Consider the following 71,911-nt stretch of genomic DNA (forward strand, 5'->3'; position numbering starts at 1 on the left):
GGCCTCCCTATCCCTCACTGTCTCCTAGACAAGTTCATGTCCTTTGACTTGGTGATGCTATCCAATCATTTCATCCTTCATAAAGGTAATTAAGGTAAAATGAGGTCATCAGAGTGAGTCCTAATCCAACAGAACTAGTGCCCCTTATAAAAAAGTATATTGGGGGCTTCCTTGGTGGAGCAGTGGTAAAGAGTCCGCTTGTCTATGTGGGGGACATGGGTTTGATCCCTGGTCTGGGAAGATCCCACAAGCCTTGGAGCAACTGAGCCCATGGTCTGCAACAAGAGAAGCCAGCACAGTGAGAAGACTGTACCCCACAACCAGAGAGGAGCCCCCCTCAACACAGCTAGAGAAAACTCAGCACAGACAGAAATGAATCAATCAATACCATTTTTTTCAAAAAGGATTTCAGACAGAGAGACACGTGCACAGTGAGAAAGCCACATGAAGGATGAAGGAAGGAATCAAGGAAGAGATCTTGAAGCCAGTGGATGTCAAAGAGTGACCAGTGGGAGGCACAAGAGATTCTCTCTCGCGACTCTCAGAAGGCACTAACACTGATGACGCCTTGATTTCAGGCTTCCCGCCCCCCAGAATTATGAAAGAATGAATTTCTGTTATTTAAGGCATCCAGTTAGCGGTTCTTTGTTAAGGCAGCCCCAGAAAATGAATATGTGTCCACGTAGAATTCGGGAGCCCCCTTTATGTGACTCCCTCCGCACTGGCCACTAACCCCAGAAGTTCCGTTTGCTCCAGCAGCTCCAAACTCTGCTCCTGGCTTCTTCAGCTCAGCAGGACGCTTGGAGTCTTCCTGGTTCCCAATCCTTCGTGCTGCAGTCAGGACATTTGTCCCCAGGCGGTCGGCTCGTGAGGGCTGGGCTCGCTTTCGGTGTTCTCCGCCTCTGAGGAATTGCAGCTGTGCGCTGCCTATGGTCCAGTGCCTGAAAACACGTGTTATTTTGTCTAGGCTGTTTATGGTGAAAGGCAGCTCCAATATTTGTTACTGGCCAGAAGTGAAATTTCTGTTCTAAGTTCTTTGAATCTATTCATTTAATCTTCTCAACAACTCTGGGAGTAAGTTACTGTCCTCATGAGTTCTAGATTAAAAGAAAAAAAAAAAAAAAACAGAGGCACAAAGAAAAAAAGATTAAATAACTTGTCCAAGAGTATATCTTTTAAGTGGTGGAGCTAGATTCTGAATCTAGGCAGTTTAGCTGCCAAATCTATGCTCAGTTAGTGCACGTATTTTGAATAAGTGAGTAGATAGCTGTCTCTTTTACCTTTTATCCATTTGCCTTCTGTTCCACCTGTTTAGTAAAATTCCAACATTACATCAGCCCAGTATCTTCACTTTTCCTGGAACCAGACTTCTAAGAACACTGGGGAAAAAAAATACTTCTGGGAAGAATAAACTTTTATCGAGAATAAACTCGTATCCAGTTACCCAGGGCTTTGAAAATACCTAATAATTCTGTATGTCCCCAGTGTTTGCCCTCCATTTGCTGTTTATTCTCACCTCAAATTTCAAACATCTGTACCTCCGTACTTGTTAGTTTCAAGAAAAACACAATTTCCAGCCGTGAACTCAGTTTCTTACTCATTCCTGTCAATCTGACTTGTATTGGCACCCATTCTTGCCTTTTCTTCTACTGTCAAAATATTTAGTGTTTCTCTGCCTGTCTAAGGCTTATCCACTTTTAGCTGCTGCCCTACATCTTTCTTCCCCTTCACAGCCAAGCTCTGGAAGTGCTGTTTACACCCTCTGCTTCCATTTCTTCATCTTCCTTTCACCCAGCTCAGTCTGGTGGCTGTACTTATAACTTCATTCCTTTATTCATGTCAGCATTTATTTTTATCTGTTTCACCCTTTTGCTTTCTTTAAATGTGTTGAATCTTTTTCATTGATTGATTTGAATGCTTCATTCATGATTTGTCTTGTTTATTAATATGAATATTTAGGATCATGAACTTTCCCCTGTTTTATCTGTCTTACAGATACTTATCTGCAGAATTCCTTCCTAAACAGTTTTTTCTTCTATAGAGTTTAAAGGTTTTGTTTTGATTTTCTCATTGATCCAAAAGTGTTTATCAGATAATTTAAAATTTGTTTAATAATTTTATTTATTTGTTTTTGGCTGTGCTGGATCTTTGTGGCTGCGGGGGCTTTACTCTAATGGTGGAGAACTGGGGCCACTCTCTAGTTGCAGAGCACGGACTTCTCACTGTGGTGGCTTCTCTTACTGTGGACCACGGGCTCTAGGGAGCTTGGGGGCTCAGTAGTTGCAAACCCCCCCCCCCGCCCCCAGCCCTAGAGTGTGCAGGCTCGATAGCTGTGGCACATGAGCTTGGTTGCACCAGAGAATTATAAAATTTCCCCAAAGTAGAAATAATATAAAGTAATACACTCTGTTCAAAACACCATAACATAGATACCAATTATAAAACCAGAAAACAAGAGACTCTACCACACAGAAGGATCTACATTTTCTGGGGCTTCCCTGGAGGCTCAGTGGTAAAGACTCTGCCTGCCAATGTAGGGGGCACGGGAGGATGCTACATGCCTCAGAGTAAATAAGCCTGTGAGTCCCAGCTACTGAGCACACACAGATGTGATGGCTTCAGAGCCCAGAACATCCTGAGGAGCAGAAGAGTGATTTCCCTTGCTCCTGAGTGGGCAATGGAAATGAGAAAAAGAGAGAGAGATATACAGGCATGGAGGTTGGGAAAAGGTGTTGCAACCCTTGTTAATCAGTGAGCTGGGACCAGATTATGCAACAAGATTTCATTTGATGCCAACAGCATGGATGAAAAAAAGTGCCAGCTCCTGTGCCTTGCACCAAGTAAGTTCCCCACCCTCACCCCTGGCAAAGGAAGACTACATAATTGAGATAAAATGTCTACCATTTGCATGGGGCTTCGAGAAGAAATTTAGTTCAGTCATAGAACAATTTTGTACACTTGTCTTATAACATCTGTAGCTCCCGCTGAGATCTCTCTGTGAGCTCTAGAACTTTACCCAGGTTAGATTAGATTTTTCAGTTGCAAGTTGAGTGTGCTGAAAACAAAACCCATCTCCTCTCATCATCTTACCCTCCTCATTCCCCAACTAAAACCTATTCTTCTTGTCTTCCCTGTTTTACTAAATACTATCAACATTTATTCAGTTGTCTAGGACAGAAACCAGGATGTTGTGTTGGGGGGGAGTGTAGTTCAGAAAACACTAAAAATTAAAAGCTAACTAAGACATCTCATCCAGGGCTTCCTTAGTGGCTCAGAAGGTAAAGAATCTGCCTGCAACGCAGGAGACCTGGATTCGACTCCTGCGTTGGGAAGATCCCCTGGAGCAGGGCATGGCAACCCACCCCAGTATTCCTGCCTGGAGAATTCCCATGGACAGAGGAGCCTGGTGGGCTACAGCCCATGGGGTCACAAAGAGTCGGACATGCCTGAGCGACTAAGCACAAGACATCTCATCCTAGGATCACTCATCTATACTGTGGCTTTGCTGGAGATTGCATTTAAAAATTAGGCGTGCTTTTTAAACGGTTTGAAAAATCACTGTAGAAGGGGATGCAATAAAGGAGCAAAAGAGGCTAACACTTCCAAACAAGCCAAAGCCACTGAAAAGCCTGGGGGCTGGGGAAGGGAACCGAGCGGTGAATGGCCAAAGGGAGGCAGGTTCAGGAAACATCCTTTGTTGGCTGCTCTGGCCTTCATCCCAGTGTTTGTTCTGAGGGCTGGGGAGAGGACAAAGTCTGAGCCCCGCAAAGAAGGCCCCAGGGAATCAGTTTGCCTGCTGCTCCTTCCTGGACAAAACTCACTGCTCTCCATGGCTCTTCAGGAACGCAAGGAGCCTGATGTCTACCAGGAGAATTTTGAGCCCACATCCTACCTGGAGTATTACAGGATGAACCAGGATCCCATCGGTGATGAAGTCCTCCATTTCCTGCTAAAACACTACAACGCCACCTTTAAATCAGGTGCTGGTCTCCTTCAGCCCTCGGGGAGGTTTGTGGGAGGAAGGGTGGCCACGCAAATTTTAAATCAGATGCTGGTTTTCTTTCATTATAGGGCAGTCTTCGAGTGGGAGTGGGAAAGGATGGCCAGACCATTAATAGCAACTTGGGATCTTCAGAGGGTATGGCTCTGCCCTATAGGAAGATTTTATTTAAAAAAAAATTTTTTTTTCTTGCAGCATATGGGTTTCCTCTAACTGCAAGGAGCTGGGGCTACTCTTCATTGAGGTGCACAGGCTTCTCTCTGCGGTGGCTACTCTTGTTGCAGAGCATGGGGTCTGGGCATGTGGACTCAGCAGCTACAGTTCGAGGGTTTAGATGCCCCACGGCACGTGGAATATTCCCTGGTCATAGACTGAACCCGTGTCCCCTGCATTGGCAGGCGGATTACCAAAGAAGTTAGGAAGAGTTTAGATACACTTGCTGTATGGTACATGGTGGTATCCTCTCAAAGTTTCTGAGGTCAGATTTCCTCTTCCCATAAAGCCTGAGAGCTGTGGTCTTTGATCATCCTGAGTAGGCCTGTCTTCTCCCTATCCCTTGCAAGGGAAACCGGAAGGGCATCCGAAAGTGTAGGGAAGCTTTGCTTCTCGTTTGGGGTGGGCTTTGCCCTTCTGCCTGATCTCCACTGTGGCCCATGCAAACATCATGGGTGGTTGGCTCTCAGATTTGCACCTCCCTCCGACAGTGCCACCCCAGGGAAGTATAGTGCTAGGCTGGCTGGACCACTAAAATCAAATGCTGGGTATCTTTTCATCATTCATATGGGAAGAAAACATAACCCAGTAGCCAGAATTTCTCCAATTAAAATTTTCTGGCATCAAATTTTCTTAAGCCTTTGATGCCTACTTCGATTTATTTGCTACTGTACCCTACAGATATAACAACATACAGACAAACACGTGTAGTCGCAGATTAGCTGGCTCATCTCAGCAGTCAGTCAGGACCAGCTGGATTTCTGTCCTTTTGGCCTTGTTGTTTATCTTGGAAGCCCCCTGTGTGTGTGCTCAGTTGCTCAGTTGTGTCTGACTGTGTGACCCCATGGACTGTAGCCCACCAGGCTCCTCTGTCCATGGGATTCTCCAGGCAAGAATACTGGAGTGGGTTGCCATGCTCTTCTCCAGGGGATCTTTCGGACCCAGGGATCAAATCGACATCTCTCATGTCTATCTGTATTGGCAGGAGGGTTTTTTGTTTTTGTTTTTGTTTTTTTTACCATTACTGCCACCTGGGAAGCCCCTGGAAGCCCCTTGCCAAGGTCCAAACACTCTTGATATTTTGTGTCAACCAGTCTCTTGTGGATGGAGAGAAACAAAACAGGAAGGGGAGGCCAAGTATTCTTCACAGGCCCTGTTTCCTCCTTTTAGTCCCCAAACGGCCAAGCACATTTCTGGGATACAGTTGATACTCAATAAACGTTTGCTGGTTGATCTTTGGAACATTACATGTGGTCTCAGTGGGGCCATAGGGCACATCAACAAAGAGTGCTTGGGACAGGGAAACCAGTGTACTCAAGAATTGAATCAGATTTCTCCTTTGGACACTTTTAAAAAATTCAGTGAATTTCTTTATTTCATTGCTACGTGTGGGCTTTCTCTAGCTGCAGAGAGCAGGGGCTACTCTCTAATTGTCCTGTGTGGGCTTCTCTTGTTGTGGAGCGCAGGCTCTAGGGCACACAGGCTCAATGGCTGTGGCTTGAGGGCTTAGTTGCCCCATAATATGTAAAATCTTCCGGGATCAGGGATCAAACTGTGTCCCCTGCACTGGCAGATGGATTCTTAATGACTGGACCACCAGGGAAGTCCTGGACACTTTACAGTGGTAAATTGGTAGGTGACATGTCAACGCTGGTTCTTTACCACTCTACCCCTAAACAAGCTCCCTTGTTCCTAACACTCCCTTCCTGCAAAAACTCTCCATGCTCAGTGTGCTGGAGCTGTTAGTGCAGCAAGGTTCCCGGTCCTGGAGGTTACATGCCCTGTTGGTCAACTCCCTGTGCCGTCTCCCAGTGGAGCAAGAAGAGCAGAACCTTTTGGGAAGTGTGGGCCTTGGAGCCCTGCTGCTGCTGCTAAGTCGCTTCAGTCGTGTCCGACTCTGTGCGACCCCAGAGACGGCAGCCCATCAAGCTCCCCCGTCCCTGGGATTCTCCAGGCAAGGACACTGGAGTGGGTTGCCATTTCCTTATCCAATGCATGAAAGTGAAAAGTCAAAGTGAAGTCACTCAGTTGTGTCCGACTCTTAGCGACCCCATGGACTGCAGCCTACCAGGCTCCTCCGTCCATGGGATTTTCCAGGCAAGAGTACTGGAGTGGGGTGCCATTGCCTTCTCCCAGGTACTAATGATTCAGAAGAAATATTCCTAATCCAAAACAGGTGGGCTGGAAGGGAAACTCCTGATTGACATCGGCTCCGGGCCCACCATCTACCAGTTCCTCTCTGCCTGTGAGTCTTTCCAAGAGATCGTCGCCACCGACTACGCAGACAAGAACCTCCAGGAGCTGGAGAAGTGGCTGAAGAAGATGCCGGGGGCATTCGACTGGTCTCCAGCGGTGAAATACGTGTGTGAGCTTGAGGGGAACAGGTAAGCGGGCTGTTGCTTGTTTTCAGATCTGCATGATCTTCACTTAGCTCCTAATCAAGAGTTTTCCATGGAGTTTGTGTACAAATGGCAAGGCAGATGGAGACTAAGGAGGAAGGGAGTCAGTGGAACCCCAAGAAGAAAGGAGGAAGAGTGAGATATGGACCCTATAAAGACCAAAAGGGGCAATAGGAAGAGCCGGCTAGAGACAAACCTGGAGCCAGGAAGAAACATCACCGAGGTCCACAAGGAAGCCAAGGTCTGAGTCCAAGCAGGAGAACCCTCCTGGCTGCCTCCTTTCTGATTGGCTGGTGCCCTGTTGTTCCAGTTACAACCTCCAGGGAGCTCTAAACTTGTGGAATCTTTTTGTGGATCGCAGGAGATGAGGGTTAGAATTAAGACAATCTTCCATGGCAAGTGGAATAGAATTTACTTACCTTGTATATTTTCATTTAATTTCAAGGCAGCAGGAAGATCCACCATAACCCTTCCACTCCTCAAATATCACCCTCCCTAGTTAAGATGGTTGAAGTTTTGCATTAGTTTCTTATTCCTTTTGCTTAAAACTATGATTTCTTTCTTACTTTTTAAACATTGAGGTATAGTTAATTTACAGTGTTGTGTTAGTTTCAAGTATATAACTAAGGACTGAAGCTGAAGCTGAAACTCCAATATTTGGGCCACCCGATGCAAAGAGCTGACTCATTGGAAAAGACCCTGATGCTGAGAAAGATTGAGGGCAGAAGGAGAGGGGGCAACAGAGGATAGGATGATTGGATGGCATCACTAACTCAACAGACATGAGTTTGAGCAAACTCTGGGAGACAGTGAAAGACAGGGTGGCCTGGCATGCTGCAGTTCGTGAGGTCAGACAAAGAGTCAGACATGACTTAGTGACTGAACAAAACTATGATTCCATACACATATATGTATATATATATATTCTTTTCAGATTCTTTTCTATTATGGGTCATTTAGGTTATTAAAGAACCTGAGTATAGTTCCCTGCACTCTAAGTAGCTCTTTGTTGTTTACCTGTTTTATATACAGCAGAGGGTATATGTTAAGACTATGTGTTTTAAAAAATACAGAGCTGGAAAGAGCAGGCCTTTAAGTGCTAGTACTTACTTATACTGCAGAATGCATGTGGCCCACATCCTGAGAACAGGCATAGGTAAGAAGGGAATGTGTGAGTCGAGGAGGAGGTTGAATGGAGTGGCCAGGGGCCCCCCACAATGTCCCCCAAGCTCGCACTGTAGTCTTGCTCCTCTGAGTCCAGGCAGAGATTCTGTTTCTGGGGGCACTTGCCGGGTCATGTGAGATACGGGCTAGCAGAGAGAGAACAGGCTAACCACCAGGGGTGCAGGGCCGGAAGGGGGCCCCTGAGCCGTGACCCCAGGGTGGGCAGGTGCTGGGCTTCACTTTGTCCCCAGCTGGTCTCTCTATGGGACTCAGTTTTCTCATCTGTAGAACTGGCAGCCTGTGCTCTGGGAGCCCATACGCCAGGCAGAGGATGGCTGAGAGTGACGTGAGTGGTCCATGTGATGAGCGTGACCCAGCCGGCCTCTCTCTTTCTTCCCTCCCATCCAGAGACAAGTGGGCAGAGAAGGAGGAGCGCGTAAGGAGAGCCGTCACCCGGGTGCTCAAGTGTGACGTCCTGAAAGAACAGCCCCTGGAGCCCGCGGTCCTGCCCCCTGCCGACGGCCTCATCTCCTCCCTGTGTCTTGAGGCTGCCTGCCCCACCCCGCAGGCCTGCCGGGATGCCCTGCGCCACCTCAGGACCCTGCTCCGGCCCGGGGGCCATCTGGTGCTGAGCGGGAGCTTCGAGTCCACCTTCTTCATGGTGGGGGACAAGAGGTTCCCCACTCTGCCCCTGAATGAGAAATTCCTGCGGGAGGCCCTGCAGGAGGCCGGCTTCATCATTGAGAAGCTGGAGAAGGTCGCTCGGGCCGCTGAGACCCACTTGGATAATCGCGCTGACTACACAGGGCTGTTCTTCCTGGTGGCCCAGAGACGGGACTAGAGGCAGCGGCTTGGAGGAGCGGGTGGTCGGGGGGGCGGGCTTGGGACCATCCCTCTGCCACCTCGTTTGTGTTTCTCTCCATTTCGCCAGCTTCACTTCTAACACTTGCTGGCAAATGATCACCAGGTCAATCGGGATGCTTCTCCCAGAGATGTTTATAATGTATTCCACTAATGGCCCCGAGCTGGGAAAAAGAATTGGACCAGAGAAATAAAGCTACACCTCCTTCCTTCTGGGCTCCTTCAGGGTTGTGTGGAATGAAGTGGGAAGGACCCTTCCTGCTCTCTGATTTTAGGCAATTCAGACTGCACACCTTCTGAGCTCAGTCTCCACCTCCCTCCCCATGCCTGCTAATCCTGCAGCCCTGCCCCTTGAAATGGAAAGCACATGCATGGATTTTGATCCTTGGCTCTCTGATTCAACTTGCTCTTGTGACTTTAGGTGGGCACCTAATATCTCAGAACCTCAGTTTCCCCATCGCTGAAATGGAAATCATCACACCTCTCCCCAGGGTTTCTGTAACACCCAAAAGGTATAACATGAATACCCTTGGTAAATAACCATGTGAACAAGTGAAGTCGCTCAGTCGTGTCTGACTCTCTGTGACCCCACGGACTGTAGCCTACCAGGCTCCTCTGTCCATGGGATTTTCCAGGCAATGGTACTGGAGTGGATTGCCATTTCCTTCCCCAGGGGATCTTCCCGACCCAGGGATCAAACCCAGGTCTCCCGCATTGTAGACAGACGCTTTACCGTCTGAGCCACCAGGGAAGTCCAAGCTTGTGTGTTTTTTAAGCTTGGCTGACCTTGTAGAGACCTTGTCACAGGATGTGATAAGATGGCATAAGGAGTTCTGAAGAGAGCTAGAGAAGTTGTTTTCCTTCGCTGTCCAGTGAACCCCACCTAACCCCGTCTGGGGCAGGGATGGGACACAAGGGAAAGACTTTTTGAGGGAAGTAGGGAGCAAATCGATGAAAGGGTGACCAAGAGTAAGCCAAGTGAAGGAGTCGCGGTGAAGGGCAGGAACTTCTGGTACAGGTACTGAGACCCAGAGGGGAGACAACATACTGTGCTGGGTGAACTTCAAGAAAAACTGAAGACAGGAACTTCCCTGGTGGTCCACTGGCTAAGACTCTGCACTCCCAATGCAGAGGGTCCGGGTTCAATCCCTGGTTAGGGAACTAGATCCCACATGCTCCACCTGAAGATCCTGCACGTTGCAATGAAGATTGAAGATCCTACGTCCTGCAACTAAGACCTCGGGCAGCCTAATTAATTAATTAATTAAGAGAAGAAAAATTGAAGACACTGGGGTTCCAAGATTGAGGCTCTGTCCCTTGAGGGACTGCTAATACGTGTGGTATGGGAGAACAGGCCAGTGTTCAGAGTGGGAGGACGAGTGTCAAATCAGTGGCGATGGGTGGCATTGGAGGTGGACAAGCAAGCAATTTAGTCATTCAACAAATATTTGTCAAGGGCCTGCGTCCAGCTGGACACTGTAATGTCAGAACCTTTGCCTAGGGCTGGTCCTCACGCTAAACATGGTTGCAACCCTGAAGCCCTTGATCACATTCTACCCCATGTGTGTGTATCTGGGGTATATTTTTTGTGTATGTGGGCATGTGCACACGTGTGTGTGTGTGTGTGTGCATGTATGTGTTTGTGTGCTGATCATGGTAGTAGAGGTGGGTCACATCTATCCATGGAACCACAAGAGTGATCAGTGAGGTTGACTCCCAGAGGCTGGGTTTAGATCAAGACTATCTCCTAGAACTTGCCTGCAAGTCGACGGACCCAGAGGCAGAGTGCTAACACCCCATCCAGGGCGAGCTCCAAGTATCCACTGGGGTGTCTGGCCAGAAAGCTGAGCTGGGCTGGGAAAGCATTAGGCAAAGAGCAGATGGGTGGGCATATGGGGAGAGTGTCTGGGGTGGGTGTTCTTGGCAGGACTGAGATGCCCAGTCTCTGCCTCCCTGCATGAAGTGTGGGCATGTAGCTGGGCAATATTCTTCTGGGGCCCTGGTGTTAGTTAACACGAGCTTTCACATCAGGAGCTGTTGGCTTCCTGACACGAGCAGCAGGTTACCATATATGCTTCATGGGCTGCCTGTGAGTGGGCATGTGAGTGGGCGTGTGAGTGGCTTCATGACTTCCCTGGGGGCGCATATGGTGAAGAATCTGTCTGCAAAACAGGAGACCCAGTTCCATCCCTGGGTCAGGAAGATCCCCTGAAGAAGGGAATGGCATCCCGCTCCTGAATTCTTGCATGGAGAATTCCACGGACAGAGGATCCAGGTGGGCTATAGTCCGTGGGGTGGCTAAGAGTCAAACACGACTCAGTGACTAACGCTTTTTAATGTGTGTGAGACATGGCTAGTGACAGGGGAGGGTTTACAATTCGCTGAGACAGCAGGCTTCACACTTCTGCTAAGCACCCATTGAGCTGACACAGGGCCCTAGGACAAGGCAGAATTAACTGGGAAGAGGAATAGTGATGAGAAGCAGAGATGAAGGAAGGATCGGTTCCTGCTCTAGAACCAAGGAAGGTTTCAGGTGGAAGAGCAGCCAAGATGCATTATAAAGGAGGGAGATGGTTGGAAAGGCATTTCCCCTGGAGGAAACAATCCTGTTACAAAACCTGGCCTTGGGAAGATGCTGGGTGAATGATGTGATGTTTGTGCTGCCTGCAGGGTGGGCTCTCTATTGGAGAGCAGAGGGAGGCGAGGCCCGGAGGGCAGTTCCGGGCCTTGGGCTCTGCGAGTCTCTCCAGGGGTAATCAGAGTTCGTCAATAAATATTTATTTAGCATCTGCCATCTGCCAGGCACTGAGAGTGTGAGAACACATTTGATACAATTGTTGCCCTTGCCGGGCTCACAGACAGTTCTGATCCCATTACAGGAGGTGACAGCACACAGAAGGAAATGCCCAGTTTAGGGGAGACCAGGAAAGCATCACGAAGAGGTAATGTTTATTTTTAAAAAATATTTTTACGGTGGTCCAGTGACGAAGACTCTGTGCTCCCACCGCAGGAGGCTCAGGTTCGATCCCTGGTCAGGGAACTAGATCCCACATGCTGCAGCTAAGACCCAACACAGCCAAATAAATAAATAAATATATTTTAAAATGTATTGGAGTATAGTTGCTTTACAAGGTTGTGTTAGTTTCTGCTGCACGGCAAAGTGAGTCAGCTACACATATACAGGCGTGCATGCTAAGTTGCTTCAGATGTGTCCGACTCTTTGCGGCCCTATAGGCTGTAGCTTGCCAGGTTTCTCTGTCTGTGGGATTCTCCAGGCGAGAATACTGGAGTGGGTTGCCATTTCCTCTTCCAGGGGATCTTCCCAATCAAACCCGTGGTTCTTATATCTCCTGCAGTGGCAAGTGAGTTCTTTTCCACTAGCTCCACCTGGGAAGCCCAGGAAATGAACATGAAAGTGGAAGTCTCTCAGTCGTGTCTGACTCTTTGCAACCCCTTGGACTATATCCAGTCCATGGAATTCTCTAAGGCCAGAATTCTGGAGTGGGTAGCCTTTCCCTTCTCCAGGGGATCTTCCCAACTCAGGGATGGAACCCAGGTCTCCCGCATTGCAGGCAGATTCTTTACCAGCTGAGCCACAAGGGAAGCCCAAGAATTCTGGAGTGGGTAGCTATCCTTTCTCCAGGGGATCTTCCCTACCCAAGAATTGAACCGGGGTCTCCTGCATTGCAGGCAGATTCTTTACCAGCTGAGCCACCACGGAAGCCATACATTTACATATGGCCCCAGATTTTTGGATTTCCTTCCCATTTAGGTCGCCACAGAGCCCTGAGTAGGGTTCCCCGAGCTACACAGTAGGTTCTCATTAGTTATCTGTTTCACATATAGTATCAATAGTGTGTGTGTCAATCCCAGTTCCCAGTTCATCTCACCCTCCCCACCTTCCCCCTTGGTGTCCATGTTTGTCCCAAAGAGGCAATGTTTAAACTGAGCCTTGGACTAACCATAAATACCAGGTTGCCAGGCAGACAGTGAGGCGGAGCGGGGGTGGGCTGGGGTGTTGAAGGCATTTCGGGAGGAGGAGGCAGCTCGGCCCTGGTGGGAACCACGGGCGGACATCAGGCATCTCTGGGGAACCTTGATCAGGAAATGCATGCTGCGTGGCTGCTCCCTGCTGGGCCTGTTCTGTATCTAGGGATGCAGTGACTGAGTCCAACCAGGCCCTGCCCTCAGTCTCCTTGCCCTTGAGAGGGGTGGGGAAGTGAAAGTGAAGTCTCTCAGTCATGTCCAAGGCAAGAATACTGGAGTGGGTTGCCATTTCCTTCTCCAGGGGAGCTTTCCGACCCAGGGATCGAACCCGGGTCTCCCGCATTGTGGGCAGACGCTTTACTCTCTGAGCCACCAGGGTGGCAGGCAACAAAAGAGTGGGCCCAAACAACGGTGTGAGAAGCCCCAAGAAGGAAATAAACAGGGCGATGCTGTGGAGAGTGACTGGGGCAGAGGGTGTTCGGGAGGGCAGGGCAGGTGGTCCTGCTGAATGGGAGTCCCTGTGTGTCGGGGAGTGCCCTTGGGGAGAAGGAGGCAGGGGACCAGTCCTAGCCCAGCTTTGGAAGTTTCCCGTGTACTTCACTCTGTGGACACAAGGGGGCAGCCAAGACTTGAGCTTGGTAGGCAGCAGGGCCAGCAGTGGGGCTGGAGGACTCTTATTTCACTCTTGCTTGTCCACCGCCGGCTCATTCTCTGAGCCTGCTCTCCTGTCCAAACTGACTGCTGAATGGGGGGATCGGGAAGAGGAGGACACTCCCAAGACAGCACCCTGACTTTCACCACCTTCACTTAACCGTATATAATTATGACGGCCCTCCCCCTCCACCCCTACCCCACTGCCCCGCTTCACCGAGAGCGGAGGCTAAGGTCCAGGAGAGCTGATCAGATCTGCTGCGTCAGAGCCCGACGAGAGATGGCGCCTAAGTAGTCAGGATGACACACCAAGGGAGAGGAACCCCAGCTGGCCTGCGGAAGGGAATTCTTCTGGGGCATCTCTGCAGTAATGCAGACCTCCCCGAAGCCCACGAAACTGGGACAGGAGAGCCAGATTCAGTGGCCAGGACATAGTAAGCCCATGAGATCCATCCAACAGCTGTTACCACATGTGTTAGGTCTCGCTCTAGTGCTCGGAGTACAAAGGGGAATTGGACACAGAATTGGATTCAGATTCTTTCCAAAAGTTCATGATCGTGTAGGCAAATGGCCATCGTAACGTAGTGTGGTAAGTTCAGTGACCGTTGTGCAAGACTCAGAAGTGCATTCACCTGGACCTGGGAGTGGGATGGAGCCTTCCAGAGAAGGCTTCCTGGAAGTAAAGCCCAGGTGCAGGATAAGAAGGTTTAACCAAGCAAAGGTAGAGAGGGCTTTCCAGGCAAGGGAAAAGGGTGAGCAGGAGGCCGAAGTCGAAACAACATGGGAGGCCTCCCCGGTGGCTCGGCGGTAGAGTGTCGGTCTCCCAGTGCGGCAGACACGACACAGGATCCATCCCTGGTTCTGGGCCGAGCCACGTCTCAGAGCAACGAAGCCGTGAGCCACAACTATAGAGTCAGTGCCACAGCAAGAAAGTAGCCCCACTCGCTGCAACTAGAGAAAGCCCTCAGTCAGCAACAAAGACCCAGTGCAGACAAAAATAAATAAATAAATAAATAAAATGCTAAAGAAAAAAAGAAAGAAATGACATGGGAGCAAGGTTAAAAGAAGTTCTGGTGTGTCTGAGAACGTTCCAACCTCACACCCTTTAATGCTGCGACCATGTTAACAGGCTCAGGCTCCAGACCTGGCTCTTGCCTACCTCTCCCGCCAGTCGAAAAGGCTTCCTGAATGAACTCTTTTGTACATTTCCATAGGTGTTTTGGGGAACCGAGTTTTTCCAGGCCAGAGCCTACAGGATTAGGAAAAACTGGATGCTGGAAAGAGATGAGAAGGCTGGGAAATTAGCCTCTGGGTGAGCCTTTCCCTGGGGGACCTTCCATGTCCCTGTTCTTAATAGGTGATGCTCCTGCAAATTGGGGACTGAGGGGGAAACTGACAAAGAAAGTATTGACAGGGTGCTTTCAAGAGGAACCTGGGCTTCCCAAGGGGCTTGGTGGTAAAGATTCTGCTTGCCAGTGCAGGAGCCGCAGGTTTGATCCCTGGTCTGGGAAGATCCCACATGCCGCGGAGCAGCTAAGCTCACGCACCACAGCCACTGAGCCTGTGCTCTAGAGCTCGGGAGCTGCAACTTCTGAGCCCACGGGCTGAAACCACAGAAGCCCTCACACCCTGGAGCCCCTGCTTCCTGCAACAAGAGGAGCCACGCACACCCCACCCCCTGCTCCCTGCAACTGGAGAAAGACCTGCACAGCAATGAAGATCCGGTACACCCAAAACTAAACAACATTCTTCTAAAAGAGAGAGGAATCCAGGTACGGGCTAAATAAATAACAAACGCAAAAATGAAACCTGTAAGGCTAAAAACTGGTTAACTAGGTTATATAAAAATTAGATTCCTGAGTGGTGAAAGACCCCAATAGCCAAGGTGATCAGGCAGACAGATTGGAATATTTGCAATGGTAAAACCAACCAGAAACTGATACCTTCTAGAAGATACAGATGAACAAGAATGACAAGAAGAAATCCAAGGGGGAAAAGGACAGGGACGTGATGAGAGAATTTACAGATGAGGAAAGCCCCAGAGTAATAAACATCTTACGGCAGAGATTGTCTAATTCCTCACCAATTTCCATGTCTTCTCTTCTTTGGCACGCAGCGCATTGCATTTCCCAGGCCGTTTCCCGTGGCTGAGTTCTGGCCCGAGGAATGTGGCCGCATCTGTGCCTGGCACAGCACACCTTGTGTGCCATTCTCTGAGGGCTCTCTCTTCCGGTCCCTGTTGGCTGTATGAGGAGAATCCAGCAGAGGACCCTGAGGCCCTAGAAGATGACAGAGCTGCGCATAGAAGCCTGACCACCTGGAGTAGTACTCTGCCCCTGACCCTGGCTACGCTGCACTGTGACGTGAACAAAAAATAAGCATTTTTGTTAATAAACCATTTTTGTCAATGGTTTTGTTAAGCCATTGAGATCTGGGGTTTGTTATGTTGCCTAGCTTACTTACTCATAGTCATGTTTAGATGTACTCAAGCTCACCAGAGAAAGGCAAAAAATATATATATTTGCATATACCTCTTCACTCATTCTCACGAGACTGGCAAAAACTGGTACAGTAGATGAATCATTCCAAGAAGCGCGGTAGGGTTTGGAGGCATGCGTGTGAGTCTGGTAACTCAGCAAAAGCCACGCACTGCTGGTGGCGAGGTAGACTGGTGCAGCCTTGCTGAAGGCAACCTGGTGATTCTTAGAAATTAAACATGTGTTACCTTAGGACTCAGCATTTCTACTCCTGGGAATATACCCCGTGAAAGGCTCACACGGGTCCATAGAGAGACCTAGATATCTACAGAACTTTGTGCTGGGATTTAGCGGCGACTTGAGTGTCCATTACTGGGGGCGTAGATAACAAATGAGGGGAAGCAAGTCAGGAAGAGAGCTATGGTCAGAAGTAACGGGCCACATGTGCATGCAACAGTGAGAATGGGCCTTCAAAGCAGAGTGGAAATGGCGTAAATAAAAATATATGCGGAGACTTCCCCAGTGATCCAGTGGTTATGAATCCACCTTCCACACAGCGGACTCAGGTTTGATCCCTGGTTGAGGAACTAAGATTCCATATGCTGCCAGGCAACTAAGCCTGGGCCCTGCAGCTACTGGGCCCGAGAGCCGACACAGAAGATCCTGCAGGCCACGGTGAGGACCCTGTGGGATGAAGATCGCACGCTCCACAACAGACCTAACACAGCCATAAATCAGTATTTCAAAAACCCTGGATACAGTCCCTGGTGGCTCAGTGGTAAAGAACCCGCCTGCCAATGCTGGATACACGGGTTTGATCTCTGGGTTGGGAAGATCCCCTGGAGAAGGTCATGGCAACCCACTCCAGTATTCTTGCCCAGAGAATCCCGTGGACAGGAGCCTGGTGGGCTACAGTCCATGGGGTTGTGCAGAGCTGAACATAACTTAGAGACTAAACAACAACAATAATGGAGCAACAGTACATATTTTACAAAAATACACATAAAAAGTATATACTAAACACTTGGGAATAATTGGAAAACGGGAGGGAGAAAAGAAAATAGAATTGAATGGGTGAATTCACTTGCACCACACAGATTCTTCCTTTCAAAAGCTTTCTGACAAGAGATTGAAGACTGACAATCACAGCTTTTTTTCCCTGAGACTTGGCTTCCTTTACGGAGTCTGATTTTCATGAAGTCACTGTAGATTTCTTCAATTTTTCAAAAAAGCCTGCATTCAGCCTTTGCTGTGCTTTTCCCAATTTCCAAGCATTCTCTTTTAATCATCTGACCTCATGCATTTTCCAAAACTAAACAAAGAGAAACAGAATTACTAAATCCAATCATAGTCCAAAGAGCTTTTACTCAGAACATGAAATGATTTGTTTTTTTTACATATATAATAAGCAGAGGGAGAAAAGAATGAAATACATCTTGCTTGTATTTGTATAGCATTATTAGTGACAGGACGGGTATCCTAAATATACTGCAACATTACAGTAATTAGTAGGAAACAAGAAAAAAAAATCAGTGGAAAAGAGAAGATAGCTCTAGTTAGATCTTAGAAAGTATTATAAATTCTTCCCCGCCGGCTCAAAGGAAAAGAAACTGTCTGCAACACAGAAGATGTGGGTTCAATGCCTGGGTTGGGAAGATCCCCTGCAAGAGGGCATGACAACCCACTCCAGTATTCTTGCCCCGAGAATCCTATGGACAGAGGAGCCTGGCAGGCTTCAATCCATAGAGTCACAAAGAATTGGACATGGCTGAAGCGACTGAGTGTGCACACACGTAAGTATTGCAAGTAGGGACATACTCAAGGAGGAAAGGAAGCAAAGAAAAATAATCCAAAGAGCACAGAAGGCACTAAAGGTGTCAGCCTTTGCCAGGTGGGTGTTATGGGAGCAGCACGCTGATCTCTGGCCTCACTGCACTTTGATCAGCATGACCTCTGCTGGGTACACGCTGATCTCCATCCAGCTAGCAGGCCCCTCTGCCACAGCCAAGAAGCTCGGAATGCCCTGAAGGTGTTTGAGCTCCCCTGAAGTTCAAACACCTCGCGTCCTATGGGGTTGGGCAGGGGCTGGACAGCTTTTGGCTGGATGATGACATTGACTGAGGCTGAGGCTCAAGCACTTTGTGCTTTCCTGAGCAGCCCTCCCCCACCCCACCAATTTGTCTCCCCTCAGCCTTCTTCCTGTGGCCAAGGAGCTCACCACTCATGTCTTCCTCTCCTTCTTGTCTCTGACACCCTTCTAAAAACTTTCTGCAACCTGGGCAGTGGGTTCAGTGGCCAGGTTAAAGTGTGGAGATTCATGAGTATAGATAACCAGAAAGATAACTAGATAAGCAGAGCTTCTGGCTGAGCCAGTGTCAGTGTGGCTGTGGGTTTTCAACTCGAGGCTCTATGGGAGGACGCATTGTTAGAGGTACAGGGAACAAAAGGTAGCTCTCTGCACTCACACTGCCCTTCTCATGGTCTGAGGGGACAGCTGTCCTTTCTTCCCCACAGGTAGGCAGGGCTCTCAACCAAAGAGGCAAGCTGAGAGGTTGTGGACTTTAAGAAAAACCTCCCCACTCCCCTGCAATTAAGGCTCAGATTAATCATCCCTGGACTCACCATACACATTCATTAAACTCTCAAGCAGGCCTTGTGGGACAGCATCAAATCTGATGAGTTATCATTTTGCTTGTAATTTTGTTTATTTCTTGTTAATTACCAAGAACTTGAAAGGCTCCCAGATTGGTGGTTCCTCTGATTGGAGGAGTTGCTTCATTTGGCTCTGCTGGGACTCTGATCTGGGGGCTCACACCTGGCCTCAGGTTTGGTTTGAGCAAAGAATCCGGAAAGAGGCTCAGTAGACCCACTTCTCTGCCGTTATTAACGAGCCACCCCCACCCCAACAACCCCTGACACACACTGCTATAGCAGGCAGAGGCGATGGGAGCAGGCTCCTAATTGCTGCGGCATGCCTGGGCGACCATTGCTTTCTTGGATATCAGCAGAAGCCACGGAGAATAATAGCAGAGATCACTGCTGACTGGGATCCGATCATCTCTGGAGCATATCGGGCCACTGATCTAAAGTAAGCCTTGATGTCTGAAGCACAGAAGGACTTCTTCCAGAATTGGAAAGAGAAGCTTGGAAGGAAACTTGAATGGCAGCTTCTGTAACGTTCCCCGCCATCCTTGCCCTATTTTTGTTGAGATAGGGCTTTATCCTTTAGTTCCCTTGAGTGATTTAACCCCACTGGATAAAACTGTCGCTGAGGACCTACTTTACAGAGGAAACTGGGGAAGACCTCCATGATCAAGTACCCTGGGTCTCTCCATCTGTGCTTGTTTTAAAAGCGGCTCTGCATCTAGACGGGCAGGATTTTTTTTTTAATTGTGAGATACTGTATACGTAGAAAAGTGTTCACAAAACATTTACAAACAGTGTAAAGATTCATAGCAAATAAACACCATGGGATCACCCGTGAGTTAGGAAGTAGAAGACTGGAGAATCGTCCTTCGCCTCAGCATAGTCCCTTCCTTTCCCTCCAGAAGGAACCACTATGCTGAATTCTGAAGCAATCATTTCACTGTTTTTCATGCTTTTAGGCATCATTAAATGATATAGTTTACTCTAGCCTGTTTTAAACTTTGTATAAATCTGATAAAAACATCAGTCTTTTTTTATGACTTGCATCTTTCACTCTGTAGCATTTGAAGAACCATCATTGTTGATACCTGTAGCTGTAGCTATATATATTTTGTTGTTTAGTTGCTAAGTCCTGTCTGACTCTTTTGTGATCCCACAGACTGCAGCCTAGCAGGCTCCTCTGTCCATGGGATTTTCCAGGCAAGAATACTAGAGTGAGTTGCCATTTCCTTCTCCAGGGGATCTTCCCAACCCAGGGATCAAACCTGTGTCTCCCGCATTGGCAGGTGGATTCTTTACCACTGAGCCACCAGGGAAGCCCATGTATATTCTTTATATATAGTTTTTTTTTAATCCACCTGAGTTAATTTCTCTGTATTATATTGTCAAGTGAGGTTCTAATTCCATTTTCTCCCCTATGGATGCTCATTTATGTCAGCGTTATTGACTGAAAAGTCTGTCTTTTTGCTATTGACCTGGGATGTCACCTCTGGCATTCATCCAATATTCATAGGAGTGTAGGTCCTTTTGTGGGTCCTCTACTCTGTGTCATTGGTCTATTTGTCAATCCCACGCCGTCTTAATTACTACAGCTTTATAATAAGTATTACATCTGGTTGAGCAAGCCCTCCTACTTTATTCTTCTTCTTCAAGAGTAGCCACTCTTGGCCCTTGGCGCTGTCATATAAATTTTAGAGCTGGCTTGTCAAGTTCCAGCGAAAATCTATTGGGATCTTAATTGCGATTTTACCGAGTCTATAAATCAATTTGGAGAGAAATGACACCTTTACAATGTTGAGTCCTCCAATCCATGAACTGGTATATTTCTCCATTTATTTAGGTCTTCTTTTATGTCTCTCAATAAAATTTTATAATTTTCTCCATTAATATCTTGTACATGTTTTGTTGGATTTATTCCTCAGTACTTCACATTTTTTAATGCCATTGTGAATGAAGTCTGTTTTAAATTTCATTTTATAACTGCTGCTGGTTAGAAATTAATTTTTTTACATTGACTTGGTATCAAGAAACTTTGCTAAACTCTAATCCTAGTAATTTATTCAGATTATTTTTCACTTTCTATATATATCATCATCTGCTTATCTTATTTCTAATCCTTGTACACATTTTTCTTACCTACTGTGCTAAGATCCCCTAGTAGAATCTTGAATAAAATTGATAATTGTTAGCAATCTTGTCTCTGTTCTCAGGTCAAAGGGAAAGATTTTTAAATTGTCATGATTAAGTATGATGTTTGTTGAAGTTTTTGTAGATAATCCTTATCACATTAAGGAAGTTGCATTTTATTCCCAGTTTGCCAAGAGCTGTTTTCATTGTGAATGGATGTTGAATTTAAGCTTTTTTCCCTCGCTATTGACTGGATCAGAAGTTATATTTCCCTTTGATATGTAAATATACCTATCTACATAAATTTATTTTTTGAATGTTAAATTGACTTTGGGGGATAAGCCCACCTGGTTTACAGTATAACTCCTAAAAGAATGCGCGTTTCAGGCTTAGGTTTGAAACCTGGCTGTACCATTATCTGGAGTGACCCTGGCAAATTACTTTACTTGTCTCTGTCTCTTCATATGTGAAATGGGGATATAACTGTACCTGACTCACAGAACTATTGTAAAGTTTAGTAATATGTTCCAAATGCTTAAACCAGTGCCTGGAACATAGTATGCACCCTCTAAGTGTTTGTTGTTTGATTGGCCAGACAATAATTGTGTAGGATTATCGTACTTGTATTCATGAGTGATTTTTGCTTGTCATTTTCCTCGTAAATAACCTTGGTATTATGGTTTTGCTAAAGTTATCAAATTACTCGAGGAGTGTTTTGTTCTTTTTCTGTTCTCTGAGTTTGTGTGAGATTACAATGTTCCTTGAATATATGGTAGAACTCATTTGTGAAGCCATCTGCCCTGAAGGTCTTGTGTGGGAAAAAAATTTTAAGTTCACCGTTGGTTATAAGTCCGTTCAAGTTTTGTATGTGTTGTATACTTACTTAAGTGTATATTTACTTAGGCAAATATAGATTTTAAAATAAGGTTATTCATAATATCTAGTTATTATCTTTGAAAGGTATGTAGCATGTCATGACGTTCTCTTTTTCATTGCTTATCTATAACCACAAATGACATTATTTTTTTACATGTTTGTTAGAATTACCCACAAATTATCATTCTTCATTCTTTCTTGAATCTCAGACCTTCCCTCTGGGTTCACATTCCTTCTATCTGAAAGACATTATTTAGGATATCCATTTGACAGGAACTACTCGTGGCAAACTTCCTTTTTTGTCTGAAAATGTTTTTATTTTGTTTGAATTCCTGAAAGACTTTTTCTTGTTAAAGATTCTAACCTGACAGCGACTCTTTTCCGCCCCATCGACAATACCGTTCTCCTATCTTCAGCCTTCCTTTTGTGCCCTGCAATGTCAGTTCTCAGGGTGACTATCCCTCTTTGGAGATAATCTGCGGTTTTTCTCTGGATGTTTTCAGCATCTTCTCATAGTCTTTGGTATTTGGTGGTTTTAGCAATAAAATGTCTAGTGATAGGTGGCTTTTACATATCTTGCTTGGGAGTCACTGGACTTCTAAATATGGTTCTTCATAGAATCATTACATGGATTAAATGAGTTAATATTTGTAAAGTACATGGAACAGTAGCTGCACAATATAAGTATTTCATAAATATTACCTATTATTGCTTGCGTGTGTTGATATCTGTACCTGTTATTCATTGCTTCACAGCTCTAGCCCGCCCTTCTGCCTTATGTGATGTAAGAGCTGGATTCTACAAACATAATTGCCCTTTGCCATGTAAGAGGGGGTCAAGGGCCATTATGAGGAAGCAGCTTTTTATCTCTGTTGTTGTTGTTGTTCAGTTGCTCAGCTGTGTCTGGCTCTTTGTGACCTAATGGACAGTAGCCCACCAGGCTCCTCTGTCCTCCACTATCTCCCAGACTTTGCTCAAATTTATGTCCATTGCTCCCTAACCATCTCATTCTCTGCCACCCTCTTTTCCTTTTGCCTTCAGTCTGTACTCCTATGTGTGTGTTAGTTGCTCATCAAGCCTGACTCTTTGCAACTCCATAGACTGTAGCCCCCCAGGCTCCTCTGCTCATGGAATTCACCAGGCAAGAATACTGGAGTGGGTTGCCATTCCCTTCTCCAGGGGATCTTCCTGACCCAGGGATCGAACCCTGGGCTCCTGCACTGCAGGCAGATTCCTTACCATCTGAGCCACCAGGAACACCTATCTATAATGATATCTTATTCTGACTATCAATCTTGATGGCTTCTGAAAAGGGTGGGGGAAATGGATTATGAGGTGAAGAGAAAAGGAGTACGACCATATCAAGGCCACGTATAAGCACTTTTTTTAAAGTTCCCCGGTAAAATGATCCATCGGTGGGAATAGTGTGCATTTCCCAAGGTAAGGATTCCATGAAAGGGAAGCTATGATTCAAATTTCTCAATACCTTGAACAGAGAACATTGAATAGAACAGATACTATCAAAGTAAACCAAATATATCACCCCTATAATATGCCACTTTGGCATATTCATTATTGTGAATAAGAGGTTAAAGCATCTGCCTGCAATGTGGGAGACCCGGGTTCGATCCCTGGGTCGGGAAGATCCCCTGAAGAAGGAAATGGCAACCCACTCCAGTATTCTTGCCTGGAGAATCCCATGGACGGAGGAGCCTAATGGGCTACAGTCCACGGGGTCACAAAGAGTCGGACATGACTGAGTGACTTCACTTTCACTTTTCACTTTCAAGAAACAGCAGGTACAGGGATATTCTGACTCTTCTTTTTCTTCCTGAAAATAGGAGATAAAAATCTCATATGAAAGATGCCCTCCCTGTCCCAGGAGGAAAGAAGACATTCCAATCACTGGAGACAGGGAATTTGGGGCTGAGAAATTTGTACAAACAAACCTTGTTGAACCAATCCCAATCTTCCTAGTTACTTCTTTACCATTTAGTATCCTCGCCCCAAATCCCTTTGTTTTGACAATTCGTCACAATTTTATTATTTCTTCATCTAAAAAGTCTAAAAGCTTCCTCCTCTGGTCACATCTTCAGGACTTCCTTCTGTTGTGAAGACGCCCTTGTATACATTAAAAAAAAATAATTAAATGTATATATTTTTTCCTGTTAATCTGTCTTATGTCCATTTAATTCTTAGGTCCAGACAGAGACCCTAAGGGGATAGAGGAGAACTTTTTCTCTCCCTACTATGCCCATTTTACACACCAAAACTGAGGCATAAGAGTCTCAGAAGCTGGGCTTCCCTAATGGCTCAGTGGTAAAGAACTCGCCTGCCAGTGCAGAGGGCAGAGGTTCGACCCCTGATTCAGGAAAATCCCACATCCACAGATCAACTAAGCTCCTGCGCCACAACTACTGAGCCTGTGCTCTAGAGCCTGGGAGCTGCAGGAGCATGAGGCAAAGACCTCCCAGAGGAGAGCATGGCAACCCAGTCCAGCATTCTTGCCTGGAGAATCCCATGGACAGAGGAGCCTGGTGGGCTAACGTCCATAGCATCCCAAAGAGTCGGACATGACTGAAGTGACTTAGCACACACAGGAGTTTTACATTTTGTTCCCAATTAACCTTTTAGGTGTCATGCAGTCTCTAAAGTTCCACTGGGTTTAAGCTAGCCTTTTATTCCATTTACCAGGGATACTAAGTCTGAAATCAGATAGATATCAGATAGTACGGAAATCAGATAGCATGTGTATTCCAACTTTGTTCTTTTTCAAGGTTATTTTGGCAAATGTGGGATCTTAGTTCCTCAATCAGGGCTCAAACCCTCAACCACCTCATTGGAAGGTGGAGTCTTAACCACTGGACCACGAGGGACATCCTCACTTAGTGTTAATATTCTCCTCTCTTTTCAGCTTCTTAAAGTGGAAGCTTGGATCATTTAACTTCACTCTTCAACATTGTTTTAGCTTCATCCCATGATATTTGATATGTCATATTTTTATTATTCAATTTAGTGTATTTTATAATTTTCTTTGTGATTTCTTCTTTGACTATAAATTACTTGCAATTTTTGGGGGGTTAATTTCCAAGATTGTTGGGATTTTTCCTAGATTTTGTTATGACTTCTAATTAAATTTCATTGTAATCAGAGATTTATTTTGTGGCCCAGCATATGGTCTATTTGGTGAACATTCTATGTGCTTTCTACCTTGAACAGACTGCATATTGTCCAGTTGTTGGAGTAGTCTCCATGAGTGAGTGAGTGAGTGATGTCATTCAGTCGTGTCCGACTCTTTGCGACCCCATGGACTGTAGCCCACCAGGCTCCTCCCTCCATGGGATTCTCCAGGCAAGAGTACTGGAGTGGGTTGCCATTTTCCTTCTCCAGGGGATCTTCCCGACCCAGGGATCGAACTCGGGTCTCCAGCATTCCAGGCAGATGCTTTGACCTCATAGATGTTAATTCAATCATGTAGATCGATAAAACTGTTCAAACATTCTACGTGAGTTTTTGTTTACTTGTTCTATAATTACTGGGAGAGAGAGGTGTGAAAATCTCAAACTGTGATTGTGGATCCATCTCCTGCTCCTCATAGTTCTGTCAACATTTGCTTCATGCATTTTGATGCTTTGTTACTAGTGGCATACATTTTTAGGATTGTTATGTCTTTTTGATGAATTGGACCATTGTATCATTAAGAAATATCTCCCTTTACCTCCAGTAATACACTTTGTCTTGACGTCTACTTTGATATTAATATGGCCAGACCAGCCTTCTTATTCTTGAAGTTGGCATAAGGTGGTCCCCACTAATCCTCACTCCAAGTTACTCATGCTGTTGCTTATTTCTCTCTGTCTAGTCAAGGCTACGGTTTCTCCAGTGGTCATGTATGGATGTGAGAGTTGGACTGTGAAGAAGGCTGAGCGCCGAAGAATTGATGCTTTTGAACTGTGGTGTTGGAGAAGACTCCTGAGAGTCCCTTGGACTGCAAGGAGATCCAACCAGCCCATTCTGAAGGAGATCAGCCCTGGGATTTCTTTGGAAGGAATGATGCTGAAGCTGAAACTCCAGTACTTTGGCCACCTGATGCGAAGAGTTGACTCATTGGAAAAGACTCTGATGCTGGGAGGGATTGGGGGCAGGAGGAGAAGGGGACGACAGAGGATGAGATGGCTGGATGGCATCACTGACTTGATGGATGTGAGTCTGAGTGAACTCCAGGAGTTGGTGATGGACAGGGAGGCCTGGCGTGCTGCGATTCATGGGGTCACAAAGAGTCGGACACGACTGAGCGACTGAACTGAACTCCCCTTGAGTGTCCACTAGATTTAGTGACTGGAGTCTAATATAGTGCAGCAGAGTGATGGGACATCAGTTCTGAGATTAGTTTACAGACTATTGGACACTCTCTCTTATACTCACTCGCTTGTCCTGAGGAGTCAGCTTGGAACCAAATTGACCCCCAGGTGGGCCTTCAGATGAGAGTGGCCAGCACTGCAGTCTCGAGGGACTTTCCCCCAGAGACACTCAGCTAATCTGTACCCAGATATTTGACCTGTAGAAACTGTGAGATAAATGTTTCTCATTTTAGATGGCTAAATTTGGGGGTAAATTATTATGTAGCAATAGATAAATAATATACAAGATAAATCTTTTTCTACCCTTTTGTTTTCAACCTATGTTTTTATATTTAAAGTAACTTTTTTTTTTCAAATAGCATGTAATAGGTCTTGCTTTTCAATCCAACCTAACAATTTCTGCCTTTTAACCGAATTGTTTAGTCAGTTTACACTTAATGTAGTTACTGGTACTGTACAGTGGAGTCTAAATATACCATCTTGGTATATATTTTCTATTTGTGCCATCTGTTTGGTATTCATTTGTGCCTTTCTTTCTGCTTCTTGTTGGTGAATGGAATAATGTTTGTTTTTCCATCTAGTATTAAATACATATTTTCATAGTTCTTTTTTATCTCCTTCATGGACCTTCATCTCCTCTATTGACTTCTTTTGTGTGTGTGTTTTGTGTGTGTTTACACATGTGTGACTTTTCTAGAAATTATATATTTGTAATATCTTATGAACCATGTAAGATAATTACAACAGTTTAATTCCTTTAACCCACTCTCCTGCCCCTTATACAATTGTTGTTGTATGTTTATTCTATATATACTATAACACTATAACATATTGTTACTGGGGCTTCCCAGGTAGTGCAGCGGTAAAGATTCCACCTACCAATGCAAGAGACTTGGGTTCGATCCCTGGGTCAGGAAGATCCCTTGGAAAAGGAAATGGCAACCCACTCCAGTAATCTTGCCTGGAAAATTCCATGAACAGAGGAGCTTGGCGTGCTACAGTCCATGGAGTGGCAGAGAGTCGGATGTGACTGAGCATGCGTGCACGCACACATTTTGTTACTACTTTTGCTGTAAGAAATCAGCAGTGCTTTTGTTTGTTTTTATTGTTTTATTTTTAATTATGGTTAAAAAATACATATCATAAAATTTATCACCCTAACTTTTTAGGTGTACAGGTTAGTAGTTTTAAGTATATTCACATTAGTCAGCAGTAATTTCAACAACTATAAAGTCTCCTATGTTTATCCAGATCTGTCCTGTCTAGCATCCATTACTTATTTCTGAAGATCTAGGTTTCTATCTGCTATCATTTCCCTTCACCTGGAAAACGTCCTTTAGTATTTTTTATAGTGCATTTCTGTTGGAGATAAATTTGCTCAGCTTATCAACATCGGGTAAGAATAAGCAATTCTTTTCTTTCTCATATTATGAGGAATTTAATACTTTTTGACACCCTCAAGTGCTTCTGGCATCTTCCTGGTATTTATTGTTAAACTCTTGAGATTTCAAATCCAAATGTTGTCATTGAAAGTATTATTTTTATATGTTCTTTCAAGATCATATGCTCTCAGCTTGGAATCATATTCACAATTATGTGGATGTATTTTATGCTCATTATATATGATTTTTTTAGCTGTTGACTTTTAAAATTCTGTTTCATCTCTTAGTCAACTCTTTGGACCTTTTTCAAGAACAGAAAAGTGACATGTTTTCTTTTTTTTCATGTATATAACAGCTTTATTGAGACGTCCTGGAGAATCCCAGGATAGGGGAGCCTGGTGGGCTGCCGTCTATGGGGTCGCACAGAGTCGGACACGACTGAAGCAACTTAGCAGCAGCAGCAGCAGCATGTATATGTCACACAGGTCACTCATTTAAAAGTGTATAGTTTGGTGGGTTTTAGCATATTTAAAGAGCTGTGCAGCCATTACCACAATCTTAGAACATTTTCAACACCCCTGAAAGAAATCCTAAACCCCCTTCTCAACTCTAGACAATCCCTAATCTACTTTCTATCTCTTTGAATTTGCCTATTCTGGAAATGGAATCATTCACTATGTGGCCTTTTGTGTCTGGTTTCTTTCAATACTGTAGTATTTTCAAGGTTCACTGATTATTGTAGTAAAAAGTGATACATTTTCTAAGCCCAGGAATATCTGGAAGGTATTTTTGTTGTCCATACTCATGAGCAACATTGTAAAATTATTTAACAATACTTAAATATTGCTCCATGTTTTTCTCTTGGCATTAAATAAGAAATCAAGAGAAACTATTGTTGTATGCCATTTAAACCTGTAAACCCTTTTCTTAGAATTAAGTACAAAAACATTACTTATACTGGCTAGAGCCTTCAAACTAAAGTTATGTTCTTCAAAATAAAAGTAATTTCAAGCTTTTTAAATTGACACTGTGACTTCACAGACTGAAATGGACATTAACTAGAAGAAAACTGTAGCTATGAGGACTTAAACAATATTCAAAATTATTAAATAAATATGGAATTTCCCAGGACTTATAGAATTTCAGGGAAAGTTTATAAAAAAGTTTTTAGTCATTGTCAGACAGTGCACCTTTCCAAAGTCCAAATCATGTGTCAGGAAGGCTTTTAGAACTTTGTTCTCAATTTCCCTAGCTATCGCAAGCCTTTCCATCTTATTCAGAAATGAATCCTTAACTTCTAGCAGGCTACAAAAAGCATTACTTATCTCAAACCAGAATCATCAGCTTATAACAATTGCTCCTGGGACACTGTCCCTTCCCAATCACTCTGTTAGACTAAGGAACTGTATTTTTGGCAGTAAAATTCTGCATTCGCACCCTTATCCTTTTGCTAGATCCTAGACTTCAACCATTTTGAGAATGATAGTGATCCCATTCAACTTACGTCTTTCTTGCATCTCCAAGTCCCTCTATCAACCCACAGCCTATTTCCCCTGAGATTATTTCTCCTTTATCTGAAGCTGTTTCTTGTACTGACTGATGCTGAAGACAATTTGAGCTGTCTCCTGTTTCTCTGCCTTTACAGTGTGACTCAGACACTAAGATGCCACTCATTTTTACAATTATCCTTAAAGTTGTAAGACACTGGTATCAAATTCTTGCCTCACACTATTCATTTATCAAGTCAGAAAGTCAAATACTAACTACTCAAGCATGAACCAAGGAAAATGAGTTTTTACCTTAAGAAAACCTAGAAACAACTGTTAATTAACCTCTGGTTCCTGGAGCTTGGAACATATGGCTTTGTGGTCCCCAGACTAGCAGCTTTCATATTATTTGGGAACTTACTAGGAATGCAGATTCTCAGGTTTACCTACAGAATCAGAATGTGTATCTCAACAAGATATGCAGGGGGATTGAATGCATTTTACAGCTTGAGAAGCACCGATGTCCAGAACAGAACTTCTCAGCAGGTATGTCAGGACATGCTGGTAGGTGGGGATGATTTCCAAGTGTGCTCTGGAAACCAGCCCTCAGCCCTCCTCAGCCTTCGGGGCAGCCGGGAGCAGTCTGGAGGCTGGAGTCCCTGCTAGTTGCCTCCGCAGGGAGCAGCTCCTTCACTTACCTTCTTGTACCGGACAGGAGAAAGCTTGAGCAACTGTAGAGGCGGTGGTTCTCTGAAATAAATGCTCTCCATACAAAGAATTTCATATCTATTGAAAAAGATGTTTGTCTATTGCCCCAAATAGACACAGCTGTGCCAAATTTGTTCTGTGAACTAGTCAATAGCCTGTGTGTGTGTGTGTGAGTCACTCAGTTGTGGGAACTCTTTGCAACCCTATGGACTGTAGCCCACCAGCCTCCTCTGTCCATGGGGTTCTCCAGGCAAGAATACTGGAGTGGGTTGGAATTTCCTTCTCTAAGGGATCTTCCCAAACCCAGCGATCAAACCTGGGTCTCCCACATTGCAGGCAGATTCTTTACCATCTGAGCCATCAGGGAAACCCAAACTGCCTCTATCCCAAAGCATCTCTGTATTTTAATACCTCATAAAAGACTGACATTCTTCTCAAAATCAAGATCTTGATGGTGATGACAATTGTCTCAGGGATGTCTAGGACAAGCTTCTGCCTTTAAAAGTACATCTTTGTCTTGAATGAGGACTCTCACTGCATTCTCTCTTGGGGGAAATTAACAGGACATGTTGAAAAACCTTCAACTGGCCATTTCCTTTAAAGGTAAACTATTTCTACTCATGTATGTCAAAATATCTCAAACTCAGTGTGCCCGAATAGAGCTGTGATTGTCCCCAAATCTGTTTTATCTCTGGTATTAGCTCAATGAATGGCCCCATCATATAATTAATTGGAGAAGCCGGAAGCCTGGAGGCCAATCTTGTCCTTTTCCCCTCAGTCATGTTTCATGACCAGCACCGAGCTCTATCCACTTCACTGCCTGAGTTCCTTTCAGACCAGTACATTTTTTTCCCAATATTTTGCAAAACACAGGCTGTTTTCTTGGTCTGTGCTACCATCCTCGTCTTCCTAATTGACCTCCCACCTCTCCTTCTGTCCCAAATTGATTGCCTCAAAATGTAAATCTGATCACATCCCTCCCCTCCTTAGCATCCCTTAACATCTCCCCATGGCTTTTAGGATAAAAAGCAAAATTGTTCGCATGGTCCGTGAAGCCTTGTCTAGTCTGGCGCATGCCTTGTGATTCCCAGACGAGCAGCTCCCGTATCACCTGGGAGCTCACTGCCTGGCCTCCCTTTCTGCTCTCCTCTGCTTTGTCTGCTGAGGTTCAGCCGTACCTGGTGTTCTCATCTCTGTGTCTCCTCCCACCCCAGGGCCTTTACACCTGCTATTTCCTCACTGGAATATCCTCCTCCATCCCTACTCTCTTTTGCCCCTTTCCTTCCTATTTATTTATCCTCTGTTTCTCTGCTCACCTGACTCCTTCCGGGAAGAGCTCTCCCTGATGCTCCAGACAGACGAGTCAAGCTCCCAGCCTTCTTCTCTCACTGCCTTGTGTCCCCGCTCCCTAGCGCTTATCACAGACACCGTTTCAGTTTTGTGGACGATCATTGGATGACTTGTTCCTCCCAGACTATAATCTCCCCGAGGCAAGGATTTGTTTCTCATTCATTCCACCCTGGGTCCCCTCTGCCTAGAGCTCTTCCTGACACACCATAGAAGGTCAAAACATATTGATAAATGAAGTGACCGTGTGTATTTTGCTTTCTGGAGGCTTCCTCCTGCCGTGTCATGCAGCTATGGCCTGTACTGAAGGGTTCCCGGTGGTTAGTCCTTGCTCTTACAAGTCACACATTGACATCTAAGCTGATTTAGCTTTTTGTTTCCTTTATACGCCTTGATGACTTCCCCTTAGGGGGGGCCTGCTGGAATCTCTGGGGATGGGACTTGGAGAGGTAAATGGAATCGAAAACAGTTTGTCCAGGGCATTCTGATTCACCTCTTGCCTTGCAGAGTCGGGGCAGGAGGAACCTGCTCTAAATCTCAGGATAACTACCTGGGGTCTGGAAAGACATTCTTGCGAAGTGTTCTTCCCAGGAGTCCCCGATTTATCCTTTCCTCCCTGCTTCCTCCCCAATTCCTTCAGGCTTTTATAGGCAGCATACTTACAGAGGAAATTGGTGCTTTTTTTTTTCCTTTGCATATTGATGCCTTTGAAAGACTAGATCTTTAGAACTAGAGAAATGGTCACATGGCTGTTAGCTTTCTGTAGAACTGCCTCATGTTTTCCCGGTATATGTTTATTCCCCACCCCTTGAGCTAACTGTGAGGATGAGTGGTAATTGCCTGCGTCTTCAGGCGAGTCCGTTTAACTGCAGGTGGATCGCGGGCCCTGAGAAGCCCTGAGGTGTAATCTTTACGTGACTGCCTTGGCAACTGGGTTCAGCAGTGTTTGCAGTACATCCGAGGACAAGCAGGTATCCGTGACAGTGGGTGTTCCTAACAAATTTCCCTCTCAAATTGGCACCTTCTCTGTGAGCTTTCCAGACTTCACAGTGTGTCTCACAGTTTGGGAACAATTTCCATCATCATCTGACTGGCAAGTACTAGTTCTGTGGCAACTTGTGTTTTTAAAATAGCTTCATACACAACAGGGCCCAGAGGTCCAACCTGCCTCTGACGTAATCACTTAAATACAAATTACCAAGTCGTTTCTAATAGACAGCATCATCTTTAGACCCATTCAAAAGAACACTGCGTTGTCATTTCTTTTTGTATACACTTAAGTTATCCGTAGGTGCAGGTAGGTTATTTGAATTTTTTCTATTCTAGATTAATCTACCTCTTCAAAGCCATGTTTCACACAGACTTCCATACTTTTGGAATTTTTTTTTTTTTATTCTTAAAATGCTCTGTCAAATCATCCACATTTTACCAGGTGGGGTGGCAGCTTTGTAACTGGTTTCCTTGGTTTTAGAATGATAAACCTTCCTGGTTTTCCCAGGACTGAGACAGGTTCCCAGGACGTGGGATTTGCAGTTAAAAAAACAAACAAACAAAAAAAACCAGATAAGTTTAGACCAATTGGGGCAAATTGGTCATGCTACTATCATTTTGACCCATTGATAGACCCAGTCACAGGTGATGATCATTCCTTGTGTATCTCAGCTTGTTGGTTGGTAGGAATTCCCTGAAAGTAATATCTTGCTAAGCTTCTCTCTTTCTAAAAGTATTTATATATTTACTTATTTGGTTGTCCTGGGTCTTAGTGGTGGCATGTCGGATCTTTTGTTGTGGCTCATGAGCTCTTCCTCAAGGCTCATGGGTTTCTCTCTAGTTGAGGCACGTGGGCTCAGTAGTTACAGCACGTGGGCTTAGTTGCTCCATTCCATGTGGGATCTTAGTTCCCAGACCACGGGTCGAACCAGCATCCCTTGCATTGAAAGGCAGATTCTTAACCATTGGACAACCAGGAAAGCCCTCTCCACTCTCTCTTTTAATAGAACAGCTTTATTGAGGTAAAATTCACAGAAGATATAATTCACCTTTGCAAAGTGTGCAATTCAATAGTTCTTAGTATGTTTGCAGAACTGCATGATCCTCAGCAAAATTTTGGAACATTTCATAGCTCCCCAAAGAAACCCTATACACATCAGCAATCACTCCCTTTTTCCCCTAGTCCTCTCAGTGCCTAGCAAACCCTGGCCTGCTTTCAGTCTCTACAGATTCGCCTTTTCTAGATGTTTCATATAAAAAGAATCGTACAGCAGGTGGCCTTTTGTTTCTGACTTCGTCACTGAGCATTATGTTTTCAAAGCTCTTCCATGTTATAGTCTGTGTCAGTTGTTCATTCCTTTTTATTCCTGGATAATATTCCATCGTAAGTGTATATATATATATGGCTTCTCTGGTGGCGCTAGTGGTAAAGAATCCACCTACCAATGCAGGTGCGGTGGCTGTGGTGGTGCGCAGGTGCGGCCGAGAGGAGCTACCACATGTCTGAGGTCAGGGGTGGCAGCTGCACTTTGGTGGAACAGCCGTGAAGAGATACCCCACATCCGAGGTAAGAGACCCAAGTAAGACGGCAGGCACTGAGACAGGACATCAGATGGCAGACAGACGGAAACCACAGTCACAGACAACCAGCCAATCTAATCACATGGACCACAGCCTTGTCTAACTCAATGAAACTAAGCCATGCCGTGTGGGGCCAAGACAGACGGGTCATGGAGGAGAGTCTGACAGAATGCAGTCCACTGGAGAAGGGAATGGCAAACCACTTCAGTATTCTTGCCTTGAGAACCCCAGGAATAGTGAAAAGGCAAAAAGATAGGACATTGAAAGGTAAACTCCTCAGGTTAGTAGATGCCCAATATGCTACTGGAGATCAGTGGAGAAATAACTCCAGAAAGAATGAAGGGATAGAGCCAAGGCTAAAACAATACCCAGTTGTGGATGTGACTGGTGATAGAAGCAAGGTCCGATGCTGTAAAGAGCAATATTGCATAGGAACCTGGAATGTTAGGTCCATGAATCAAGGCAAATTGGAAGTGGTCAAACAAGAGATGCCAAGAGTGAACATTAACATTCTAGAAATCAGCTAACTAAGATGGACTGGAATGGGTGAATTTAACTCAGATGACCATTATATCTACTACTGTGGGCAGGAATCCCTTAGAAGAAATGGAGTAGCCATCATGGTCAACAAAAGTGTCCAAAATGCAGTACTTGGATACAATCTCAAAAACAACAGAATGATCTCTGTTCATTTCCAAGGCAAACCATTCAAAATCACAGTAATCCAAGTCTATGCCCTGACCAGTAAAGCTAAAGAAGCTGAAGTTGAACAGTTCTATGAAGACCTACAAGACCTTCTAGAACTAACACCCAAAAAAGATGTCCTTTTCATTTTAGGGGACTGGAATGCAAAAGTAGGAAGTCAAGAAACACCTGGAGTAATAGGCAAATTTGTCCTTGGAGTACAGAATGAAACAGGGCAAAGGCTAATAGAGTTCTGCCAAGAGAGCACACTGGTCATAGCAAACACCCTCTTCCAACAACACAAGAGAAGACTCTACACATGGACATCAGCAGATGGTCAACACCAAAATCAGATTGATTATATTCTTTGCATCCAAAGATGAAGAAGCTCAATACAATCAGCAAAAATAAGACCATGAGCTGACTGTGGCTCAGATCATGAACTCCTTATTGCCAAATTCAGACTGAAATTGAAGAAAGTGGAGAAAACCGCTAGAACATTCAGGTATGACCTAAATCAAATCCCTTATGACTATACAGTGGAAGTGAGAAACAGATTTAAGGGACTCAATCTGATAGACAGAGTGCCTGATGAACTATGGACAGAGGTTTGTGACATTGTAGAGTAGACAGGAATCAAGACCATCCCCAAGAAAAAGAAATGCAAAAAAGCAAAATGGCTGTCTGAGGAGGCCTTACAAATAGCTGTGAAAAGAAGAGGAGTGAAAATCAAAGGAGAAAAGGAAAGATATACCCATTTGAATGCAGAGTTCCAAAGAATAGCAAGGAGAGATAAGAAAGCCTTCCTCAGTGATCAAAGCAAAGAAATAGAGGAAAATAGTAGAATGGGAAAGACTAGAGATCTCTTCAAGAAAATTAGAGATCCCAAGAGAACATTTCATGCAAAGATGGGCTCAATAAAGGATAGAAATGGTATGGACCTAACAGAAGCAGAAGAAATTAAGAAGAGGTGGCAAGAATACACAGAACTGTACAAAAAAGATCTTCATGACCCAGATAACCACGATGGTGTGATCACTCACCTAGAGTCAGACATCCTGGAATGTGAAGTCAAGTGGGCCTTAGGAAGCATCACTATGAACAAAGCTATTGGAGGTGATGGCATTCCAGTTGAGCTATTTCAAATCCTGAAAGATGATGCTGTGAAAGTGCTGCACTCAATATGCCAGCAAATTTGGAAAACTCAGCAGTGGCCACAGGACTGGAAAAGGTCAGTTTTCACTCCAATCCCAAAGAAAGGCAATGCCAAAGAATGGTCAAACTACCGCACAATTGCACTCATCTCACATGCTAGTAAAGTAACGCTCAAAATTCTCCAAGCCAGGCTTCAGCAATATGTGAACTGTGAACTTCCCGATGTTCAAGCTGGTTTTAGAAAGGCAGAGGAACCAGAGATCAAATTACCAACATCCACTGGATCATCGAAAAAGCAAGAGAGTTACAGAAAAACATCTATTTCTGCTTTATTGACTACGCCAAAGCCTTTGACTGTGTGGATCACAATAAACTGTGGAAAATTCTGAAAGAGATGGGAATACCAGACCACCTCACCTGCCTCTTGAGAAACCTGTATGCAAATCAGGAAGCAACAGTTAGAACAGGACATGGAACAAAAGACTGGTTCCAAATAGGAAAAGGAGTACATCAAGGCTGTATATTGTCACTCTGCTTATTTAACTTATATGCAGAGGACATCATGAGAAATGCTGGGCTGGATGAAGCACAAGCTGGAATAAAGATTGCTGGGAGAAATATCAATAACCTCAGATATGCAGATGATACCACCCTTATGGCAGAAAGTGAAAAGGAACTAAAAAGTCTCTTGATGAAAGTGAAAGAGGAGAGTGAAAAAGTTGGCTTAAAGCTCAACATTCAGAAAACTAAGATCATGGCATCCGGTCGCATCATTTCATGGGAAACAGATGGAGAAACAGTGGAAACAGTGTCAGACTTTATTTTTGGGGGCTCCAAAATCACTGCAGATGGTGACTGCAGCCATGAAATTAAAAGACTCTTACTCCTTGGAAGGAAAGTTATGACCAACCTAGATAGCATATTCAAAAGCAGAGACGTTACTTTGCCAACTAAGGTCCGTCTAGTCAAGGCTATGGTTTTTCCAGTGGTCGTGTACGGATTTGAGAGTTGGACTCTAAAGAAAGCTGAGCGTCAAAGAATTGATGCTTTTGAACTGTGGTGTTGGAGAAGACTCTTGAGAGTTCCTTGGACTGCAAGGAGATCCAACCAGTCCATTCTAAAGGAGATCAGTCCTGGGTGTTCCTTGGAAGGACTGATGTTGAAGCTGAAACTCCAGTACTTTGGCCACCTGATGCAAAGAGCTGACTCATTTGAAAAGACCCTGATGCTGGGAAAGATTGAAGGCAGGAGGAGAAGGGGACAATAGAGGATAAGATGGTTGGGTGGCATCAGCGACTCAATGGACATGGGTTTGGGTGGACTCTGGGAGTTGGTGATGGACAGGGAAGCCTGATGTGCTGCAGTTCATGGGGTCACAAAGAGTTGGACACGACTGAGCGACTGAACTGAACTGAACTGAACCAATGCAGGAGACATAAGAAGTGCAGGTTTGATCCCTGGGTCAGGAAGATTCCCTGGAGGACAAAATGGCAAGCATTCTTGAACATCTCATGGACTGAGAAGCCTGGCAGGCTACTGTCTATGGGGTTGCAAAGAGTCGAACATAGCTGAGCACACTGAATAATACTGCATTGTGTAGACAGACCACATTTTATTTGTCTATTCATAAGGTGATGGACATTTGGGTTGTTTCCATCTTTTGACTATTATGAATAACGCTGCTGAATAATACTCATGGACAAGATTTTGTGTGGACACATGTTTCATTTTTCTTGGGAATAAGTCTATGAATAGAATTCCTGCATCATGTTAAATCTTTATGTTAAGACAATTATTTTGGAAATTCCACTGTTTTCCAAAGTAAAAAACAGTCGCATATAAAAGGAACCATTTTACCATCTCACCAGCTGTGTACGTAGGCTTCAGTTTCTCCATAACCTTGCCAACACTTAGTTATTATTGATCTTTCTTATTATAGCTATCCTAGTGGGTGTTAAGTGATAGCTAATGGTTTGATATTTGTTTGTTTCTCTGATGTCAACAATATTGAGGATCTTTTCATATGCTTGTTATTAATCTTCTTAAATTGAAAATTTAAGAAAATTTAATCTTCTTAAATGGAAAATTATAACACAGTTAAAGGATGCTTGTAAATAACTGATTATACATGCTGGGATTAGGATCTTAACTAAATACTTAAATATGATGTCCATAACTAATTGCTGTTGTCTGAAATCATTCTCACTGGAGGTAAATTTCCAAGTTTTATTTAAACAATCAACTTTTCCTCATGCAAAATGATCCCATTGTAAATCTCTCTCTCACTTACTCTTATCTTGGGCCATCCTCTATTCTCTCCATCAAGTCTTGTTGCCCTAGTGGCTGGCTTCTTCTGGAGCCAGTGACTGTGTGATCTTTGCATGTAAGCCTGGATTTGCTCCCAGCGCTTTCTTTGTTCGATACCCAGTCATCACTCCTACTGTTTGGGCTCGGTGGCCTTCTGGGCACGTGACATCCTCAGTGCTTCTTTTCTTTCTCTTACCTCTAATTTTCTGCTATTTCTTTCTCCTTTGTTGCTTTCCTTTCTTGAGCTTCCCTTTTGCACTCTGTGTTATTTAATATTGTTCATTGGTTAGCTTGTTCCTTCATTCCTCCACTAATAAATTCCAAAGGGATCTGAGGCACCAGTTCTACCTCCTGCCCTTGACTCTCTCCTTTCACTAATGAATTTTCTCTCTGCTGCTAAGTCACTTCAGTCGTGTCCGACTCTGTGTGACCCCATAGACGGCAGCCCACCAGGCTCCCCCATCCCTGGGATTCTCCAGGCAAGAACCCTGGAGTGGGTTGCCATTTCCTTCTCCAAAGCAGGAAAGTGAAAAGTGAAAGTGAAGTCGCTCAGTCGTGTCCGACCCTCAGCGACTCCATGGACTGCAGCCTTCCAGGCTCCTCCGTCCATGGGATTTTCCAGGCAAGAGTACTGGAGTGGAGTGCCGACTTGGCAGAAGAGGAAGGATTCCTCACAAGGCTGAGAAAACTATCTTCGTCAGGAAACATACTCCCTATCTGCAGTATTTTTTGGAGACTGAAAATGGAAACCAGGCATTCTCATCTCTCTAAAAGGGCCCCGGCCACAATTGTGTGGTATGATCAATAGTTTCTACACGTGGTTATAGATGACTCCCACATGGATCGGCAGTTACTACAAAGATACTGTTTCAGCATTTAAATCCAATATTTCCTGGAATGCAAAAGTAGGAAGCCAGGAGATACCTGGAGTAACAGGCAAGGTTGGCCTTGCAGTACAAAATGAAGCAGGGCAAAAGCTAACAGAGGTTTCCCAAGAGAACACACGGGTCATAGCAAACACCGTCTTCCAACAATACAAGAGAAGACACTACACATGGACATCACCAGATTGTCAATCCCGAAATCAGATTGATTATATTCTTTGCAGCCGAAGATGGAAATGCTCTATACAGTCAGCAAAAACAAGACAGGCAGCTGACTGTGGCTCAGACCATGAATTCATTATTGCAAAATTCAGACTTAAATTGAAGAAAGTAGGGAAAAACATTAGGTCATTCAGGTATGACCTAGATCAAATCCTACACGACTATACAGTGGAAGTGACAAATAGATTCAAGGGATTAGATCTGATTGACAGAGTGCCTGAAGAACTATGGGTGGAAGTTCATAACATTGTACAGGAAGCCGTGATCAAGACCATCCCCAAGAAAAAAAAAAGTGCAAAAAGGCAAAATGGCTCTCTGAGAAAGCCCTACAAATAGCTGAGAAAAGAAGAAAAGTAAAAGACATGGGCAAAAAGGAAAGATATACCTATCTGAATGCAAAGTTCCCAAGAAGAGCAAGGAGAGATAAGAAAGCCTTCCTAAGTAAACAATGCAAAGAAATAGAGGAAAAGAATGGAATGGGAAAGACTAGAGCACGCTTCAAGAAAATTAGAGATACCAAGGGAACATTTCATGCAAAGATGGGCACAATAAAGGATAGAAATGGTATGGTCCAACAGAAGCAAAAGAAATTAAGAAGAGGTGGCAAGAATACACAGAACTGTACAAAAAAGATCTTCATGACCCAGATAACCACAATGGTGTGATCACTCACCCAGAGCCAGACATCTTGGAGTGCAAAGTCAAGTGGGCCTTAGGAAGCATCACTACGAACAAAGCTAGTGGAGGTGATAGCATTCCAGTTGAGCTATTTCAAATCCTAAAAGATGATGCTGTGAAAGTGCTGCACTCAATATGCCAGCAAATTTGGAAAACTCAGCAATGGCCACAGGACTGGAAAAGGTCAGCCTTCATTCCAGTTCCAAAGAAAGGCAATGCCGAAGAATGTTCAAACTACCGCTCAATTGCACTCATCTGACACACTAGCAAAGTCATGCTCAAAATTCTCCAAGTTAGCTTCAACAGTACATGAACTGAGAACTTCCAGGTGTTCAAGCTGGATTTAGAAAAGGTAGGAGAACCAGAGATCAAATTGCCAACATCCATTGGATCATAGAAAGAGCAAGAGAATTCCAGAAAAACATCTGCTTAATTGACTACGCTAAAGCCTTTGATTATGTGGATCACAACAAATTGTGGAAAATTCTTAAAGAGACAGGAATACCAGACCACCTTGCCTGCCTCCTGTGAAACCTGTATGCATGTCAAAAAGCAACAGTTAAAACCAGACATGGACAATGGGCTGGTTACAAATTGGGAAAGGAGTACGTCAAGGCTGTATATTTGTCATCCTGCTTGTTTAACTTACATGCAGAGTACATCATGCGAAATGCCAGGCTGGGTGAAGCACAAGCTGAAATCATGATTACAAGGAGAAATATCAATAACCTCAGATATGCAGATGACACCACCCTTATGGCAGAAAGTGAAGAAGAACTAAAGAACCTCTTGATGAAGGTGAAAGAGGAGTGGAAAAGTTGGCTTAAAACTCAACGTTCAAAAAACTAAGATCATGGCATCCAGTCCCATCACTCGATGGCAAATAGATGGGGAAACAATGGAAACAGTGACAGACTTTATTTTCTTGGGCTCCAAAATCACTGCAGATGTTGACTGCAGCCGTGCAATTAAAAGACGCTTGTCCTTGGAAGAAAAGCTATGAGAAACCTGGGCAATGTATTAAAAACCAGAGACATTGCTTGTCAACAAAGGTCCATATAGTTAAAGCTATGGTTTTTCCTGTAGTCATGTATGGATGTGAGAGTTGGATCATAAAGAAGGCTGAGTGCCAAAGAATTGATGCTTTTGAACTGTGGTGTTGGAGAAGACTCTTTGAGAGTCCCTTGGACTGCAAGGAGATCAAACCAGTCAATCCTGAAGGAATCAGTCTTGAAAATTCACCGGAAGAACTGATGCTGAAGCTGAAGCTCCTATACTTTGGCCACCTGATGCAAAGAGCTGACTCATTAGAAAATACCCTGATGCTGGGAAAGATTGAAGGCGAAGAGAAGGGGATGACAGAGGACGAGACAGTTGGTTGTCATCACCAGCTCAATGGATGTGAGTTTGAGCAAGCTCTGAGAGATGGTGAAGGACAGGGAAGCCTGATGTGCAACAGTCCATGGGGTTTCAGAGAGTCCAACATGACTGAGTGACTGAAAAACAACCACAATCTGATATTTGCAGGTCAAACAGCCACTACCTTACAGTTTGGCAGAGGGGACAAATGCAATGACGATGATGATGATGATAATAGTAAAGTGATCCAGGCATTATTCTAAGCAGTGGAAGAAGAATTTCCACTTCATGGGGACAGTTCATTTATTGTAGAAGCAAGCAGCCAAGTATTTTGATTATTATTTCTATATTCTTATTCACTTCCTAAAAAGATTTAACCCACCACCAGGTAATATGGTCACATTCAGACACCAAAATGTCTTCTTTCTCTGTTTTTACAACAGGGGTGCTCCTAAGGATATAACATTTGGGATAGCATCACCATTTTCGTACCTGACCTGAGAGATCTGGGTTCCCCATGAGTGGGGTAGTCACCCATGTATGTTGGTTTGTGTATTTCAGAGTCAAGGGGCCAGAGAAGGAGGAGAAGTTGAGGCGGGCAGTCGAGCAGGTCCTGAAGTGTGACGTGACTCAGAGCTGGCTGCTGAGGGCCATCCGCCTGCCCCCGGCCGACTGCCTGCTCAGCATGCTGTGCTGAGATGCCACCTATCTGCACCTCCCTGCCTGCCACACGGCTCTTAAGAACCGCAGCAGCCCGCTGAAGCTGGGGGCCTTCCTGGTGCTTGCGGATGCCCTGAAGAGCAGCTACTCTGTGATCGGAGATCAGAGGTCTCCAGCCTCTGTCTGGGCCCGGAGGCAATGGAGCCTGCTGTCAGGGAGGCCGGCTACACCACCCAACAGTTTGAGATGATCTCCCAGAGTTACTGTTCCGCCATGGCTGACAACGAAGGGCTTTTCTTCTTGGTAGGGTAGAAGCTGAGCACATCCGTATGATACCTTGGGATCGCCATTACAGCAGTTCCTCTGATGCGCCCAGTTGACTTCAGTCCTTGCCACAGTCAGTGTGCTGCAGAGAGGCTAATGGCTAAGGCCCAGTGGTTCACCTCAGACAGGACTGGAGAGGTCAGTCTCCCTGGCAACCATTGGTTGACCACCCGCTCTGTGCTCCCCACGTGTGTTAGTGTTATGATGACCCAGTCTGACCAATGGGCATGCCCAGTCTTCATCGCCTGTGGTTCCAAAAGAAGACCTCATTTTCCTTGATCTTCCCAGTTATGATGGCTTAAGTCCACACCTGCTTACAGAGAAATATCTGCGGTTATTCACTCTTCATTCCCTGATGCCTTCGTCTTTCCTGGGAATAGACTTCTGTTCTTCAGTTCTTGCCTTCTCTGGAGACCGAGTCCTCCTCTAGGGTCCACTGGAGCCACCACCACCCAGGGTCAGAGAACAGCTGCCACTTTCACCTCTTGGTCCCAAGAATGGGGTAGGCCCTTCATTAATTCCCTTAACATACCTAAGCCAACACTGTAACTTTTACTGAAGAGAAGCTTAGGAATTGGAGAGAGAAATAACAGGCTCTATCATAGAGCCACTATTAGAAACTAGTGCCTTACAGCCCCATGCTTAGAGGGTCCTGAGAGGTAGCCTGTTGCATAGCTTTTTGCCAAGCATCTACTTGGAGTCAGCATATCTCCCTATGGCATGCTCGTCCTCTCTAGGTCCTACAGCCATCACCCCAAGGCTTTAAAACAGAGGCTGACATACTACAGCCCGGGAGCCAATTCCAGCCTGCTGCCCATTTTGTAAAATTTACTGGAACACAGCCACGGCCATCATTTACGGACTGTCTATGGTTGTTTGCCTGCTGGGATATACCTGCTGCAGATATACCCTGCAAAGCCTAAAATATCTATTATTTGGATCTTTGTAGAAAAAGTTTGCCTTCTCCTACCCAAAGGAGAGAGAGAAGGAGTTTCTTCGTCCCCCAGTCTGAAGTCCTTTTCTCTCATCTTCATTTCTCATCCCAAGATTTCCCTCTTCCTAGGATTACTGACAGAGGACATTTCTGCTTCCCACAAAGGAGAGTTCTTCCCCCCATGCCCCCATGTGCACTGACAATCACATCAGGGCACAAGAGTCCAACACCAGTACATTTTTATTTGTGTGCGTTAGTCACTCAGTCATGCTCAATTCGTTGTGACCCCATCAGGCTCCTCTGTCCATGGGATTCTCCAGGCAAGAAAACTGGAGTGGGTTGCCATTCCCTTCTCCAGGGGATCTTCCTGACCCAGGAACTGAACCCCACTCTCCTGCATTGTAGGCAGATTCTTTACCATCTGAGTCATCAGAGAAGCCCAAGCAATCATTTTTATTTACTTGGTTGTAAATAATGGGTCCACTTCCAGGACATTTCCAATTGTTCAGTCACGTAGGATATTCATGTTGAAACATTCTAACTTGATTATGACTTCCAGACATTCCCTCCTGAAGGCCAGTCCAGGCTGCATCTAGAAAGCCAAGTCCGGCTCTGTTCCTACAAGCATGTAGGCAGGATCAGGCCTGCACATCCTTTCTGCACATAACTACTCCCAGAAGGCAACATGCTTAGCTCCCAGGAGTCAGCACCAGTCACCCTGGGGCCCCAAAGAAATGACCAAATCTGTGGATACTGGGCTCTCCCAAACTTGTGCCATCTGCCTCCACCCAGAATAGAAGTCAAGGCTTCTCCTGAAACACCTGCATCTGGTTACCTTTTCCCCCAAGCAAAGCAATGACCCTTGCTTCAATTTGCATTAACTGCAAACAAAAACAGAAGCCTGCCTTTAAATTGATTGAAATTTAAATCAATTTAAATTTAAATTGATTGAAACTAGGATTTCCTAGTCAATCTCTTTTTAAACACCACTTTCTATCTTTTATCACTAATTTGGCTGCACTGAGTCTTCTTGCAGCGTCTGGGCTTGACTGTGGAATGTGGGACCTTCGTTTCCTGATTGAACCCAGGCCCCCTGCCCTGGGAGCATGGAGTCTTATCTGCTGGACCACGAGGGAAGTCCCCAGCAATTTCAGTTTTCAAATGATAGGTTTTCTATTTTGATATATGCAAGTCTTGGGGGGAGAAACGCTGAGACCAGACTGGCCACAAAGGCTCTGTGAGGCCCAGTCCCTGAACAGATGGGTCTTCCGTGACTCTACCCCTAAGATGACATTTATTGTAAGGTATGTCTGTTTCCTCCACTGGACTGTGAGGCTCTTGGTGTGTGTGTGGATCCCCTTACTGTTTGGCCAGACATGATCCAGGCTCTAGGCACAGAGTAATGAACAGCAGAGTGAAGAGCTCTGTTCTGGGAGCTTGTGTTCTGGAAGAGGAAGTCGTGCGACAGAAAGATAAGGAAACTAATCAACGAATGAGATACTGTCTGATAATGATAAAGGGCGATGAAGGCACTGCGACAGGTAATGGACTGGAGACTGTCTCAGTGACAACATCTGGCTGGAAATGGCTTCAACAATAAGGGGTTATTAATCTCACAAATAAGAAACTCAAAGATAGGTACCTGCAAGAGAAAGAGGTGGCTTTACAGCATGGTCGAGCAGCCCATCACATCCCTTTCTCCTCTGCCTGTGCCTGTGAGTGGAGTTTTCATGGGAGGGAATCTGTTTCAGAAACCCCAGTAGGCTTCCCACATCTTACTGACCAGACTAACATGCCCACCTCTATACCAATTACACACAACACAGAGAAGACAGAGCACACTCCTAAGATTTGTTAAATGAGCGAATAAATTCTTAGGTGACAGCAGAAAAGAAAGAGAAAACTCCCTGGGTTCAATGAATGAGCTAGCATCTCTGATAATCTCAGCATCCATTTTTTTTTTTTCCTACTGAGGTCATCCCATTTTCAAATTCTGGCTCTGCTACCTATTAGCTGTTTCTCCTTGGACAAGTTACATAATCTCTCCATGTCTATTTCTTTATCTGTAAAATGAGATAAAAATAGAATTTCTAATCCAAAGAATGAAAGTGAGCTGGTACATATAAAAGACATGGAATAGATGCTTGGCACTTGATAAGCACACACTATTTATTTATTGTTAGCTATAATCATTATTATCTTTGATATTAGTTGCCAGCGTAGCTGAGAAAAGACGTCTTCGGCTCTAAGTAGGAGAGATGATTGCAGTTCTGGGATGCTGGCATCCAGGCTCTTTCCTGGCATTACCTTCCAGAGACGTTGTGGTAAATCTCAGTTTATACACTGCATGCCACTAATTCCCTTCTCATTCAAGAAATATTCAAAGGACTTCCTGGCTGTTCAGTGGTTAGGAATCTGCCTTCCACTGCAGGGGATGCAGGTTTGGTCCTTGATCCGGGAAGATTCCACATCACGGGCAATTAACTAAGCCCGTGAACCACAACTCCTGAGCCGGAGCTCTAGAGCCCACGATTTGCAACAAGAGAAGCCTGCGCAGCACAGTGAAGAACCCACGTACCACAACGAAGACCCAGGGCAGCCGAAAAAAAAATATCCAACCAACATTTGCTTAGCACCCTCCAAGTACCTTCCCTACTCCAGGCACTGAGAACGCAAATGCAAGCCAACATCAGTTGGCTCACATGTTCTCATCTTTGTAGTCATAGTGATACCCCTAGTGCTTCCAGGTACTTCTGAAGGCCGCCCTGCAGCAGAGGTCCCCGCCCAGAATCGGCCCGGATCAGCCTCTCCTGCTCAGATTGTGCTGCTGCCGATCCACGTCCGTAGTCGGCAAACACTGGGGGAGGAACGACATGGCTGTCCGAGAAAGATAACCCTGCCCGTGCCGGGGTTCTGCCCTGGATGGCTCAGAGCCATACCGGCTTCCTCCAGAGAGGTAGGAAGCTCTTTCCATCCTCGCCAAGGGTCAGCAAACATCCCCTGCAAAGGGCCAGACAGTAAATATTTTTTACTTTGTAGGTCACAGGATCTTGACCACAACTACTCTGAGTCTGCAATTATAGGGAAAGCAGCCTGAGACAATAAGCAAATTAATGTATGTGGCTGTGTTCCAATAAAACTTTATTTACAGAGACTTCCCTGGCGGTCCAGTGGTTAAGAATTTCCCTTGCAATTCAGGGGAGGAGAGTTCCCCGCAGTGGTTAGTAAATTAAGATCCCATATGCTGTGGAGCAACAAATACGCGATGCAGTCAAATTAAAAAAAAAAAAAAAAAAGACTTTATTTACAAAAACATGTGGACAGGGATTTGGCCGAAGGTTATAGTGTACAGATTCCTGATCTAAACCCTGAAGCAGCCTTGCCTGTGCTCAGAGTTTTATAAGTTTTCTCTACTTAATTTCGTATGCTCCATTCTGTTTATAGGAGCTCAAACCCAGTCCAAGGGGCTCAAACGGAAATATGCGGAACAGTTTCCTTCTTGCTCCATCCATGCTCTGTCTCTCCTCTCTGCTACATCCCCCAATCAGAACTCCTTCCTCCTTCCCCAGGGGGACGCATTCCATACAGAACGACAGAAAATGGAGGTGCGGGTGGGTCCAGGGGAGGGCCGATGAAATCAAACTACACCTGTAGTTCTCAAACTGCAAGTCAGTATTCATTGTGTTAGTCGCTCAGTCGTGTCCGACTCTTTGCGATCCCATGGATGGTAGTCTTTCAGGCTCCTCTGTCCATGGAATTCTCCAGGCAAGAATACTGGGTAGTGGATCGAATAACTGGATCGAGCCCAGGTCTCCCGCATTACAGACTGATTCTTTACCGTCTGAGCCACTAGGGAAGACCATTAATTCTAATTAGTTCAAGAGAATTCAGCAGATCTCTGATATCTTTTTATTTTTCTTATTTAATCAGAGGATGAGATGGTTAGATGGCATCACCGACTCAATGAACATGGGTTTGGGTGGACTCCGGGAGCTGGTGATGGACAGGGAAGCCTGGCATGCTGCAGTTCATGGCGTTGCGAAGAATGAGACACGACTGAGCAACTGAACTGAACTGAACTGATTCCAGCTTTTTAAGTTTTCCTTTAGGAAGTTTGTTGTCTTCCACAAATCACTACATTCCAGCCATCAATAAAAGTCTCAATACGTACTTTTGGGGGAATTTTATGTTTCTTATAGGTCCCTCTTACTGCAATTCTCCATCTCAAAATAATGTATTTCAATTTTCATTAGTGCATCATAAAATCAAATTAGTGCATCACAATAAACATTTGGAAAAATAATACAGAATAAACTGGAAAACAAAACTCCAGATAGCAGCACTTTGTATAGTCTTATTTTGTGAAGTTTTGTATTAGTGTTTTAGTCTACGGCCATACCACCCTAAACATGCCTGATCTTGTCTGTGTTAGTTTTTTAAAGAGCTACATGTATATCCATGGATACAGAAATTCATGTTCATATATGTGGTGCATGTGTGCTAAGTCGCTTCATTTGCCTTTGACTCTGTGACCCCATGGACTGAAGTTCGCCAGGCTCCTCTGTCCATGGGAGTCTCCAGGCAAGAATACTGGAGTGGGTTGCCATGCCCTCCTCCAGGGAATCTTCCTCACCTGGAGATCTAACCTGAATCTCCTTTGGCTCCTGCATTGCTGGTGGATTATCGCTGAGCCATTGCAGAAACCGTTTATATGTATATGTACACACACACACACACACACACACACACACACACACACACATTTCCTCCTGGATCACGATGTAAAATGTATTTCTTTCTGTAGGTTGTCATCAAAAACTTTGAAAGCCACTGGGTTGTGTTCTAACCCATCTTTGATAGCCAGCATTTTTCTTTCATACAGAGATGAAGGTCACGGCCCCTGTTCTCTTTTTAGATTGATTAATTGGTAAATTGACCTATTTATTTGGCTGCACCAGGTCTCAGCTGTGGCACGTGGGATCTTTGTTCTTTAGTGGCAGCATGCAGGAGTTTTAGTTGCGGCATGCAGAATCTATTTCCCTGATCAGGGATCACACCCAGGCCCCTCATTGGGAGCATGGATTCTTAGCCACTGGACCACCAGGGAGGTCTCCCGTGGCCTCTGCTCTTAAAGAACTGGGTCACTAGGGGGAATTGACACGTAAACAGTTAAAATTCGGAGTGACAAAGGCTCTGAGATGAGTGAGCCTGGGGTGCTTTGAAAGCTGGCATTGGATCTGGGTCTTGCCGGCTGCGTAGGGGTGTGTTTGGCGGACAAGAGGAACATCCTGTACAAATGTGCGAAGCAACCCCTCCTGCTATCACACTCCTCCGGGGTTTGTTCTCCTAGTGAAGCTGGGATCTAAGCAAACATTTGTCTGCTTGGGCTTATGTTTGCTTTCCCTGAAATCAAACAGACCAACCGAGTCACTAGCAAACACTGACTAGGGGTCACTCTCGTCCCTAGTTATACAAATCTCTTTGACCGCTGACCCAGCACAGGTGTTTTTCCGTCTACTTTTGGGGGAGGTGTTCCACAGTCTTGCCATGAGCAAACTTGGAAGAAGCAGGATGATGCCAGCTGGTGTGTGATGTCCCGGGTGATGACCAGGGAAGAGGAAGCCACCCACAAGGTTGTTCACCCAGCTGGTACCGGTGGCCCGGCCAGTCCAGCCTTCGTAACTCCCATCACCTGGCTGTCACCAGTAATAAGAGGAGATGTCCATGATATGGCTGATGCTTAGAAGCTGTGACAGCCTCCTCTAATTTTAGCCTCAGCCAACTCAGAGAATGCGAGGGGCCCATTAAATATTGCAGAGGCTAGGAGGAGGTGGGGAAAGTAGGGGACAGAGGCCACGTATGGACTTTCATCCTGTGACTTGACTGAAACCATGAAATTACCAGTCCACCTTTGAGAGGCTCAGGGCTCCTTCCATAAAAGAGGAGGGATAACCATCCTGAAGGACTACTGATATCAAATAAGATTCCTGTGAAGGGGCAGTGTAATCTGTGTAGTGATTCGTAACTTTCAGATGACTTGGATATTATTAACACCATCTAGGACAGCTGCCGAGCCACATGGTGCTACGTGGCCCTTGGAAGCTCTTTAAAGAGCTCTTCAGGGACTTTCCTGGTGGCCCAGTGTTTAAGAATCCGCCTGCCAGTGCAGGACACAGGTTCAAGCCCTGGTCCGGGAAGATCCCACGTGCCTCGAAGCAACTAAACCCATGTGCCTCAACTACTGAGCCCATGCTTTACAAGAAGAGAAGCCGCCACGATGGGAAGCCCGAACTCCACGAGGAAGATGAGCCTCCAGTTGCCGCAAGTGGAGAAAGTCCTTGCACAGCAGTGAAGACCCAGTGCAGCCAAAAGTAATTAATTTTTAACAAGAGCTTTTCAAAAGCTCTCAACCATGTCATGGAGAGGTTCCTGCTACGTCTAGGAAAACCTGTCTTGCACTCAATATCTAAGTCAGCAGCACAGGCACCTTGAATCCAGTCTTCTTCACAGCTAGTCAGTCATTTGGCAGATGTTCTTTTATGCCCCTGTTCTGGGCCAGGCACTGGGCTTAGGTAGGCTGGGGATGCTATGCTGAAAGTGATACAGCCCTAGCCTCGGAGACTTATATCCCTAAGGAGACCAGAAAGGAATGCATTCGTAAGGAACCTTAGAATAAGCTCTTGATTTTCTGATTTTCAGGTCAGCCAGTCAGGACCTTTTGTCCTTTCTGATAGAGCCCATCAACACGAGTCAAACCAGCTTTTCTTAGAGATATACCTACACGTTTATAGATCAGCTTTGCTCAAGTTTTTTAAGCTATGGATAAGGTTTTTAAGGAAGATTATCACAAAGAAAAACCTCACTATGCTGTGTTCCTCTTTTCTAGTGGAAGCAGTGATGTAACATTGCTGAGTTCTCCTTTCTCTCTTCCTTGAAGGCAAAACTTTTGCCCTGAATCGCTGGACTTGGAAATACTTTCCTTAGTCTGATTGCCAGCAGAGGGCGCACTTGGCTCTTGTTGGAGACCATTCCAGTAAAGGCCCGTTTATACAGCAACGAATTTAAATTTGAGTCAAACCTTCCAAAACAAGAAGCTTCTCCCCAGTATTGCCTTTTGTACACTCCACTTATGAGGTTGCTAGAGAAACAGGAAGATGAATTCAGCCTATTTTTCTTTAACAAAAATACGTATAATTATTTTTATAGATACATACATTAAAACTTTCCCCTTTTAAGTCTATACACAAAATGCAAATTTTAATAAACCATTCAGAGGCTCTTCACCAGATTAGCATAAGAAATGTTAAATATTAGATTATAAGGTAAATTCACCATCACCTTCTATTTCCTGTTTATTCAAGGAAGGAAAAAGAAGTTTTTGTGCTTTTTCTAAACCCAGTGTTTTAATATTTAAAAAATGAAGAAGTCTTCCTTCCTGGCCAAATCATGATACTTAAACCTTTAATCTTTATTTTGATAGCATCTGACGAATTGGGGAAGGGTTGGGGTTGAATATCAAATCTTCCCATATAATTATGAGTTAATATTGCTTTTGTTCCAACCTCAGTGTTGAGGGGAGAAGGCAATGGCACCCCGCTCCAGTACTCTTGCCTGGAAAATCCCATGGACGGAGGAGCCTGGTAGGCTGCAGTCCATGGGGTTGCTAAGAGTCGGACACAACTGAGTGACTTCACTTTCACTTTTCACTTTCATGCATTGGAGAAGGAAATGGCAACCCACTCCAGTGTTCTTGCCTGGAGAATCCCAGGGATGGGGGAACCTGGTGGGCTGCCGTCTCTGGGGTCGCACAGAGTCGGACACGACTGAAGCTACTTAGTAACTTAGCAGTGTTGAGGACTAGTTCTTTGCTGGTAGGTTACCGTCTCTCTTATCCCAGAGAAAAGCTCTTGAACGTTAAAACAGAAGAGGAGTTAAAGAATCGTAAACACTAGTTAGGTTGCTCTTCAGAAAGATCAGTAATAGCAGGAACAACTCACTTATCCTCAACCTGCCACCCGATTGACTGGTGTTCTCCTTAAGAGCAGCTCAAGCATTCCACGTGCAACAAGAGGCGGAAGATGCTTCCAAAAGGAGGAGGGTAAGCTGTTAGTTTATCCCTCCCTTTCTTCTCAAGGGTCAGTTTCTATCCCCTTTCCCCATCTTCCACTATTCATTAAATGCCATGGAAATCCCAATTATTTGATGGGACCCTTGCCCTTGCAGAATTTATGATCTTACTTGTGAGTTAAACGTTACAAAAGTAAAAGTCAAAACCTCTTATTTTATAGGTTAAGAAACTGAGACAGTGATAAGGGACAAGAAACTTCCCTTTTCCGTGCCTGTCTCTGTTGTGAGATGAGAGGTTGAATCAGGTGGCCATGAGGGCCGAGAGTTAATGATTTCTGAATTAAAGAACAATCGTTGCTAAAATAGAATTTAATATAGGTGTCACCTGAGTTAGTCCCTTTTAAGTGAAACTGGCTCACACTTCTGTCCTTCACACAACCCATGCTTCCTCTAATATGTCAGGGAATTTGGAGGGGCAGGGTCCTATATTTCCCTTGGTGATCCCGGGATCTGAGCTCCTGTTGGCATTGAGTAGCAGTTTGTGAATCATCTCACTTCAAGAATATTCTGATCCTTTTCTGTACACATGACCCTTGGTCAGAATCTTTCTGAAATCCCACTGGCCCTAAAATATATGAGTAGGGGAAGCTTTAAGACAATGGAAGTGGTTCATGCTCTGGGACTGCAGCAACTTAAGATATTTGGCATTCTTGCTTTTCTGGGGGGGCGGAGGCATGTGGGATCCTAGCTCTTTGTCCAGGATTGAACCTGTGCCCCCTGCATTGGAAGTGAGGCGTCTTAACCACTGGACCACCAGGGAAGGCCCTCAGCGTGCTTGCTTATACCCTTGAGGGGGTTTCTCGGTGCCACACTTTCTCCAGTTGTCCCCTCACCATGCCGTTCTCCTGTCTCCCCTCCCTTGTCCAGTCTCCAGCCCTCTCCTCATTGGCTTCTTGCCTCACTTCCCAAACACCTGACCCGTCTGTTCATGTGCTTGCTTCTTCAAGTCCAGATCCTACCCTGGAGCTTCACTTCCCTCTAGTTTTCAAGGTGTTCTCCTTAAAAGGGAATTTGCTGCCTTGTATTTAGAGTTAGAAAATTCACTCTTTGGGCTCTGAGCTTCCCGGCACCCAAAGCAAAGAGGGGAAATATCCATTGCAAGGTTCACTGTGCTTATAAATTCATAATAGACCAGCAGTTGTTTAGCATAAGTGCAACTTTTTCAGGCTCTGAAGACTCTTCTGCAGTTCATGACAACAGGGGGGGATGGTGTACGTATTGCTCCCCACAACCTGCCTCTGCTATGGTACATCTAGGTCAACTAGTGACTTTCAAGTTTAAATCCTCTAGAAGGGCATTATTAATTCCATACAATGATGGCATTTATTGAGTGCCAGGAATAATGGTTTGAAATGCTGGCTAGAGAAGAACACGAGACAGAGATGTTCCCTGGCCTCCTGAGCTTACAGTTGAGGTAGGCATGGCCAAGCAGGAGGTCAGCTTTGAAGCATAATGTGGTAAGTAAGTAAGTAAGTAAAGTCGCTCAGTCGTGTCCGACTCTTTGCGACCCTGTGGACCGTAGCCCACCAGGCTCCTCTGTCCATGGGATTCTCCAGGCAAGAATACTGGAGTGGGCCATCATTTCCTGCTCCTGGGGATCTTCCTGTGGTGTAGGTGGGAAAACACACCAGAGCCTGGACTAATATTGAAGGGTTGGCAAAGGCTTCCTGGAGGAAGAGGTCCCTACCACGAGGCTTAAAGGAGAAGTAAGATTTATCTGACCAAAAAGGAGAGAAACAAGTTCTGGACAGAGAGAAGAGCCTCTGATGAAAGAGCCTCCAGGATGAAATGCCTGGAGGTGAAGAGACGAGACACAGGATTAGAGACTGGCGGATGCTGTCTTGGGGCACCCAGATCCTCTTCTGCAGGACAGCACCCACAATCCTGCTATTGCAGGTCAGCTGCTAAGGGCTCAGCTGCCCTCTTCGCAGGGGAATCACTCTTAGCTGACAGGAGGCACCTCATCTGGGAAGTTACCAGCCACTGCCTTCTCCTGCAGCCCAGGGTGGCCACAGCCAGTGAATGGCTGATACAAGGATTCCAAAGGTGGCTCCTCTTATCTCCTGAGGGTGAGGGTGGGGTGGGGAGACGGGGGGGTTCTGCTTGAACTAAGACAGCAACAAAGGGAAATGTTTGAGACTGAACTCTTTAGACGTACTTGGTTTAAATTTGAGCCCCATCTGTTAGCAAGTTGGGTTTCCCTGGTGGCTCGGTCAGTAAAGAATCCACTTGCCAAAGCAGGAGACGCAGGAGATGTGGGTCCCGTCCCTGGGTTGTGAAGATCCCCTGGAGAAGGGATTGGCAACCCACTCCAGTATTCTTGCCTGGGAAATTCCATGGACAGTGGAGCCTGGCGAGCTACAGTCCATGGGGTCACAAAGAGTCAGACATGACTTAGTTGACTAAATCATCCTCACCAGCATTAGCAAGTCAGGGCTCTACTGACTAAAGTTAATGTTGTGTTCAATTTTTTAAAATTCTCATGTGATGTACCCCAATGTTCATCGCAGCACTGTTTATAATAGCCAGGACATGGAAACAACCTAGATGTCCATCAGCAGATGAATGGATAAGAAAGCTGTGGTACATGTACACAATGGAGTATTACTCAGCCATTAAAAAGAATTCATTTGAATCAGTTCTGATGAGATGGATGAAACTGGAGCCAATTATACAGAGTGAAGTAAGCCAGAAAGAAAAACACCAATACAGTATACTAACACATATATATGGAATTTAGAAAGATAGCAATGATGACCCTGTATGCAAGACAGGAAAAAAGACACAGTGGTGTATAACGGACTTTTGGACTCAGAGGGAGAGGGAGAGGGTGGGATGATTTGGGAGAATGGCATTCTATCATGTATACTATCATGTAAGAATTGAATCGCCAGTCTATGTCTGACGCAGGATACAGCATGCTTGGGGCTGGTGCATGGGGATGACCCACAGAGATGTTATGGGGAGGGAGGTGGGAGGGGGTTTCATGTTTGGGAACACATGTAAGAATTAAAGATTTTAAAATTAATTAAAAATAAAAATAAAAAAAATAAAATACTTGAGAGTAAAAAAATAAATAAATAAATAAAAAATAAAATTCTCATGTGATATACCCATATAGATTTCTGGTGACCAGGATCACAGTTCATGATCCTAACCTCCTCCAACCTCTTGAACTTGTAATGAAGGACATCGGAAACTCAGAAAATCCTGACATTTGGGTAAAATCCCTCTGGACCTCAGTCTCTTTGAAAAGTGGGAGTAATAATCCATGCTCTCTCTGCTTGAAAGAGATATGGCTAGAATTAAACATACCTCAAGAATATCTCATATTCTTTGACCTTCTGGGATAGATGAGGATAGGAATGCCTTACCACCACCATATCCCAAGATCCAGCAAGCCATCTTCCTCCCACCGAGGGAGAAGAGTTTGCTTTCTGGTTATTAGTCCGTCTCTTATGAGTCTGATCAGCATCGATCAGTGGGGCATCTAACCATGCACGCAGTGGCAAATGAAGTTTCTGAACCTACAAGAGCAGACACTAAGTCAAGACAGTAAGACTTTTAGAGACTAACCTGGAATAGTCCCCTGTTTTCCTCTCTCCCTCCAGCCCCTCAAGAGCAGGGCCAGTGACCTGCCATAGCAGAACAGGTTGGGAGCTGGATCATGCAGGGCCAGTGGAAAGAGCTCCGACAAAACCCACTTTGAAGCAAAGACGCAGAATATCTCCCCACCAGTAAAATATGCTTTTTAGTTTCTTGCTCCCAGGCAATCAGTATAAGCCATGAATTAAAGATAATTAGTGTCCTTCCAGAAAATGCAACTGTAATTATAGACATTTAAATGCACTTAGTGCATTGGAGAAGAATCAATTGTTTCACAGTTCACAGAGGGTCCTGCCGGCTGGAGGGTAAACTCAGCACCTCCAGTAAAACTTGATAATCATTAGAAGTGTACCGGGCTTCAGGAAAGCTGGATCTCAGAGGTGCATGCTGTCCCCATAGTGGAGAAGGGAACATTCAGCCTTCAATGTAGTGGTGGAAAACCCCAATGATTCATCGTGAGGTGGGTGCCAAAGTCCCCTGGGGTAAACATGCTCATTCCCTTCCTTTGGGCTCACAGACACCTTCTAAGTGCCAGGCACTAGGTACGAGGGATACAGACAGTAAGGCAGGTATACACAGTTCCCGCCTCTTCAGAGCTCATGGTCTGTTTAGCCAGGATGGACAATAAGTCAAGCAAAACAGGACAGGGTGGAAAGTGACATATAGGGAAAGCATATATGGGTATGGGCTTCCCAGAGAAAGTGACTTTTAACCTGAGACCTAGAGGTTGACGAGAGTAAACAAAGCATATGTAACAGGCAGAGGCTTGGAAGGAGGTGGAACCATAATCTAGCGAAACACAGCAACACCTGCAGACAAGAAAGAGCGCAGCTCATCAAGGGATGGCTGGTATGTGGATTTGAAAAGGGAAGTGGCCAGAGATGGACAAAGGAGGGGAATTACAATTTAAGTCCAAATTCTTAATTCCAAACACAATGACAGCCCCTGGATGGCGTTACATAAGCAAATAGCAAAAGCTGGCTTTGAGAAGCGTAGAGACTTCTGCTGTCCTCCGGTATTTCCAGGGAAGGAAACGTCACCACTTCCTTGGGGTTGTTTAGTCTACCATGCAACTGAAAGGAAGCGTTTAGCCTCACCCTAGACATCTGTTCTCAGCCACCTTGGGTCGCTCCACACTCCCGACTGAAAGACCTGGGGTTAGTTCCAGCCCCGTGCTGTGGCATCCAGGGCGGCCTCACCCTCCTCTGCCCGCCCCACCCCCACCACCCAGCCCTCGCCCCTGCAGGCTGACACTCAGGAGGTGCTCAGTGAGTATCTGTTAAATGAAAGGAGGGTGAATTGCTTCTGGGCTTCTATAATAGCTCAGAGCTTTGTCTTTGTTGAGCCCTCTCTCACATCACACCAGCCCTCTGACCCAAAGGAGCTCTCACTGTTCAAGTCAGCTCAGAATGGGAGCTCTCACTGTTAAAGTCAGCTCAGAAATCTGTCCTCTAAGAAGGCTTTTCCTCTGGCAGAGCTGATAGATCCTCCTCTGGGTTCTCTGGGCTCTTTCTACACTGAGTCAATTCTTGTTATTCACAGTAGTTAGATTTTATAAAGTCTTTGCAAACCCTGAATTAGGGAACACCCAGCCGTTGCTCTCAGGGAAAATATAGGGTGTTTTCTGTGAGCCTCTTATCACAACATACTTCGTTTTACGTGTTTCTATTTAAAAATACCTTATATAATATATATTGTTAAAAGACCCTGATGCTGGGAAAGATTGAGGGCAAGAGGAGAAGAGGGCGACAGAGGATGAGATGGTTGGATGGCATCACTGACTCAATGTATATGAGTTTGAGCAAACTCTGGGAGAGAGTGCAGGGCAGGGAAGCCTGGTGTGCTGCAGTTCATGGGGTCGCAAAGAGTCAGACATGACTTAGTAACTGAAAAACAACAATGATACATATTGTTGATTCATTAACATTGAACTCACAGCCAACAGAGCTACAACTTATGCTTGAATGAAGCTTGTGTAACGTATGTATTTTCCACTTATGGCATATCATAGCCTTCTTGTCTTAGTAGGCAATACTTCAACATCACGACTGGGGACCATTTTAAATAGTGAAGTCACCAACGCAAAGCACAAAAATATGAGAAACATAGGCACCAAACTGACCCTGAAAAACATACTACATACAGTAGGATTGCTGAAGCCAGAAGGTAGAATTTGCCTAGTTCTTCCCCAACTAAGATGTGTGTGTTGGCAACTCAATTTTTCACTGTCTAGGAGTGATTGCCAAAGCCCTGCAAGTCCTGATTTTTAGTTCAGTTCATTTCAGTCACTCAGTCGTGTCTGATTCTTTTGCGATCTCATGGACTGCAGCACACCAGGCCTCCCTCTCCATTACCAACACCCAGAGTTCACTCAAATTCAGGTCCATTGAGTCAGTGATGCCATCCAGCCATCTCATCCTCTGTCGTCTCCTTCTCCTCCTGCCCAGTCTTTCCCAGCATCAGGGTTTTTCTGAGTCAGTTCTTCGCATCAGGTGGCCAAAGCATTGGAGTTTCAGCTTCCACATCAGTCCTTCCAATGAATATTCAGGACTGATCTCCTTTAGGATGGACTGGTTAGATCTCCTTGCAGTCCAAGGGACTCTCAAGAATCTTCTCCAACACCACAGTTCAAAAGCATCAATTCTTCGGTGCTAAGCTTTCTTTATAGTTCAACTCTCACACCCATACATGACTACTGGAAAAACTATAGCTTTGACTAGACGGACCTTTGTTGGCAAAGTAATGTCTCTGCTTTTTCATATGCAGTCTAGGTTGGTCATACCTTTTCTTCCAAGGAGTAAGTGTCTTTTAATTTCACGGCTGCAGTCAATATCTGCAGTGATTTTGGAGCCCCCCAAAATAAAGTCTGTTGCTGTTTCCTCATCTATTTGCTGTGAAGTGATGGGATCAGAAGCCGTGATCTTAGTTTTCTGAACGTTGAGCTTTAAGCCAATGTTTTCACTCTCCTCTTTCACTTTCATCAAGAGGCTCTTTAGTTCTTCTTCGCTTTCTGCCATAAGGGTGGTGTCATCTTCATATCTGAGGTTATTGATATTTCTCCCGGCAATCTTGATTCCAGCTTGTGCTTCATCCTAGGGTCACAAATAAATTTTAGCGAATGGGCAAATCCACAAATATGGAATCTGTGAATTCTGAGAGTCAATTGTATCTTTATTATTATGAATTGAAGTTAATAATTGATATTCACTTCTTTTTTTTTCAAAGGTGTCTAGTGACCACACTGTGAGCTTTTTGAGGAGTTAGCATACAGTAGGAAATAATGACAGAAATTAACATGGAGAACTTACTATGAAGTATGCATTTTCTCATTCAGTCCTAGCAAGAATTCTCTGAATTATGTACTGTTACTATTCTCACTTTGCAGATGGGGAAAGCAAGCTTTAGTGGTGATAGTAACATTTGCCTACGGTAACAATCAGTTCAGTCGCTCAGTCGTATCCGACTCTTTATGACCCCACGGACTGCAGCGCGCCAGACTTCCCTGTCCATCACCAACTCCCAGAACTTACTCAAACTCATGTCCATTGAGTCAGTGATCCCATCCAACTATTTCCTCCTCTGTCGTCCCCTTCTCCTCCTGCCTTCAATCCTTCCCAGCATCAGGGTCTTTTCCAATGAATAAATGAGTATGGTAACGCGTATGGTACCAGAGTAAATAGCAAAGGCTGGATTTGTACCCAGGCGATCTGACTCGAGAACCCACATGCTTAATAGCTGGGCTATTCTACCTGTGAATTATCTGGAAAGGAAATGCAAGACCTTCAGCATAATGTGCTGCTCAGCCCCTGAGAGGGGCGGTCTATCCAGCTGGAGAGGAAAGAGGAGTGGCTTCTAGGAGGAAGCAGAGCTGATGGCAGGAGCACTCATGCGTGGTCCTCCAGATCACTGAATTCACTCATTGGTTTTGATGCAGAATCTGGCCTCTGTTCCCCAACACTGAATCGAATCTCGTAGACCGAGTTTTGGGTGAAGTAGAAAAGAATAGCTCTATTGCTTTGCCAGGCAAAAGGGGCTACAGAGGCAAATGCCCCCCAAACTGTGTGTCCCAACCAGGAGGGGGTAGTGCAGAGGTGAATAGTAATGGTTCAAAGAGAAGGGAGTGATCAGTTGGGAAATCCTTCTGATTAGTTAGTGGAAGGCAACATCATCAACCTTCTGATTCCAACTGGTGTGCAGTCTACCTGCTTGTGGGCAGCATACTGTTAATTTCTCCCACCTGGTAGGGGTTCAGTACCTGTAAAGTAGCTTAACCAAATTGTTACATCTGTCCCTTGAAGGGGAGCCAGGACTCTGCCCTAAAGCTGCACTATTGTTTCTTGACTGTTCCTCCCCTGCCTGCAGCTCTCCTCCCTTCTCTAAGAGCAGCTATTTAGATCAGCCCGTTGGAACTCAAGGAAGGTCACAGAGGCTGAACGAAGCTCACAGTAAGTACTCTCCCTACAAACCTTCAAGTTGCGAACTTTCAAAGATGCAAACCTGCGTTCACATGTCCAATCACGTCTCTGACAAATACTGTCGCGTTCACGTATTGTCTATAGGTGGTTATGCTCTTGTGTTCTTTACTGTACACAGTATCTTTATTTCAAGCCCAGGATATCCAGAAGCAAGTGCAAAGGCAGCGGGGATGTAGCAGGCACTGATGTCAACCCCTGTATGCGGCTGTTGCACTATACTACTGTACTTTTCAAGATACTGTACTGTAAGATTAAAAATGTTTATTTTTGCGTTTGTTTGTGTATTATTTGTGTGAGGAGTATTATAAACCTCTTACAGTACAATACCATATAGCTGATTATGTTAGTTGGGTACCTAGGCTAACTCTGTAGGACTTACAAATTGGACTTAGGAATGTGCTCTGAGAACAGAACTCATTTGTATGTAGGTGACTGACTATATTTCCTGTAATCAAGAAATGGGGGACACAGAAAGTCTTTTGTGCCCAGGAGCCCCACAGGGTGATTCTCAGTTTCAGTTGGAGGAGGCAAATGGCCAAGGCGGTCATCTGGAAGGAAAGGTTTCTGCTTAGGGGTGAATTGTTCAGCTTGGACCTATTGGCCTGAAGGCAGGGGCACAGGCGTTTCAGGGCCCTGCTAGGGACTTGGCAGCACTAGCATGACAGGGAGGTACCCAGGAGCAAAGTGTGGGGCCCCGAGGGCACATGACCTTGGATATGAGGGTCTTTAAGGTAGCAGCCTGGCTCCTGGCTATGTCAGAAGTGGGAAGATGGTACTTCTACCACCCACGACACAGGGTCTAGAAGGCTATGTGTAGGGCAGAAACCTTGGGAATCACCTCTCGTGTTCTCTAGGGTCAGAAGTGGCTACTCAGACCAGGCCAGAGTCCTAGCTATTGAGTCGTTGGCCATTATCAGGCTGACAGTGTTCCCAGGCTGCTGGGCCTTGAGGAAATGGCTCCGGGAATAAGCGAGTATGAAAAGAAATACCACATCAGGTGCAGAGGCATCCATAACGCCTTCCTTCTCGAAGGGGAACTCACACTCAAAGCCCTGTTTGCGGCCTGGAGGTTCTGATTCGGGGTGTAATTGCTCTCTGCTCTCAATGCACGCCGCTGCCACTCGCGGGCCTCCTGTGAGTCCTCTCCGTGGTCGCGGGAGCCAACTTAGACGCGCCGCGACGGGAAGAAGGCTCCGAAATGGCTCCAGTGAGAGCAATTTCCATACTTCAGAGCAATTCCAGGAACCTTTCCAGGGACAGAAAGGCCAAGATCTCTAAAGAAAGCATAAAGCGGCGGCCGCTGCCTGTGCACAAATTCTCCTTCCGCCTGAGGGAGCAGCTGGTCTCTAGCTCCACCCCCACTCCCTGTCCCAGCCCGCAAGACGACTAAAGAGCCTGCTGCACCCAGGCTCTCCCTCCGCGGCTCCCCGTCTCCTGCCACTGCTCTGATGACTTCATCTTGGTGAAGAACAATCTGCTCCGCACCCCCAGCCCTTCTCAAGGAACATCACTCCTCTCCCTCCCTCCTTCTGGTGGGGGCATCTGAGGATAGGTTCAGGATCACCCCATCGGGTGGTGACATTTCCATCTTTAACGAATTCTCCCTTGATCATAACTTATACTATCCAGGTCTAATCTAGTTTCTCCAGGGCCTTGGCCTGTGGACTTGTGATCGTTTGCACAACGAGAGTGGATCTGGTCCAAATGAAGAAGTGGGTGAAATCCGTCTGCTTTAACCCGCACCATGCCCTTCTCTTATTTCTCCAGATACTGCCACTCTGATCTATTGCTCCCCAAGACATCATTTATTCCCCTGCAGCTTCCTTTTACTATTATCGGTGTTGGACCCTCGAGGCTTTCACTATAAGGAAAGAAAACATATGAATGCTTAACCAAAATAAAGTGTGTGAGTGCCACCAGCCTCCAAGACTGTCTTAACACGGAACACAAAAACAACAAAAAGCAAAACACCCAATCTGACTCCAAAAGCATTGAAAAGTAACACATGTGTGTTCAGAGGTGTCCTGAAGCAGCTGTGTTATACAGTACCACATGGAGAAAGACTTCCAAAGAATTCTCCTTTTGAATCTCCTCCTGCCGTCCCATTCCTCACGACAGCATATTTTCTCCTCTCTCTTCCTTTATCTTCCCAAACTTTTCTGCCCCAAGCGGCTGGCTTGCAGGCCTCATGGCCCAGCCACCCCACTGTGGGGATAGCTTTTCCTACTGTAACAGGGAGGAGCCAAGTGACTCCCTGGTGGATCTGTTTCTTTGCCTTGAACCTTTGCTTTTCATTGATAATCATACATATTGGCTTGCCCCAGGGAACCTTTCCCCGCTGGCTGAATGTTAAACTAAAGTGGCTTTGTTCAGTTCACAGGGAGAAAATCTGACCCAGTGCTCCTGTGATTGGCTGCAGAAAAGAAGAAACAGAAGCATCCCATTTTGCAAGATAAATAGTATTTTTACTTCGCTTCCTCACCTCCTCTCCCTCTCTGTTCTATAAAAGAAATTGGCATCTGGACCTCAAAAGATGGCTTTTTGGAGACACGAGTCTGCTGTCTTCTCAATCTGCCAGCCAACCCAGTGAAGTCAGTATTCCTTGCCTCAACACCCCGTCTGTTGATTTATTGGCCTGTTGCAGGGTGAGCAGAGTGAGCCTGGACTCGGTAACACCAATGCCTCTTCAACTTGCTTTGAAACAGAAGTAGCCACTCCAGACTAGCCTCCTGGATAGTTCCCTCTTTAGCCCCGTAATCTGCTCCATTTTCTGGGCTTCTTCAGTTTTGCCCAAGTCACAACAAAAGCTTTGGGGTAGGGCAACAGAAAGAAAAGTTCTGAGGTGGTACGGAAGTTGATATGTCCCAAACAGGTGGAATGGGTCACAGTCATGGTGTTATCTAACTAAGCTGGTTCTTCCCTGATATGTGTGTTGGTGCGGGGAGGGGTGGGGTATGCAAAGTGTTTTGTTCCACTTAAAACCCATGGCTCCTTTGAGCTGTGCTCAGATAGGTGAGTGGAGCAGGGACTTCAATGTAGAAAAACCCTCTAAAATCAGCTGCTGATCATGTGGCGTCTAAGGTTTCAAGCTATTTTGCAAATGGATCAGTTCAGAATCTGGCTCCTGACTTCTGTCTAGTATTACCTCTAGCTCCTTGCCCACATGTTTCCTTCGCTCTGACCTTGCTTGATTCTTAGTAACCGTTTTAATGTATCTTGCTGTCTTAGGATGATGCTGTTGTTCTGTCACTAAGCTGTGTCTGACTCTTTGTGACCCATAGGCTGCAGCACGCGGGGCTCCCCTGTCCTTCGCTATCTCCCAGAGTTTGTTCAGATTCATGTCCACTGGGTTGGCGATGCTATCTATCCATCTCATCCTCTGCCGCCGCCTTCTCCTTTTGCTCTCAATCTTTCCCAGCAATATGGCTGTTTTTTTTTTTTTTTTTTTGTAATGAGTCAGCTCTTTGCATCAGGTGGCCAAAGCACAGCTTCAGCTTCAGTCCTTCGAACACCCTTACTGCCTATCTGGGTCGTGAAGCTCTTTATTGTACAGTTTTTCTGTGTATTCTTGCCACCTCTTCTTAATGTCTCCTGCTTCTGTTAGGCCCATACCATTTCTGTCCTTTATCGAGCCCATCTTTGCATGAAATGTTCCCTTGGTATCTCTAACTTTCTTGAGGAGATCTCTAGTCTTTTCCATTCTATTGTTTTCCTCTATTTCTTTGCATTGTTCACTTAGGAAGCCTTTCTTATCTCTTCTTGCTGTTCTTTGGAACTCTGCATTCAAATGGGTGTATCTTTCCTTTTCTCCTTTGTCTTTTGCTTCTCTTCTTTTCTCAGTTATTTGTAAGGCCTCCTCAGACAATGATTTTGCCTTTTTGCATTTCTTTGTCTTGGGGATGGTCTTGATCACTACCTGATGTCACGAACCTCCATCCATAGTTCTTCAGGCAGTCTGTCTTTCCTGTCACTCCAAACAGAAAGGTTCTAAAGATTTAGTTGTACTATCTCGGTCTCATTTCATCGGTAGGTACCTTTGGCTTGGCCCCAGGCTTCAGGCAGGAGATGGATTCTGATTCCCTTCCACTCAGAGGATGCTCTTGGCACCTTTCTCATTGAATTGAACACCTGGCCTCCACACCTTCTTGCTGGCCCAGTTTTTGCTTGTACTGCATAGCTTCAGCTCCTGCCTACCTTTTTATAGACTTCCTCTACCTTCTCAAACAGAATGAAATGTTCCCTCTTATGGGGAGGGAACACATTTTATTTCCTCCACATTATGTATAATCTGTTACCCAGAACACATTATATTATGATCATTTATGTACAGCCCCCTCTTCTTAACAAGACTGTAAGCACTTTGAAGGTAAAGATTATACCCTATTTGTCTTGCTGTTCAATGCCTGGCACAATGGCTGTAGATTAGTGAACTTGAATTTAAGGGGTTTCAGGGCCTCTTAAGAAACCCAGTTTTTCGCTGTAACTCAGAAATGGGTCTTCACTGATATAACATGATGTTTGTGGAAGATAATTTACAGGCATAACCAAAAGGCATGTATTTGGACTCTGAAAATGATGTTCTAATCTGCCTGTTTGTGTGCTAACTTGGGCAAGGCCTTTTATTTGCTCTCATTTTGCTCCTTTGAAGATATAATTGCTTCTTGGTTCCATATTTCTATTGCTCATTACACTGTTCCATACCATTTCATTCTGAAAATAAAACAAAATAGGATATGTAAAATTAATGACGTGGAGCACAGCATTTTTTTTTTTTCTCTACCTCTAGGCAGAATTAGCAAATGGCTTGAACACCAGCCATTCTTTTTGTTGGAAGCATCTGGGTTTCATTAGAGTAAGAAAAATCACTGATTACGAGGGGAGAGGCCCCAGACCTACATTTCAAAGGATCACTGGGATGTTTATCACTCCTGTCACCTCCTTCCCATGTCTAGCAGGTTTGGGGTGGCTACTCCTGTTTCAAAGCAAGTGGAAGAGGCATTGGTTTTTAAATTTGAAAATTCCTAGTGTAAGGCATTCCACATTAGTTCCATCTTCAAAGATTAAAAAAATGAGCAGTTTCTTGGATGACACAAGCTCGTATGCCAGAGTTCTGTATCTTTTGTGACTGTCCTTGTTCGTGAAGAAACCAAAGTATCAGTGGGGTCTACTGATCATGGTTTTTTTTTTTTAAATGTTATTCATCTTTATTTCTCTTATTTATTTGTTTTAGTTGTAGGATAATTACTTTACAGTAGTGTGATGGTTTTTGCCACGCATCGACATGAATCAGCCATGGGTGCACATGCGTCCCCCCTTCCTGAATCCCCTCCCCACCCCATCCTTCTGGGTTGTCTCAGAGCACTGACTTTGAGTGGCCTGCTTCATGCATCGAACTTGCGCTGGTCATCTGTTTTACATATGGTAATATACATTTCAGTGATATTCCCTTAAATCATCCTACCCTCCCCTTCTCCCACATATTCCAAAAGCCTGTTCTTTACATCTCTGTGTGTGTGTGTGTGTGTGTGTGTGTGTGTGTTTGCTGTCTTGCATATAGGATTGTTGTTACCATCTTTCTAAATTCCATATATATGCATTAATACATTGTTTTGGTGTTTCTCTTTCTGACTTACTTAACTCTGTATAATAAGCTCCAGTTTCATCCACCTCATCAGAACTGACTCAAATGAATTCTTTTTTTATAGCTGAGTAATGTTCCATTGAGTATATGTACCACAACTTCTTATGAAAGTAGTTGAAGGTTTGTCCTTTCCCCCCAAGCACCATAACTAGCTTAAAATGGAATTTGCAAAGACACACAATGGAGCTACCATATGAGGGGATAGAACATTCAGTGAGAGGTGTTACAAGGGTACTAATACTATAATAACAGTATTTGACTTTGTTTATGAGTTTACATACCAAGTCCTTTACTTATTCTATTATAGTTGGATATGTGATTTGGAGAAATGTTATTAAAGGTCTTTCTGTTTTCTTAAGCTTGCTTCTCTCTTACCTCCCAGCTGACTAATACAGAAAAATCTGACTTCCTCCTCTGGTGATCACCTTGCCCTTGGAAAACTTTAGCAGGATTAGGGGAAAGCAGTGGAGTAGGTCTCCTTAACTTACATGCTCGTGTGTTGTGGTTTATGTTAATTATAAACCTGAAATTGCTGAAAATGCAGCTCAGATTGGCTTAATCATTAAAGGGCATATATTGATTCACATGCTGAAAAGCCTGAAAACACCAGGCTTCAGTTAAGGCTTTACCCACAGCAATTCTTGTTACCACGAAGGACCCTGCCTTCCTCTCCGTGTATTTCCCTGAGTGGCCATGAGATGGCTCTAAGTAGCTTTGAGGGTTAAGGACTTTCTTGTTCAAATCCAAAAGAAAAAGATTCGTCAGGTAGTTTCAAAAGAAGAGTGAAGCCATTTTCTCCAGAATCTTTCAGAAAATGTGTCTTTGCTTTGACTGACTCTAATTAGGTCATCCCTGGACCGGTCATGGTGATGGGGGAGCAGTGAGACCTTCAGTCTGTCGAGGCCCATCCCTGGAATCGTGTGGTCAGCTTCCCTGCAAGGACATGAGCTCTCAAAGCAGGGGATGGACACCCAGAGAAAATCAGGGCACTGAGTCAGAGGGACTGGATGGCACGTGTTCCCAAACAGCACATTTCTTCAGGAAAGAAACATCTTCACTCCCTTCTCTGAGCTTGGAGGCAAAAGAATTGGGGGCTCAGTCAGGACAGGAATGAGGCCCTGAGGAAAGGAAGCACAAGGTAAGCCAGGCTCTAGTCTAGCCTGGGGTTTGGAGAGACCAAACCACTGACCTGTGTCCTCCCAGCCCTCCTGGTTAGAAGCCCCTCCCTAGGAACAGTGTACCTTGGCCAGAATTCCTGTCTGCACGTGCTTAGGGCGTCATGTAGAGTCGAGTGGGTAGGCAACTAGTTCCCAGCTGGTTCAGTGATAAAGAATCTGTCTGCCAGTGCAGGTGACTCAAGAGACACAGATTTGATCCCTGGGTCAGGAAGATCTCTTGGTGTAGGAAATGGCAACCCACTCCAGAATTCTTGCCTGGAAAATTCCATGGACAGAGGAGCCTGGTGGGCTACAGTTCATGGACTCACAAACAGACATGACTGATCACCCAGGCAAGTAGTATGATCAAGCAAGGAGGTATGGCATGGGGATTCAGGATGTCAGCTACCTTCACATTTATCGTCACCAACCATGAAAGAAGCAGCCACAGGTCAATACGAACATTCTCCAGTTTTATGATAATACCTCAATCGGCGGACTTTCCTGTTCCTTCATTTCTTCATTTGTTAAATAAGGATAATGGGATCCCGGTAACCTCCTTGCTTATTTTCTGATGAGGATTTCAAGACAGAATGTTTTTGCTCTTTGTCCCATATTTTAGTCCTACCGCATAAAATTGGGAACTTCCACCCCATGCCTACCTCTGTTGGCTTCTCTTTCTTCCTCCATACTAGCCCCTTCCAAAGGAAGGAGGAGTCACACATTTGATTAGTCAGCTATTTATTATTCGTATAGTTTAACCAAGTTGGAAATAATATCCAAAGAATTATTTGTTCTTCCATTTAATATTATCTATAGACAGATCATACAAGAGTCAATGGAATAAGCCTACAGACAGGGTATGCATGAATGCTAAATCACTTCCATGGGGACTGACTCTTTCCAACCCCATGGACTGGATCATTCCAAGCTCCTCTGTCCATGGGATTCTCCGGGCAGGGATACTAGAATGGATTGTGATGCCCTCCTCCAGGGAGGATCTTCTCCATTCAGGGATCAAACCTGCCCCTTTTATGTCTCCTTCATTGGCAGCTGGGTTCTTTACCACTAGCGCCACCTGGGAAGCCATATTTCCTATATTTTGCAGAGAGAAAACTGAGGTTTGTTGCATGTCCCTGATAGAAAGCTGTGGCCAAGGCCACTCATACCCAAATCTCAGTGGGCTCTTCACCCTGGCAATAGGACCCACAGAAGGGTTTCCCCAGATATGGAGAAAGCACCTGGGGTGTCTGTTAAAAATGTAATTTCCAGGACTGTACCGCATCTCTGAATCAGCCTCTCCAGTGATGAGACATAGCATTTGCAACTTTAACAAATATCTGGATCATTCTTAAGCATATTAAAATTTCAGAACCTCTGTTATAGAAGGCTTAAGTCATAGAAGACAGGAAAAATGTTCAGCACTGTGAACTGGGGCTTCTGAGCTGGCTGGATCTGCACAGACTTCACCCTGAATAGAAGCTGGATGAGCAGCCAGATTCTTGTCTCCTCAGAAAATATCATCAGGCCAAACCAGTAGAAATGGATGCATTTGGTCCATGTGGCTATCTGTACATACAGCACATGGTTCCTGGGTTTTGAGCTATAGGGAAAGGAGAAATGGCCTAAGAGAGGTTCAAGATAGCTGTTAACACCATCTGAGAAGCAAGGTACCCAGCTCAGTTGCACTAAAAATCACTCTACCTCCTGACATATATGAAGACCTTGTTGTTGCGTAGTCGCTAAGTCATGTGACCACATGGATTGTAGCCCACCAGGCTCCTCTATGAGATTTCCAGGCACGAATACTGGAGTGGGTTGCCATTTCCTTCTTCAGGGGATCTTCCTGACTCAAGGATCAAACCCAGGTCTCCTGCATTGGCAGGCAGATTCTTTACCACCGAGCCACCAGCAAAGCCCGATACCTACTGGGGTATAAAAGTTGCATTCCTGCCATATTCCTGCCATGTTTGGCTGCATTCTGGCCATGATCTTTATTGGAGCTTCCTTGTGTGTTCTGCGTGTGTGTGTTGGTTGGGGGAGGGTGGGGGTGTTGAAAGGAAGGGTGGGGAAAAAAGGCAGTAAGCTGAGTACACCTATAAATTAGCCTGATGTTTTATAAACTGCTGGTTGTGATAGACTGGTGGGTTTTACAGCAATTCAGTGACCAGAATTTTTAAGTGGGGTGGAAAAGGGTGAAATGCAGAATAGGACAGGCTAGAATAGATCACTGTTTTAACCACAGTAAGGGAGGTGTGCTGCAGTTTATAGGGCTGAAGACTCGGACACGACTTGGCGACTGAACAACAAGGGAGGGAGGGGTGGGCAGTGAATCAGGATGCAAAACTTCTTAATTCTGATAGTGGCCAAAATGTTGAAAACTGCTGGGTTTGAGAAAACCTGCATTGATAAAAGACCGACAATTTAGAAGATTTTTATCCTTAGCCAAAGGTCATGATATCAGGCATCTTGATTCCAAATCCAATGCTTTTTGTCTCTTACATTAAAAAAGAAAAATATCATTTTTGGTTGCGCTGGGTCTTTGTTGCTGCACTTGAGGTTTCTTCAGTTGCTGTGCTCAGGCTGCTTCTTGTGGTGGCTTCTCTTGTGGACCACAGGCTCTAGGTGTTGCATATATCGGGTTCTAGAGCGCAGGCTCAATAGTTGAGGCGCATGGGCTTAGTTGCCTCACAGTATGTGGAATCTTCCCAGACTGGGATTTGAACCTGTGTCCCCTGCACTGGCAGGCAGATTCTTAACCACTGGACCACCACAGAAATCCTCTGTTACATTTCAATGCAGCATACACTTCCCTCGGTCTGCAAACTGTGCATTTTCACTTCTAACAATTGAATAATGGGTTAATATAACTTTATTCTTCTATTCCCTTACTACTGAATATTTTCATAGTTTCATTTGTTAGCAATTATAAATAATTCTGCCATGAATATTTTTATAATTATAGGCTTGTTCTGATGAATTACCTAAATGGGATCCATTTTCTGCTATCATCATTTTCATGGCTCTTACTGAAAAAAAAAAACAAAAAAAAAATAATTTACACTTCTGCCAACAACCATTTCCCACTAGTCTCCCAGGTACTAACTGTTATCATTTATCCTTATACTGTTATCTAATATGTGTTAAACGGTCCCTTATAATTGTTTTCATTTGGATTTCCTTAATTACTTTTGAGGTTTAGTGTTTCGATGTTGGTTTATGTTGACAATCCTGATGTACATACTGCCTATGTGTGTCCCAGACTTCGTCTCCACTGGGAACCTTGTTTGAATGACTCAGTACATTTTAAACTTTAAATATGCAGCCATATTTATGGGAAACTTTTATAGCAAACATTTTTCCTATTCCGTTACATCTCTTTTTGCTTTAAATTTGAAGCATTCCCTTACATCACAGTTTTACATTTTTATATACGTTCAATCTATTCATCATTATCTTTTCCTTTGAACTTCTTCGTGATTTAGATCATAATGTAAATCTATAAATCATAATTTTTTCCTTTGAATTTCTTCCATGATTTAGATCATAAGGAAAAATAATCTCCTTTTGTAAAAAAAATCTTATACTTAAAAAAGCATTCTATTTAATTTCTTCTAATATGATTTTTAATTCTGATGTTACATACACAGAATGAAAAATTCCTCACTTTTGTGGCATGTGAGGGTGTACATCATGAGCAGAATTGTCACAGCCTTTTTGCCATTCTTCTAAATCAGTCATCCTCAATGAGTGGTCCCAAGATCAACTGCATCATATCACCTAGGAACTTGTTAGAAATGTGAATTTTCAGGCCCCATTCCACACCTATGGAATAGAAACTCTGGGAGTAACCTATGGTCTAATAAGCCCTCCAGGTGATGCTTATTCACTGTTCTAATTCAATCCTAATACATGTTTACTTGGGTGCAAGTGCAGTGCGGTGACAGTAACACTCACTTCTAACTTTTAATTAATTGATAGTAGAAATCAGCTGCCTTTGCTCGAAGCCCACAGAGCATCATTTCTTCAAGTTATCAAAATGTCTAACTACAATGTCCCTTCTACCTTCTCTTCTTTTTAATATAGCCAATTATATGCCCAAGCCTTCAATTTGTAATTTTGCTTGTAACCATCCTTCACGCAACACCCCTATTACTACTTGATACGTTTTAAAGTTTGCATGAAGCTGTTCTCTCAGTTACCCTCTTGGGTTATTAGCTTTAAGATGTTATGTGTATTTTTATCTTTGCTCGTGGAGAATTTCTCAGCTGTGCTTTCTGATTATTTCCTGCTTGCATGGGTCTATGCCTAGTGGTTTCACTGCTGATTTTCTTCCTTCTCCCAAGGTCAGTTTTCAAGCACCATTTAATAATATATATAAGATTGGCAAAAATAACATCCTTAAAATATTGTTCTAAGATATCAAAGGAAATTTAAGAATTTTTCAGGAAGGAAGAAAATAGGAAATATCAATGTTGCTAACCAAGAATGCCACTAAGTATACAGGAGGATTTTCAAAGGGCAGGATGTTGATGGTGTCACAGGAATTAATCCAGGTATGGCTCTGGTTCTAGATATTCACAAAATGCATATAATCAATTAACCAGGCTCTGCAGGAGCTGGTCAGTAAGCATAAGTGTCCAACTGCCAGCACTCTTGGAGATGTTCTCTAGAACCATCCTTTTTCTGATCTATTTGATTGCCAGTTATCCCTATCTCTGAAGGCTCACCCTGATTAGTCAACCATTCCTGCAATGTTTGGCCTAAGCAGATGTCACTCTTCATACCTCAGCTGGTCTCTACAGTCTGAGACGGATGCAGTGGAATAGAACTATATTCCTCCCAGAGCCAGCACCAGCTCCATCACCTGGTGCTAGAGAGGGCTTTACCCAGAGAGTGATCCTGGGGATCACCAACTGCCTTCAGAACACCTCACAGTGCATCTCAAGCACTGGCTAGTTGAGCCTGGCTATATTCAAACCTTGCCAGGCAGAGGGTGTTTAAGAATGTTTAACCAGACTGGAATCTATAAGTGGGATAAGCACATCCATATTCCATGCCTCGGGCAACCAATGAAGTTAAGTTGTAAACATCCTTCAGTGCTTTTCACAGCAATGATCCAAGCTTATCATCACCTTTTTCCAACTTGCTGCTATTTTGATTCCCTCAAGGACAATGGTTCAGACTCCACCCCAGACTTTTCCATTCTAGACCTCCACAGTTAGGATATTACACTCATAGGGTCCCTTGGGATGAAGCCTTGGGTGTCTTCCCAGGAGAGTTCTGGGAGGTTGCAGATATTTATTACAATATCCACTCCAGAGCCACACCTACATGGAAGCAGTGAAGGATCGGGGTGTTCTGAAGTCCCTGTACCTGATAAACAGGGCGCAGCAGAGAAAGCCACTTTGGTGGGCAGGTGCCACCGCACTAGACGATTAGCAAAAGTGAGGAACTGCCCATTCACTCTCCGGTTCTGCTCCTCACATCATTACGGAGGCCTCCTGGATAATCTTAACTCCCAAACCATTTTAAGGGAGTTAAAACAATTTCCTATCCTTCTCTTACGGCTACAAATCTTATTATTTGTAGCCAGGACCTATGACCTATTTGGGGGGAAAGTGAAGAAATGGGTTGTTTCATGTTTGAGAGACAGCAACATCCTATCAATTGGCTGCTTAGAACTTCAGAACTGCAGTTGGTCTGAGGGCCCCACACCTGAGAACTGAGTTAGTATGTGACCCAGAATCTCACTCAGGGATGAGGCCAGGTAACTGGAGCCACCGACTGGGGGCTGCTGCCTTTGGCAGCTGTCCTGGAAATCTCACCTGTGCATATATGCATATTTCAGTTCAGTCACTCAGTCGTGTCTGACTCTTTGTGACCCTGTGGATTGCAGCACGCCAGGCTTTCCTGTCCATCACCAGCTCCTGAAGCTTGCTCAAACTCAGGTACATGGACTCGACAATGCCATCTAACCAGTTCATCCTCTGTCATCCCCTTCTCCTCCTCCCTTCAAGCTTGCCCAGTATCAGGGTCTCTTCTAATGAGTCAGTTCTTCACATCAGGTGGCCAAAGTACTGGAGCTTCAGCATCAGTCCTTCCAATGAATATTCAGGACTGATTTCCTTTAGGATTGACTGGTTTGATCTCCTTGCAGTCCAAGGGACTCTCAAGAGTTTTCTCCAACACCACCCACTCATGCTTTTGAGTTCAAAAGCATCAATTCTTTGACGCTCAGCTTTCTTTATGGTTCAACCCTCACATCCATACGTGACTATTGGAAAAACCATAGCTTTCACTAGACAGACCTTTGTCAGCAAAGTAATGTCTCTGCTTTTTAATATGCTATCTAGATTGGTCATAGCTTTTCTTCCAAAGAGCAAGCATCTTTTAACTTCAGTGCCTTTTAATATTTTAATGAAATTAAAAAATATATAT

General features: G+C 44.8%; 1 protein-coding gene, 1 non-coding gene and 1 pseudogene across 2 annotated transcripts; all 3 read left to right on the forward strand.

Annotated features, from left to right (window-relative positions):
- The first annotated feature begins 3,756 nt into the window (after nucleotides 1–3,756).
- Nucleotides 3,757–9,177, forward strand: LOC138092391 (nicotinamide N-methyltransferase-like). The gene is made up of 3 exons (XM_068988251.1): nucleotides 3,757–3,980; nucleotides 6,390–6,597; nucleotides 8,185–9,177. Exons 1-3 carry the CDS (start codon nucleotides 3,830–3,832, stop codon nucleotides 8,615–8,617), a joined length of 792 nt encoding a protein of 263 aa, XP_068844352.1. The 5' UTR covers nucleotides 3,757–3,829; the 3' UTR covers nucleotides 8,618–9,177.
- A 548-nt stretch (nucleotides 9,178–9,725) lies between these two features.
- Nucleotides 9,726–9,798, forward strand: TRNAG-CCC (transfer RNA glycine (anticodon CCC)). The gene has a single exon. It is a non-coding gene; the product is annotated as a tRNA-Gly (tRNA).
- Nucleotides 9,799–10,832: 1,034 nt separating this feature from the next.
- LOC138093255 (nicotinamide N-methyltransferase-like) lies at nucleotides 10,833–41,539 on the forward strand (annotated as a pseudogene).
- Nucleotides 41,540–71,911: the final 30,372 nt, after the last annotated feature.

Source organism: Capricornis sumatraensis, chromosome 16 (genome assembly GCF_032405125.1).
Source record: "Capricornis sumatraensis isolate serow.1 chromosome 16, serow.2, whole genome shotgun sequence".
Lineage (NCBI taxonomy): Eukaryota > Metazoa > Chordata > Mammalia > Artiodactyla > Bovidae > Capricornis > Capricornis sumatraensis.

What these genes read in the sequence shown, in the direction of transcription:
- LOC138092391 (XM_068988251.1), top strand. Translation starts at nt 3,830, where the DNA reads ATGGCTCTTCAGGAACGCAAGGAGCCTGATGTCTACCAGGAGAATTTT. An exon ending in CAACGCCACCTTTAAATCAG is followed by an intron (nt 3,981 to 6,389) that starts GTGCTGGTCTCC and finishes AATCCAAAACAG; the next exon opens with GTGGGCTGGAAGGGAAACTC. An exon ending in TGTGAGCTTGAGGGGAACAG is followed by an intron (nt 6,598 to 8,184) that starts GTAAGCGGGCTG and finishes CCTCCCATCCAG; the next exon opens with AGACAAGTGGGCAGAGAAGG.